General features: G+C 32.7%; 1 protein-coding gene across 2 annotated transcripts; it reads right to left on the bottom strand.

Moving 5' to 3' along the window:
- Positions 1-10,806: 10,806 nt before the first annotated feature.
- On the bottom strand, positions 10,807-35,797 carry LOC127736610 (uncharacterized). 2 transcript variants are annotated; one of them, XR_007999076.1, is made up of 8 exons: positions 35,667-35,797; positions 29,730-30,035; positions 26,163-26,281; positions 22,491-22,668; positions 18,483-18,548; positions 16,513-16,635; positions 14,397-14,462; positions 10,807-11,388 (listed from the first exon to the last, which is right to left on the bottom strand). XR_007999076.1 is itself a non-coding variant. In XM_052247168.1 (7 exons), the coding sequence occupies exons 1-6, from the start codon at positions 35,737-35,739 to the stop codon at positions 14,407-14,409; spliced, it is 855 nt and encodes a 284-aa protein (XP_052103128.1). In that variant the 5' UTR covers positions 35,740-35,797; the 3' UTR covers positions 10,807-11,388; positions 14,397-14,406. The 2 variants fall into 2 exon arrangements, 1 of the variants encoding a protein (XP_052103128.1); XM_052247168.1 differs by lacking the exon at positions 18,483-18,548.
- Between the last annotated feature and the right edge of the window lie 36,292 nt (positions 35,798-72,089).

Below are 72,089 nucleotides of genomic sequence, written 5' to 3' on the forward strand. Positions count from 1 at the left end.
ACGGATCACAAGATGCAACAAAATGGATCTTTATTATTAATTTAATACCAAACAGAAAACAATAAACTTGCGGAAAAGATGGTATACCGCAAACATGAGGTGCAAAAATTTGAACACCATATCCGGATTTCGACAATTAATGTCTCTTCAGTGATGTTAGGAATCGAAACGGTATTTGGAAGGCCATATAATTTACCTCAATTTAGGATAGACTCTTGAATTTTGAAGAGTCGAAATAGGATGAACGGATCATATAAACCCGAAGGTAAATATAATGCAAGCCCAAACGAAAAAATATAAATAAGTCTAAATTGAAAAGACCAAAAAAGTGAAAAAGTATATTTAAACAAAACGCATTTGACTAACAAGTCGAACTACGGATGTTCTTTAACCCTGCTGCCTGCCATTGGCGATTGCTAAATAAACGGATCACAAGATGCAACAAAATGGATCTTTATTATTAATTTAATATCAAACAGAAAACAATAAACTTGCGGAAAAGATGGTATACCGCAAACATGAGGTGCAAAAATTTGAACACCATATCCGGATTTCGACAATTAATGTCTCTTCAGTGATGTTAGGAATCGAAACGGTATTTGGAAGGCCATATAATTTACCTCAATTTAGGATAGACTCTTGAATTTTGAAGAGTCGAAATAGGATGAACGGATCATATAAACCCGAAGGTAAATATAATGCAAGCCCAAACGAAAAAATATAAATATGTCCAAATTGAAAACAACATTCAAACCTATGATTGCGTTGGATAAAAACCGCAATTTTTATACGTGTGCATGCAAAACAAATTGCTTGGTAGAGGGGTCTAAATACAGCACAAACAACATTTTCCAAAAGACCAAAAAAGTGAAAAAGTATATTTAAACAAAACGCATTTGACTAACAAGTCGAACTACGGATGTTCTTTAACCCTGCTGACTGCCATTGGCGATTGCTAAATAAACGGATCACAAGATGCAACAAAATGGATCTTTATTATTAATTTAATACCAAACAGAAAACAATAAACTTGCGGAAAAGATGATATACCGCAAACATGAGGTGCAAAAATTTGAACACTATATCCGGATTTCGACAATTAATGTCTCTTCAGTGATGTTAGGAATCGAAACGGTATTTGGAAGGCCATATAATTTACCTCAATTTAGGATAGACTCTTGAATTTTGAAGAGTCGAAATAGGATGAACGGATCATATAAACCCGAAGGTAAATATAATGCAAGCCCAAGCGAAAAAATATAAATAAGTCTAAATTGAAAACAACATTCAAACCTATGATTGCGTTAGATAAAAACCGCAATTTTTATACGTGTGCATGCAAAACAAATTGCTTGGTAGAGGGGTCTAAATACAGCACAAACAACATTTTCCAAAAGACCAAAAAAGTGAAAAAGTATATTTAAACAAAACGCATTTGACTAACAAGTCGAACTACGGATGTTCTTTAACCCTGCTGACTGCCATTGGCGATTGCTAAATAAACGGATCACAAGATGCAACAAAATGGATCTTTATTATTAATTTAATACCAAACAGAAAACAATAAACTTGCGGAAAAGATGGTATACCGCAAACATGAGGTGCAAAAATTTGAACACCATATCCGGATTTCGACAATTAATGTCTCTTCAGTGATGTTAGGAATCGAAACGGTATTTGGAAGGCCATATAATTTACCTCAATTTAGGATAGACTCTTGAATTTTGAAGAGTCGAAATAGGATGAACGGATCATATAAACCCGAAGGTAAATATAATGCAAGCCCAAACGAAAAAATATAAATAAGTCTAAATTGAAAAGACCAAAAAAGTGAAAAAGTATATTTAAACAAAACGCATTTGACTAACAAGTCGAACTACGGATGTTCTTTAACCCTGCTGCCTGCCATTGGCGATTGCTAAATAAACGGATCACAAGATGCAACAAAATGGATCTTTATTATTAATTTAATACCAAACAGAAAACAATAAACTTGCGGAAAAGATGGTATACCGCAAACATGAGGTGCAAAAATTTGAACACCATATCCGGATTTCGACAATTAATGTCTCTTCAGTGATGTTAGGAATCGAAACGGTATTTGGAAGGCCATATAATTTACCTCAATTTAGGATAGACTCTTGAATTTTGAAGAGTCGAAATAGGATGAACGGATCATATAAACCCGAAGGTAAATATAATGCAAGCCCAAACGAAAAAATATAAATATGTCCAAATTGAAAACAACATTCAAACCTATGATTGCGTTGGATAAAAAAACCGCAATTTTTATACGTGTGCATGCAAAACAAATTGCTTGGTAGAGGGGTCTAAATACAGCACAAACAACATTTTCCAAAAGACCAAAAAAGTGAAAAAGTATATTTAAACAAAACGCATTTGACTAACAAGTCGAACTACGGATGTTCTTTAACCCTGCTGACTGCCATTGGCGATTGCTAAATAAACGGATCACAAGATGCAACAAAATGGATCTTTATTATTAATTTAATACCAAACAGAAAACAATAAACTTGCGGAAAAGATGGTATACCGCAAACATGAGGTGCAAAAATTTGAACACCATATCCGGATTTCGACAATTAATGTCTCTTCAGTGATGTTAGGAATCGAAACGGTATTTGGAAGGCCATATAATTTACCTCAATTTAGGATAGACTCTTGAATTTTGAAGAGTCGAAATAGGATGAACGGATCATATAAACCCGAAGGTAAATATAATGCAAGCCCAAACGAAAAAATATAAATAAGTCTAAATTGAAAACAACATTCAAACCTATGATTGCGTTAGATAAAAACCGCAATTTTTATACGTGTGCATGCAAAACAAATTGCTTGGTAGAGGGGTCTAAATACAGCACAAACAACATTTTCCAAAAGACCAAAAAAGTGAAAAAGTATATTTAAACAAAACGCATTTGACTAACAAGTCGAACTACGGATGTTCTTTAACCCTGCTGCCTGCCATTGGCGATTGCTAAATAAACGGATCACAAGATGCAACAAAATGGATCTTTATTATTAATTTAATACCAAACAGAAAACAATAAACTTGCGGAAAAGATGGTATACCGCAAACATGAGGTGCAAAAATTTGAACACCATATCCGGATTTCGACAATTAATGTCTCTTCAGTGATGTTAGGAATCGAAACGGTATTTGGAAGGCCATATAATTTACCTCAATTTAGGATAGACTCTTGAATTTTGAAGAGTCGAAATAGGATGAACGGATCATATAAACCCGAAGGTAAATATAATGCAAGCCCAAACGAAAAAATATAAATAAGTCTAAATTGAAAACAACATTCAAACCTATGATTGCGTTAGATAAAAACCGCAATTTTTAAACGTGTGCATGCAAAACAAATTTCTTGGTAGAGGGGTCTAAATACAGCACAAACAACATTTTCCAAAAGACCAAACAAGTGAAGAAGTATATTTAAACAAAACGCATTTGACTAACAAGTCGAACTACGGATGTTCTTTAACCCTGCTGACTGCCATTGGCGATTGCTAAATAAACGGATCACAAGATGCAACAAAATGGATCTTTATTATTAATTTAATACCAAACAGAAAACAATAAACTTGCGGAAAAGATGGTATACCGCAAACATGAGGTGCAAAAATTTGAACACCATATCCGGATTTCGACAATTAATGTCTCTTCAGTGATGTTAGGAATCGAAACGGTATTTGGAAGGCCATATAATTTACCTCAATTTAGGATAGACTCTTGAATTTTGAAGAGTCGAAATAGGATGAACGGATCATATAAACCCGAAGGTAAATATAATGCAAGCCCAAACGAAAAAATATAAATAAGTCTAAATTGAAAACAACATTCAAACCTATGATTGCGTTGGATAAAAACCGCAATTTTTATACGTGTGCATGCAAAACAAATTTCTTGGAAGAGGGGTCTAAATACAGCACAAACAACATTTTCCAAAAGACCAAAAAAGTGAAAAAGTATATTTAAACAATATATATATATATATGACTTACCACTTAACATTATTAATTGTTTCAAATTAAAATTAAAATAGGTGTTACAGTTTAGCCAGCGGGATATGGCAAGAGGAAAATGGGACATGTTCCCACATTGTACGCTATCTTATGTTTGGGGTTTTCTCCTTCAATAACAACCAGTTGGTCCCAGTTTGGATCTCAGTGTGTCTTTTTGAATTTTATAATCAATAAGCTGCGAATGGAAACCAAAGAATTCTTTGGGGAATATTTGCCAAATATCGGAACACATTTTCCGTACGATCTCTCTATTTTACATTGAACGTAAATGATTATGGCTTTGCCTACCTGTGAAGCACACTCACTCAGGCTTGCCACAAATAATGATTCGGCGGCTTGTATGTTCATCTTGTCTAATCTTGTTTAAGCAAAATATTCACACTGTGGGCATATCAATTCAAATAATTTTCTTAATATCTTTCACAAACAAAAGAAGCTGAGTTTATATATTTTACAAAGAAATAGGTTGATCGTATATGAAAATATTTATTGAAAGCCGTTTTGTATCTTTGATTAATTCATAGCATAATATTATATTTATGTTCGATTTTTTTTTAACTAACCCAAGACAAAAGCAAATACATCATTGTTGTTGTAACTGGCCATTTATTTTGACAGACTCGCGTTATTGGTGACATCCCCCACAACAATTTCTGGGTCTGCCCCTGAAGATTTTCGCTTCGCTTCGTTTCGTCGTGTTTTGTCTTGTTTCGCTATGTTTTGTTTCTGTTCCGTTTCTCACTTTAAAGGAACGTAAGTCATTCTGTTCTGTAGGTCTGAAAAAAAGGCTTAACGGAAATATTTGTTTTCCTTCAACATTCAACATAGCACAAAAATCAAAGTTTTGGCAAATAGGAAGTCGTTAAAAAGCACACACTTTAGACCTCATCTCTGTGAAGCTGCTGAACAAATATAAACTGAGGCGTTCTGTTAAATAGCTTCTCAGAAAAGTTCGTCCAAAATATTCTTCATTCAACTATTTAAATATTCAGGAATCGGTACACAGAAAGGTGTTAAGCAGTTCCAAAAAGCGATTGCACGTTGAAACTTATCACTGTCAAGCTGGAACGAATGAAATATGAAATTATTCTGTTCATTAGTTCCTAGCGAAAAGTGTGGCGGAATATTTGTTAAACAAACGGACGAACGGATAGACAAAATGATTGCAATTTAGTCCCTATTGTAGGAGTGGAGTAATGTTGAATAATCATAATCACCCCAATATCAGGATAATGTGACGACGTATTTAAAACCAAGTTTCAATAAATATATAACCCTACGATCTCACTCTGGGTCTCACCCTATGTTATATTCAATTCAAATTTATCACACGTTCAAACAAGACAATACTAGTATGTGGTTTGAAGGTAGGGATCTCAACCATTTCAAGATATGTCTTCTCATGTAGAACACATCCCATTATTTATATTCCAAATTTCCATGACCATTTACCCCAGTATGACCAATAAGCCAGTCATACCGTCTTCATTATGACACGGATAACATGTACTGAAGAATCCATGACTCTCTCATTAATGTTCCAAATGGACAACTTATTATAAGGATGATTTTTTTAAGCATGAAAATTAAATGTTCACATATGATTCTATTGTAAACCAATGGCGCCAGTCCGTCCTTTGGTCCCTCGGAGTATCCCTTCATAGACCCCCCCTTTTTTTTCCATTAATGCACAAATGACACACTGATTTAAAATCTAGGTACTTTGTAGACCTGTGATCCCAACATATATAGAGTCTGCAGTGTTTCAGACTGGTGGTTTCTTCCATAGCTGCTGTAAAGAAGATCTTCTGCAGGACGAATAATTACACAACCGCAACATTTCGACACAGGAAAGTAATACAACGTATTGTAATTCAGAACACCATGTCTTTTTTTGTCTTTTTCAGACTATTAGGGATCTTAAAAATATGCGGTATGCGAAACATAGGGATTACAATCCGGCAGCGGCAGAGTTAACTATTTGTATGAAGCTTTATATTTCAGAGGGTATAGAAGACCTGGATGTTTCATACCTAGGATACATATGCCTTATGTTTCGAAGTTTCCGTCTGTTGTCCCTGACCTCATTTTCATGGTTCAGTGACTGCTTGAAAAAAAATTATCACTCATTATAAGTAACAGGATAACTATATTTGGTATATGGGTTCCTTTCAAGTTCTACATGTTCGTCAGACAGAATTCACCTGACCTCGACCTCATTTCATGGATCAGTGATCAAGGTTAAAGTTGCGTGATTAGGTCCGTTTCTCAGATACTGTAAGCAGTAGGTCAACTAAATTTGGTGTATGAAATGATTGTAAGGTGTACATGTCAGTCTGGCAGGTTTCATCTTACCTCGACCTCATTTTCCAGGCCTCTACATTATCATTTTTTCTAACTTGTCCCTTCGGACAAGTTGCAAGAAAATCAACTTGTCCGAACTCTTAACTCACTTGTCCGAATTCATAAATGAAAATCTTACATATTGATGATTTGCAATAATAACACTTGCGCTTTGATTGTACCTAATAAAGGGAGCATTTTGTTCATTTTAGTATTTCAGACTGAAAGATTATTTGCAAGACTGAGTTCTCTGACTCAATGTCACTATCATGTGTCGATCATTAAATCATTATTTCTTCCCAAACCACTAGGTTCTCCTATGGACCTATTCATTCTGTAGTAGTGGTATGGGTTAAACCAAGGATGTAAATACACCTGGCCACCTTGTATATAATTAAACCTTTTTAATTTATTGATGGTGTCAAAACAAGCTTTTACAATTTATTTTGATTTTTATATACATTGATAATGATCATGAAGTACATAAAACATTTCACTAAAAAATCTGCCTTTTTAGATTTTATTTAATTTTTACATCTTAAGCATTATTTTAATATATAGATCTTATCAAATAAAACCTCTTTTAATGTATTGTTATGCATAAAAGCAAAATCAAATGAAACATACTTTAATTTGAAATTTTAAAGTTAAGGTAAAACTCCATATGGAGGTGCTCCTAATTCAAGGAGGCTTATACTAAGAAGAAGCATTAACATTGGTTTCTTTCCCCCTTACTTATATCCCCCTGGTCAATGGCTGCCAGCATGTTCAAATACGTTCAATCAGAGACATATAATACAAGTATTATATGTCTCTGGTTCAATCAATGAGTACTTATTTCATTTTGTATCAACAATAAAACAATCATTCATATTTTTGGGAATGTATAAGTCTTGAATTTGATCTATTTTACATCTGACCTCGATTTTTCACTTGTCCCATCGGACAAGTAGTATGGTGAATCTACTTGCCCGACGCCTATGTCCACTTGTCCCGGACAATCGGACAAACGATAATGTCGAGCCCTGTTTTCACTGTTCATTGATTAATGTTACGTATTTGTGTTTTGGCCTGTTTTTTCTAATACTATAAGCAATAGGTCAACTATATTTGGTGTATGGAATGATGTAAGGTGTACATGTCTGTTTGGCCAGGTTTATCTTATCTTGACCTCATTTTCATTCTTCATTGGTCAATGTAAAGGTTTTAAAGTTTGGTCCGTTTCTTTTATACTACAGGCAAAAGGTCAACTATATTTGGCTTATGGAATGATTTTAAGGTGTCCATGTCTGGCTGGCTTGGTTTATCTGACCAGGAACTCATTTTCACAGATCACTGATAATTTCAAGTTTATGTGATACTTGTAGCAAAACTTTATGTTAAGGACTATCAACATAAAATCAACCATGGTTAGTACAGCTGGCGAGCCATTTCAGCGTGTGCACTCTTAATTTTTCTTGCGGTATTTCCTTGCCATTGATTCAAAAACTATAGGAGCTAGGTTAAAAGTGTAAATGGCAAAATTTATACCAGCATGACAAGGTGAGTCCATCCTGAAAATCAAACTTGTTTTGGAGTTATTGCCCCTGAAATATTGATTTTTCCCAAATTTTGTCTCGCCTGCAACGAAAGTCTCAAAAGTGAGACATAGGTGTTTTTTATTTTCCGGCAGTGGCGACATGACAAATCATCAATTATTGTTCGATCCGAAAAAAAATGGATTTGAATTACGAGATAACACGAATTGGGAATACGAGATAACGGATTATCAATACGATATCACGGATTGGGAAACCGAGATAATGGACTAACATATGGACTTATTTTAGTCAAAATATAACTAGACTTTTTCCTTGAAATTATTACATTAACTGCCTTTATGCTGCTATCCTTCAACAACCGAAACAAACCATCTGATGAGATGTAATATTCAGAATTCAGCGAGATGCTCTTTTTGACATTATAGTGGCAATTTATAAATGAATGGAGAAACAAGAAAGTTAATTGCTAAATTTTTACTTATTCTTAAAAAATAATTTTATACAAAAATGCACAATATATATATATATATATATATATATATATATATATATGTACATGTACAACAAGACAATAATAAAATACATAAAAACGATAATAACATAATACATAATACAATAGCTAGGCCGATTAACATAAGCAAAGGGGTCAACTTAGCCGATATAAAAAAAATAACAGTAGAACATGCGACATTAATTGACAAAAATAGAGATGTTCACAAACCAAAGATGTCTTAATTAACCAAATTAAATCACCCAGTATATAAAATCATATATCTAAATTTGAATTAGAGGGGTTGAAAAGGGGGATGGAGGGAGGGAAAATTTATAAAACTTGTACTAATTCGTAAAAAAAAAATCTCATACCAAAACACACAATACTAGTATATCTACATCTGTACAACAAGATAATAATGAATGTAAATACATAAAAACGAAAATAACATATTACATAATTCGCGAATTGCAATCTCTATGGATATATGTGTTTTTTTCCTGGGATAAAACTTTAAAAAAAAAAACACACAATATATCTACATCTGTACAACAAGATAATAATGAATGAAAATACATAAAAACTATAATAACATATTACACAATTCAATCATAAATGGATATATTTAAAATAACAAGAGAATCGCGAATTGCAATCTTTATGGATATAAGCATTTTTTTTTCCTGGGGTGAAACTTTAAAAAACAAAAAATCCTCCTTAGAAACATTACGGATCTTTAATGCAATGGCATTCGGCTTTGAACAAATAATTTCGGAATCACGAGTTAAGATTATTTAGCCAAAAGCACTTATAAAAGATAGATTACTAGGTTTAGATAATTATGATGAATGCTCAAAAAAGCATGTCCAGAAATAAAACAAATGAGTATTCGTACCTTTTTATTGGGTTACATATAAGACCTGCGGACTTTATAATAAACAGTGATCTTGTCCATTCTAAGACACACTTTAGAGCATGGATTGGGTAAGGTTAAAAATATGGCGTAAAAGTAGTCACGGAGATGTTGTTTTCCGTGCCCGGAAATTTAGAAACGATCCTGGAAAAACTCATCGATCCTTTAAAAAAACTTATGCTAAAAGGTTACAATTCAACACTGTCATTAGATCTTTGAATATTGTTTTTATTGGTATTAATATTGATTTTGTTATCAGTAAGTTGACAGCAAACTAAATATCATTGTTAAATACATATGCACTTTCATGGATCTACAATCTGTCGATTCCCTGTATCTTGGCATTGCACAAGGTAATATTTTTCTCTGATTTTTTTATGACGTCTTTACACTAAATCCATTGGATGTTGGATGTGTACTGATTGATAATTTAGTCTTAGATTCATGATTTTTTCTATTAGTTGTTATTGGCTTTGAACTAGCTGTCTGTAACTGCGAGTACTCTCAGATCTGTACTTGGTATCTTTTTGTTGTTGGGATGTACAAGTACCCGGCTACGTCCACTCTGTGCTTTTGTTATATGTATTTCTATTTGTATCCATCTGATGAGTTAAGCCTTTTTCAACTCATTTTTATAGTTCGTTCTTATGTTGTACTGTTATACCACTGTCCTAGGTTAGGGGGAGGGTTGGGATTCCGCAAATATGTTTAACCCCGCCACATTCTGTATGCATGTGCCTGTCCCAAGTCAGGAGCCTGTATTTCAGAGGTTGTCGTTTGTTGCTGTGTTACATATTTGTTTTTCGTTCATTTTTTTGTACATTAATTAGGCCGTTAGTTTTTCTCGTTTGATTTTTTTTGCATTTGTGATTTCGGGGCCTTTTATAGCGGACTATGCAGTATGAACTTTGCTCATTGTTGAAGGTGACTTATAGTTGTTAATTTCTGTGTCATTTGGTCTCTTGTGGAGAGTTGTCTCATTGGCAATCATACCACATCTTCTTTTTTATATTTACACTTCTGTTATAAACTTGATATTTATCCTAAAAACATAAACTCAAAAATTGCATGTCATATTTCCAAGAAAGTGATAGAAAGGCTTTAACTTTTACATGACCTTCAAAATTTAATAGCTGTGAAAATGATAAAATAATTATTGAGGAGATGTTTTTGTTCTATTTAATGAAACTATGGAAGCATAATTAGAAACAAATGCATTTTTAAAAATGTGTTATACTTTGCAGACTTGTAGCTAAAGAGCATCTTGAGAATGTTATCTGATAGATTTGTGATTTTCTAATGCAATGGGTTACTATATTTGTCTTTGTCATTTATACTCCAAAGCATTAATTTTACTTATTGCTTACAAAATGTGTTCGGCAAAAAACAGAACTAACATAATACAGCAACTGATAACAAAACTTACATAAAATATAAAGAAACAATAGCTACAACTGCTAATTTATTTACTTCAAAATATGGAGAATCTAAGCGACGGTAATGTTTGCCTAGTAGCTAATAGAAAAGTTGTTCAAGATGAATGCTATTAAATTGTTTTTAGTAATTAGATGATTACGTGTAACAAATTGAAAGTTCAATATCCTTACTATGACTCAAAATTTGTATTAATCTTGAACATCTAATCACACATGAAATAAAGATGTCCACATACATATCATATATTCTACAATGTTATAGCATTACATATAGCACTAAATATAATTGAGAAAATATTACAGTAATCTTTTCTCGATGACACTAGGTCGGTTTCGTTGGAGAAGAGTACTTTTTTCAATATATAGGCTACTTTCTTCTAAATATACACGGTAAACCTATATTTGAATTTATCACAGAATATTTTTTATCCATCAGACATCTAGTATAAAGGAATATTGCTCAATACTCGAACACACAGGTACATGTAATACTTTTGGAATCGGAGTGTGACTGTCCTTCTAACATCGTTTGCATTCTATATTTATTCGAAAAAGGGGTTGCTTCCTCTCTAAAGCCATCGTCAATGTCGTCGGCCTTTAAAATATCACCTTAAAACACAACAAAATAAATATATATTAGTTGATCATTCAAAATATGTTTCACTATAATAAAACGATTTTGTTGAGCCGATCTTAAAACGGCAGTAAACTAAATAAATCGATAAAATTCAATATTTCTGTCCATTTTCAGAAAAAATAACTGCCAGAAGATCTCTTAGACGAAAAACTAAAACTTGCATGGAATTTTGCATATGCTGCTCACTTATTGTCTTTCTGACTGTTACTTCTTGTGTTTCTATCATAAAAAAAACACAGAAATACAATCCGATATATCGATTTTCAGGTTTCATCATCTCGATGTAGTAAAATATCGGCTGCTCGACACTATTTGAGGTCTTTTCCTTTAAAAGCTCCTACGTTGCGCTCACTCAACAAAAAAAATGCATATCGTGACTCCCAGATGATTTTTTACAATACCATGATAATCGATATTTATGGATTTGTCTATTCATGTGATATTTGGAGTTGGGCATTGACCAGCCACTATATTCAACAACCAATCACTTTGTTTAGCGTCAACAATAATATCGGGATTTATTATCATATCCTGGTAGATACTAAATTATCGAATATACTGTATATATTCATACATTTCAGATAATTATATCAAAATGACGAAAATATCACACGATGGATATAATTTACTTTAAAAAAAATGTGTTTACTTGTAGCTACAAATTAGTGTAGTCATAACCTATACAGAACCTATTTTGAGAATACGTTGTTAGTGTCCAGCTGTCAAACAAAGTATTTTTGTCGATAGTTACATTTTGTAAATAGTTTTTACTTTGGATTTTTATTGTATGTACTATATTTAAAACAAGAGGCTCATGAGAGCCTTATATCGCTCACCTGCAATCTCAGTTTCAGGCATTTGACTTATTTGTAGATCATACTTTGCTGAACAATTTTGTCATTTACACTTTCTATAATAATATTAAAGATAATACATAACCCAAAACTGTAAAATTTCCTAAAAATTATCTATTTCTGGACAGTAACCTAACAATAAGTTGTCCTATTGGTCTGAAAATTACTTGACAGATTGATCTAAACCTGTTTAACACTTTCACCTATGTCAGTTTTGCTCTTGCTGCTTTAGTTTTTGAGATAAAAAAACAAACATTTCATTTGGCCCCTATGTTCTATTTTTAGAAACTGCCGCCATGTTTTTTGAATGGATCAAATTAATCCCCGAATACAATCTATAAACTGGATACCCTAAGGAACACTCAATTAAAGTTTTTAGGGTGTGGTCAAGTAGTTTTAGAGAAGAAGATTTTTGAAAAGGTAATTAGACTTTCACAAAAAAATGTAAAAAAAAAAATGTTTTAAGGGCAATCACTCCTTAAGGGGTCAATTGACTATTTTGATCATGTTGCCTTATTTATAGATCTTACTGTGCTGAACATTTATTGCCATTTGTGCTTTCTCTCTATCTAATATAATATTAAAGAAAATAACCAAAACAGTAAAGTTTAATAACAATAAACTATTTCCAACAGTAACACAACAATGGGTTGTCGAACGTGTCTTAAAATTTCATAACAGAGAGATCATGACCCCCTTATCACTTTAACTCCCTTTCACTTTTTCTCTGTCTGCTGTAGTTTTTGAGATATAAGCCAAAAACTGCTTTTGTCCCCTATGTTCTATTTTTTAGCCATGGCAGCCATGTTTGTTGATGGATCAAAACTTCGGATACAATTTACAAACAAGATATCCTAAGGAACATTCAGTTAAAGTTTGGAAGTATTTGGCCGAGTAGTTTCAGAGAAGAAGATTTTTGAAAAAGTAATAGACTTGCACGAAAAAATGTAAAAAATAAACGTTTCAAGGGCAATAACTCCTTAATGAGTCAACTGACTATTTTGATCATTTGTTTTATTTGTAGATCCTACTTAGCTGAACATTTTTGCTATTTATACTTTCTCTCTATATATCATAAAATTAAATATAATAACCAAAAACAGTAAAATTTCATAAAAATAAACTATTTAGACAGTAAACCTGCAATGGGTGGTCCAATTGGTCTGAAAACTTCATTGCAGATAGATTTTGACTTATTCATTACTTTAACTCCATGTCACGTTTGCTCTAACTGCTATAGTTTTTGCGATAAAAACAAAAAAAACTGCATTTGACCCCTATGCAATATTTTTAGCCATGGCGACCATGTTTAATAAAGGATCACAACTTCGGATACAATTTATAAACCAGTTACCCTAAGGAACATTCAGTTAAAGTTAAGAAGTATTAGGCCCAGTAGTTTCAGAGGAGAAGATTTTTAAATGTTAGCAAACATAATGAACAAATTGTGTAAAAGGATCTTTAAAGGGCAATAACTCCTTAAGGGTTCAATTGACAATTCTAGTCATTTAACTTTTTTGTAGAACTTACTTTGCTGTTTACAGTTCATCTTTATCTTCAAAATATTCAAGATAATAACCAAAAACTGCAAAATTTCCTTAAAATTGTCTATCTAATGGCAGCAACCCAACAATGGATTGTTCGGTTCGTCTAAAAATTTCAGGGCTAATAGATTTTGACCTATTGAACATTTTAACCATCTGTCAGATTTGCTCTAAATGCTTTAGTTTTTGAGATATAAACCAAAAACTGCATTTGACCCCTATGTTCTATTTTTAGCCATGGCGGCCATTTTTGTTGATGGATCAAAACTTTGGATACAGTTTATAAACTAAATACCCTAAGGAACATTCAGTTAAAGTTTGAAGGTATTTGGCCTAGAAGTTTCAGAGGAGAAGATTCTTGAAATAGTTTACGACGACGGCGACGACGGACGACGACGACGACGACGACGACAGACGATGGACGCCAAGTAATGGCATTAGCTCACATGGGCCCGTCGGGCCCTGGTGAGCTAAAAAGTAAACAATTAATTGCATACGAGTTCCTCTAAACAAATTTTTATTATTATTATGAAAGCTTAAAACAATATTTTGGAATTTAATATAAAGTTTGCCAAAATATACCTTTCTAAACTCAAATCATGGTTTTTCTCTCCTCAGAAGTAATGTTGCTTTTATATTCACTTTCATCTGTAAACATAAAAATATTGTAATGTTGATATGATATCTACTAAATTTGTCATTGTTATTTTGTATGTGCAGTTAAAAACGATTAAACTCGATTCTTTTATACAGATCAAGTTAGAGTAAATACTTAATTAAGTTTTACAATATGATAAAAGCAATACATTTAACGTTAATTCATTACTTTCTGAAATTGTACTAAGCGGGCTAATACGAAAAAAATATCAACTGGTTGCAACTATTATGGCATGTCTGTTCGTAATGTTATCACTCGACATGTTCCGGAAAGTACACCTCAACTTTACAATTTCCATGAAAAAGGTTGAAATGAGAAAGGCACAGAAACAGGAAAATATATAAAAATTCGTAAGGGTTCCGCGGAACCCAGTGTCTCGCTTACTTTTGCTGTTAGTCGCAGGCTCAACAAAAATGGTGAAAAATTATTTAAAATTATTCTCTAGATACTATCTTTTGATTGTAGGAAGTTCTGTTCAAGTTTGGTAAAAATCCACGAAGGTTTATGAATCTAATAAATGTTTTAAAAACTTTAACTGCAGACTGTACGTAATGTTAACTGAAATAAAACTAAGTCCATTTATAAGTAATAAACGGAAAAACAGGAAATAAATTTTTACCAAATTTCCCTCTAGATACTAGCTTTTGATCATAAACAAGCTTCTGTCCAAGTTTGGTACAAATCCAGGATAGTTTAAGAAAGTTATTAAAATTTTGAAAGCTTTAACCACAGAGTGAATGTAATGTTAACTGGCAGAAAAACTAAGTCCATTTATAAGTAAAATACGGATAAACAGGATTTTTTTTTAACAAAATTTACTTTTGAATACTATCTTATGATCACAAACAAGCTTCTGTCCAAGTGTGGTACAAATCCAGGATAGTTAAGAAAGTTATTAAAATTTGAAAAACTTTAACCACAGAGTGAATGTTATGTTAACTGGCAGAAAAACTAAGTCCATATATGAGTAAAAAATGGATAAACAGGATTTTTTTTTTAGAAAATTTACTTCTGGATACTATCTTATGATCATAAACAAGCTTCTGTCCAAGTTTGGTTGAAATGCAGGATAGTTTAAGACAGTTATTAAAATTTGAAAAACTTTAACCACAGAGTGAATATTTGTGGCCGCCGCCGCCGCCGCCGACGACGCCGACGGAATGTAGGATCGCTATGTCTCGCTTTTGCGACAAAAGTCGCAGGCTCGACAAAAATGCAAAACAAATAAAAGAAATAGATGGATTTTTTCGGATTTTTTAAACTTTTGAATGTTATATGAAAGTGCCACCCAGTTCAAACTCTTACATCATTTGCAGTGAATTGCGGTTTGTCTAAATTGTTCAAGTAGATATTTGTAGTACGAAATATCAGTGTAACATTCTTAAACAATTTAATGACTTTTGAGTTTTCTATGGTTAAACATATATTTAATTCATGTAATCTCATATATATTCAACTGCCTATGGAGTTGACTTGCAGTATAAACTTTCTTGTTCCGATAGCCTTTTTTTTTAATTAAATCAATTGTTGCAATTTTTTTTTATAAGTTGAAGAACATGTATAATTATGATAAAGAGATCTCGCGTTAATATCATAATGGCATACTGCTGATGGTACAACTGATATCAAAGCTGACATGTATATACTATATAGATATAAGAAGATGTGGTATGAGTGCCAATCTGATATTACCAACCGACAACAAAACTGCTATATGTAGATGTATATGCTAGTTACTCTTGGCTGGGAAAAAAGACTATTACACACTGTTCTGTAACATCGCAGAACTAGCATTATGATTCAACAATCATACTTATTGACGCAAATTAGTCATAGTTACTATTTGGCGTCAGTCCAAAACATCAAAGAAACGATTACATCGTCCTGAATATGCATGAAATATTTGCCACTGGACGTTAAGCAACCAACAATCAATCAATCAAAGAACGATTACATCTATCTTCGTATTTTACATTCTGAATGTAGTGGTACAGTTATTACAAGCAAAATAAAAAAAAAAAAGACCTTTAAAAAACTTACATTTTTCTTTCCTTTTCTTTCGTTTTGAATACATGTATATCAAAACTGATACAACTGCTGTAACAGTTATAATGGTTACAATATATGCTGCAAGTACCGCACTATTTCTTGATCTTCTGTTTTCTGTAAAAGGCTAATATATTTACTAAAATTACAATGTAACAAACGAAACATTAACATCTGATTTCTAGAAGCAATAAATGTCAGTGTAATTTAATTTAAAAGTTGATTCAACGTAGTAACACGAAATTAATTTCGATTGTTGTAAACATGTATCCATATACATTCAGCAGCAGGTCAGTCAATCATCCCTATCTAATAAAAAATGTATTAATTTTCTGTACAATAAAAACTTAGCATTATTGTTTATATATCTCGCAGTTACAAATTCTATTTATGAACCATAAACCCGTAGAAATAATTCAAAAGTAGGTATAGTCTCGTATGTGGTTGATCTATGCTAAAACTTTGCTCCTCGTGATTTTTGCCATGCGGTATCTGCTCATAAAACAAAAACATGTTATAGTATCTTCTCATAAAACACATACATGTTATCATTACTCTATTAATTTTAATTGTTAAAGGGGCACTTAAATGATAATTCGCTTTTAGCAGCCAGTATGGTTCAATTTTGTCAAAATAAGCTAAGAAACATCAATGATGAAATATCACATGCAAGTGAATAATCCGACCTCATTGAATCCGTATTCATGTGACCTTCAATTTAATCCCTTAGCTAGAGATGGATTACGCATGCGTTATGTGTGTTCAGTTATTAAAAGGAAAAGAATGTCAACATTGAAATTGAAACAAAGGTAAATCATTTGATTGACTGATTCGATCAACAAAAACCCATTTTTTTACAGGAAAAAACGATAACATGAAATCAAACAGACATTGAAAAATCCAATTGCACGAGGTCGCTATCTTTTTATATTTTCGTTTATGTTTATATCGTGTTATGTGACCGTCGTCAGTTTTCGGAGGTCATCTCTATAGTTAATTAGATGGCGTTTAGATTAAAATACACACAAAATTCTGATATATGTTAGCTACATGTAGTACATGTATATGCATTGTAAACTGTTCATATCCAGAAATCAACGCCACTTTGCTTATTTGAATATTATACTAAAGAAATCGGATACGGGTCACGGAAATTATATTGAAATGATAGGGAATTTTAAAAAATATGTCTGTTTTAACTTTAATTTAAGTGATAGACAGGTTGCGGGGACAGAAAATAAATATACACAACAATATACACCATTTAAACGAAACATAATGACTGTCGTTGCAAAAATCAAGGTTCCTGAGCTATTTTAAAAATCGAAGCGAGAGGCTTTTAACATTGCAGTATAAAATACAGGCAAAAATGGCTGAAACGTCAAATTTGCAAACTTCGTGTTGAAAATATTGGCTAACAAGGTCATTACAAAAACAGGTTGCGGGGATGAAACTTGAAACTTGAATGTCCAAAGAATAAGCAAGTCCAAACCTTGTATGTGTAGTCGTTGAAGTCTAGGTTCCCACGTTAAGTTAAAATGCCCCTATTTCAAGAAGAATAAACTCACGAAAAAAACGAACAATTCACTAAATATTCGCGTTCATTGTTTTGATTTTGACCGCCTGACAACTTTACGGAAATATCAGAGTGATTATAAACAAGGACTATGTGACGGGAAACTTATAATATCCGTGTTTTAAAGATTTTTATGATATCAAGCCAGTCCAGTTCAAACTATTATCACGTGGTACAATTCTCATTTACATATTATGAATATTAATTTGCAAAAGTACTACTAGTTTCTGGCTATGTTATTTCAGACTTTTTATAATTTGGATATGTGTTTTAGTATGTTATAAATCAAATATGAGAATTTGAGTCAAATCGGTGAACCTGATTGTGACAGCTAGTGCCCCTTTAACAAAACACGCATTATTCTAATTAAACGGATAAATTGACTAACCGTTTATTATGAGTAAACATCTGTCGATTGGCTTCATGACAGATATAGTAATCTGTTACACAGGAACTGTGAAAGAGAATCGTATAGTGAGAACACAAACTTTTAACATTTACCATTCTCATTTGAAACATTCATGGTTAAGTACTTGCATACTTGTAATGTCCAGAGGTGGATTCAAAGGGGGCTTACGGAGGTACATAGGTTTACTTATAAAGTAAATGCATAGACTTTTCACATGCCCATCTCCATACGTTGCCTAGTTTCGGGGCCACGGACCCCCTTTACAAAATTATAGATCCACATGTGATGTCAGTACTATGAACTAATGAAACGTCCTCAATGACTTGTATATACATTTTAAAAATACGCAAAGTTGAAATTGAAAAGTTTCGAATGTTCGATTTATCCGGATTCTTGCTAATATTTTAATTTGGTTTTGTTTGCTGTTTTATTTGTTGATTCCAGAATTGAGTATTACATATAGACACGAAAATACGGAAATGGGGGTTAGGGGTTTGAATGGGGCTTAATTTAAGTGAAATATCATCCCAACAAACAAACACATTAATTGAAATATCATCCCAACAAAAAAACAAACAACAAACTTTTGTTTTTCATAACTGTATCAATAAAAATATAGAGAACAACATGTACAAAATGTTCTAAAATATTTTTCAAATACGAAATATTTTTTTGTTTGAACTACATGCTGATCCAATTTAGGTTCAATAGTTTCTGTACATACATGTATGTATGTTACATACATGTAGATGGTATCTTAACATATGCAATATTGTTAGGACATAGCTTTATTAGATTATGTTATTGTTTAGCTGGACATAAATTGACTGTGAAGATTTTTAACTATAAGCTCAATTCTGAATGATATTTCCTATGGATAAAAACGATAAGACATTACACTAATATATTCTAGATTATACTTAACAGAAAACAAGAGGTTGAGTAACATTACTCAAATAAAACACCAATGATGACAAACATTTCGTACTTCAGCAGATAAAATATTTCTATCTTAAGATTGTTCGCTCCTAAGTTTCAAAATAACAAGTTATTTAAACAATATTATAAATTGATAGTGTATTACTAACGGAACTTAAGCAGAATATCAATTGATTATTTCGCGGGAAATGATTTTCTTTAGGTTTTTCATACATTTAACATTGGCACCTCTTTCTAATGAAAAGCTTTGAAAAAATAAGAAGGATTTTCTAAAATTTCAAAAATGGCTTTAAAACTATATGTTACAAAATTATTAAAAGAAAAGTAGGGGTTAGCGGACAAAAATTCAATTAGCACTACATTGATAAAACTAGAGGATTCCGAAAATCTGACAAAACGTCAAAAGCAAGAGTATATAGCAAAACATCCTTAAATAATCGCATGGTATTTCATTTCCGAGTTAAATAGAATGGAATTGTAGTAAGCGGGAAGAGGTCAAATATGTGACCAACTATCATAATGACATATATATAATTATATATATATATATATCTATATATATATAGATATATATATATAAACAAGTCTAAATTGAAAACAACGTTCAAACCTATGATTGCGTTGGATAAAAACCGCAATTTTTATACGTGTGCATGCAAAACAAATTTCTTGTTAGAGGGGTCTAAATACAGCACAAACAACATTTTTCAAAAGACCAAAAAAGTGAAAAGGTATATTTTAACAAAACGCATTTGACTAACAGGTCGAACAACAGATGTTCTTAAACCCTGCTGACTGCCATTGGTGATTACCAAATGAACGGATCCCCAATGTAATAAATGGATTTTAATTATAAAATTATTATTAATACTAAACAGAAACTAGTAAACTTGCGGAAAAGATGATATACCGCAAACAAAAGGTGCAAAGGTTTTTGTACACCATATCCGGATTTCGACAATTAATGTCTCTTCAGTGATGTTAGGAATCGAAACGGTATTTGGAAAGCCATACAATTTACCTCAATTTAGGATATATATATAAATTATATATATATTTTCAATTTAGACTTGTTTTTATATATATATATATTCAAACACTGTAGACCAAATATTAATATAGGCGTTCATACAGTTTACAAGACAAGAGTGCACACGCTGAAATGTCTCGCCTTCTTTACTAATCATTGATATTATGTTGATAATCCTAAATATAAAGCTTTATTACAACTGTCACATAAACTTAACATTAACCAAGTAAACTAAACATTGACCAATGAACCATTAAATGAGGTCAAGGTCAGATGAACCATGCTAGGCAGGCATGTACAGCTAAAAATTCTTCCATACAACAAATATAGTAGACCTATTGCATACAGTATAAGAAAAACAGACCAAAACACAAAAACTTAACTATAACCACTGAACCATGAAAATGAGGTCAAGGTCAGATGACACCTGCCAGTTGGACATGTACACCTTACAGTCCTTCCATACACCGAATATACTAGACCTATTGCTTATAGTATCTGAGATATGGACTTGACCACCAAAACTTAACCTTGTTCACTGATCCATGAAATGAGGTCGAGGTCAAGTGAAAACTGTCTGACGGGCATGAGGACCTTGCAAGGTACGCACATACCAAATATAATTATCCTATTACTTATAATAAGAGAGAATTTAACATTACAAAAAATCTTAACTTTTTTTCAAGTAGTCACTGAACCATTAAAATGAGGTCAAGGACATTGGACATGTGACTGACGGAAACTTCGTAACATGAGGCATCCATCAACAAAGTATGAAGCATCTAGATCTTCCACCTTCTAAAATATAAAGCTTTTAAGAAGTTAGCTTACGACGCCGACGCCGTAGCCTCCGCCGCCGTAGCTGCCGCCGCCGGATCACTATCCCTATGTCGAGTTTTCTGCGACAAAAGTCGCAGGCTCGACAAAAACCAATTCAATTTTCATTGAAACAGCAACCCTATACATGCTATAGGTTGCATTTCTGTAAATATAGACAATGCAATTTCCCACAGGAACTCCTTTTACGGCTAAAACTGTACCACTTTTACTATGAAGTTTCGAAAAAAAATATATCCTAGAATGGAAAGCTCATATGTACTACTATTTTTTTCAAAGTTCAAAATATAGTGCTTTGCGGCGTATTTTCAACATTTATATGCCACGAACTTCTAAAGGCTTAAACTTGTACTTAAGTTCTGTACTACCCCTGCCTTCACTGTTGGTCTCCCTCAGAATTCAAGGCTGTCGCTATATTTTTTTATTTATACTGGTAACATTCCCAAGTTATGTCTCTATGAGATGAAAAATAGAGATAATATCTGGGAACCAGTACGTAAACAAAACAATTTATCTATGAATATTATATATCTCCCCAAAAGAGGCGTGGTTTGTGAAACAGCTGTATTTACAAAGTGCAACCTCTAGTATGATTTTAACGTTAGAAAACGTCAGTCATTATACATCGTATGAACTAAAATATCTATAGTTGTTATCCAGGGGCTATTGCATCTTGTAAAAGGTTCCTACATAAGTGAAAGAAAAAAATAAAGCATTGCCAATGTCTCATGGTTTGTCAAAAATATAGTATGCATGACTGTGTATGTATTAGTCACTGCTTAGTATTTTGAAGTCTTATCAACACTTGTGATCAAGATCGACAGTAACAGCACGTTAAATTTTTCGGTAAATAAACTTCATTTAGTATATTGCAAAAGGTGTCGTTGAATTAAAAAAAAACTCATCATTGATAACAGGATTGAAATTTTGTACGCAATGTGGCGTTAAATGTCAGCTCCTTCTCAACAAATATTACAAACAAGAGTATGTACGCAACAACCGGTCTTTAAGAATCATCAAAATTTATACAGACAGTATACTTTTGTTTCAAGCAAACTGTTGAACTATTAGAAAAATAAAATGAACGATCTGGTTAAAGAAAACAGAGAAATAAAAACAAGCTTATAACCATCTACAACCACAAGACTGAAGGCTCTTTGTCTGGGTTAAATTAAATATACCTTCCAGTTTGCAAATTTCAACCTTTTCTGTAGGTATGATATACTCTTTAATACACTGACATACTACTATTACTTGTTGACTGCATATTAGATCGTATGATGATTGGTGGCGCAAACTAACAGCATAGTAGTTGCCATTTCTGGTAGTTGCTACTGCATCAAATCGAAAACTAGAATCCTTTAACAAAATAATGTAATTTAAAAACTTAAATATTATTAAAAGCGATATATACATGTAGCAGCAACCTATATATTATAAAAGCATTGAGCAGTATGATGCACTTGGATGAAATATATCAACTGGACTATCAAAACCCATTAATCGACAAAACAATTGTTAAAACAAATAAATCATAAATAACCAAAACTATAAAGCAAATTTTTATATTGACGCCACCTCATATCATGTTATGGTCTCATCTATGTCATTATGTATTGACTACCACACTATACAAAAACGTCACATTTTGCTTCATCTTGGCTTCTGGTAAATTATATGTAAGTGATCTACAACTAGTCTAGATATAAGAAGATGTGGTATGAGTGCCAATTTCTCGTCCTGAATATGCTACAATAATTTCCATTGGACGTAAAGGAAGCAACAATCAATAAATCAAGTTGATATCCAAAAACCATTAGTTGCAGACACATTGACGACGGTTGAAAAGACCTACGGATAAACCGACGACTTTATGCATCCTTAAATTTTTTTTAGAACGCACAAAATAATCTACTTGTTTTCTGGCAGTTAAATATACCTGTGAACAACCGAACGATTAATAAAACAGATGGATACAGAAGTTTCGAAATCAATGTTACTCTAAATTATGATTTGAAGCAGTTTAAATTTCCAGTGTTTGGCAGTAGAACTTATTTGATACAATGTAGATCAATGGATGGTAACTGTTAAACGGTTTTTCGGTCCTTATATTAGTGAGGATTGGCGCCTTCAAACGAGTTTAACCCCGCCACATTCTGTATGTGCCTGTCCCAAGCCAGGAGCCTGTAATTCAGTGGTTGTCGGTTGTTGTTGTGTAACATACTTGTTCTTCGTTCATTATTTTGTACATAAATTAGGCCGTTAGTTTTCTCGTTTGAATTGTTTTACATTTGTCATTTGGGGCCTTTTATAGCTGACTATGCGGTATGGGCTTTGCTCATTGTTAAAGACCGTACGGTGACCTATAGTTGTTAATTTCTGTGTCATTTGGTCTCTTGTGGAGAGTTGTCGTATTGGCAATCAAACTTCATCTTCTAATTTTTATACTTAATGATCTAATCAAGGTCTTTCCACTCCGTTAGGAAAGACCTTATTGTTTTTCAAATGTTATTTTTTCTTCCAGCATTGTTTTAACATGCCCTCCCCTCGTTTCTATTGGAGTTATCAAGACCAAATATGGCCCATCGATGGTACTCATCATGAAATATTACCAGATCACCCTGTTAAGGATTTCATCATCACCTTTAGAAGTTATCTCCCTTTTATTGTTTTTTTTTCAACATGGTCCCCCTCGTTGTTTTGAATGATATCATGACCTTATTTGTACAATAGGTAGATCTAATCATGATGTTTTACCATATGAGGCTGCGTAGGATTTCATCATCCCCTTTGAGAGTTATATTCCCTTGAAGCAATTTCTTTAATTTGCATTTTTCTTAAAAAGTATTAGAGATAGAATCGAATTGAAAATTGGAAATGGCAGCATGTACAAGAACAGATGGCAATGTAACTAAACATAAACAATTAGTTTGTTATCAACCCTTATAAGGAGTTATTTCCCTTTAAAAATTATACACAATTTTTGAAAAATTCTATTTTGAGAACCGGAAGTCGTAGAGACTTTGGACCTGCATCAATAATCTTTAATTCATGTGACCTTTAATTTGCACCCAAGGTCAAAGGTCACCGAGTGCAAAAAATAATAATGCTGCAATTTCAAGCTTACATATTAGGAAAACGATAAGAGTTTGCTGCATACATACTGTGTATAAAATGTTCCTCTCGACGAGCTCTACATTTTACACATTAAGCTCAAAACTGTCCGACCGTCTGTTCAAAAGTTACAACGAAATAATTCTTAAACGTATAGTAGTGTGTGTATATATTTTTAAAGGTAACAACCTACTATAAATTGCAAAAATGATCAGTATTTAAAGACCTTCAATTTGAGGTCAATGTCAGGTCATGATGAAATTCTACCTTGACCTTCAAAGTGTACCATGACCTTGACCTTGTGACATTTGAAAGGTCAAGTGGTCCTGAGTTGAATGGTGGTAGTCCCATGTCTCTGCGACTTCCGGTTCTTAAGTTTGGTATTGCATCATATATTTGATTATTCATTGTGACCTTGATGAACCTCGGAATTGTCCAATTCTAAAATGTTGTACTTCAACTGCAAATCATTTATCACTTACATGTAGCAGATTTGAGATATTTGTTGTGGTTTTAGAGATAATGCAGTTTGAAATTATGCGCGCGGAGGCATGTATTTCTGAATCAACAACAGCTTACCATCTAAAATTTTGAGAAATTGAAGAGTCTTACATGGTTTCATGTTTGACTAATTACCAAAAACATTCAATGAAAAACCCCCCAAAAAAATCAATTTGAAATTTTCATTTTTTGCATTGTTTTTGTAAGTTTCATAAGTTCTATTTATATAATTGATATTGCATCATATTTGGCACTTTACCATATGCGGTCATTTGGTATATCAAATTGAAGGTCTAAATGAGCTCTACTCAAAAATGAAAATTTTAAAACCCCTTTTTCATCACAGTGGGAAGGGTTGGGTCATTTAGTACAAAAATTTCAAACTTCTCAGATGGTTAGGTTGTCGCATATCGAATGAAAGTCCATAAAGCGTACATTTCAAATATCAAATTGACGTCCCCTAAAACGGGTTGGGTGGGGTCATTGAGTGCAAAAAAAAGTCTCATAAGGTAAGGTTGTTGTATATCAAATGAAAGGTCATAATGTGTACATTTCAAATACAAAATTCCTCTCCTCCAAAAATGAGTTAGATGGGGTTATTAAGTACAAAAATCAAACTTTCTAGAAGATGGTGTTGTCGCATAGCAAATGAAAGGTCATCAAGTCTACATTACAAATATCGTACTTACCATCTAGAAAATTAAGGTGGATATGGTCATTAAGTGCAAAAAGTGAAAAGTTTCAGAAGCTATGCTTGTCGCATTTCAAATGAAAGGTCGTAAAGAGTGCATTACAAATATCAGACTTTAAATGGAAAGACCTTTCAATTGTTTTACAAACAATTGAGATACTAGTTTGATAATAATACTTGGTTTATATAAATACAGAAACTGTTAATGGGCTATTGTCTTCCAATATACGTGTAATCAAACTCAATATAACGTTGGAAATGCTTGTGAATTAAAGTAAAACATATTTTTCTCCCCATTGACACTGGTTCAAATAAGTTTTTATGCCATTGTACTTCCCAACAAGGGGAAATAATTCGTATTCAATTAAAAAATTTCGAAATCAGATTCTGCATTTCGGAAGTGAGTTTCAAGAAAGTCTAAAAAAATAAATAAGCGACTGGTTGACATCATGTATTACCCGAGTTTAATCAAATCTATTTTCTAAATAAGTCTTTGCACACAGTTGAACATTCGTTTAAATATTGCATAACTAATATTATAACTTACCTCAATGAAAGCAGTACAATTTGGCAAAGGAAATATTTTATCAAATGTAAGATCGATTGTCAGATTTCCTTCAGATTTGTTTGTGTAAACCATTGCCTTTGTGTCCGTCTCTGGGGGATCTTGAAGTATATTTTATTTAATAAAGATTTGTAAATAAAGAGTAAAATCATTGTCCGAAACGGTTGTGATAAAATATTTAGGATATGATATCAATATAATCTTGTAAAATTATTTGTTTGCAGCTTCTAAACATAACAATCGAATCATGGAACGGATCAAGATGTGTAGTTGTGATTGAATGGTATGTCCTTCGGAAAACAATCGTATGCTAACATGTGTGTGCTACAGAACAATCTACAATTGTCATCAAATATGGGAAAATGCCATTATATTGTACTATGTAAAAGCATTCATATCGATTTGAAACTCGTATTTCACGATAGGTATAGTGTCCGGCTGGGACCATGGTTTTTCGAGTGATTTAATCGGGTTTTTTCGAGTGTGGCCACTTTTTTCGAGTGCATATGATCAAAAATGTAAACAAACAGACTTCCTTTCTGCGTGGTAAAACGTGAAAACCGATGCTCGAACCTTATGTACAAAATCATAAAGGGTAAATTAGTATTTTTGATAAAAAGATATTATCAACCCTTAACCATTTTGTTCTGAAAACGTCAAATATATCCTTACAATGCTTTATTCCAAAATATATATTAAAGCATTTTTTATACACATACCAATGTAAATATCAACAGAAATGTGCACATTGAATCTATGTATACTTAGATATACAGGCATTTTACAAAAATTCTTGTTTTTGCAATAAAAGGACATTTTGGAGAGTAAACTCATTTTATATATCCGTGTTTTTTCGAGAGCAGTCCGTGTTTTTTCGAGTGTGTCCTTATTTTATCAAGTGAAATAAAACAAAATTCCTATGGCTAAAAATGTAATATGTCAGTGCATTTACGTTTAAAAAACAACAAAAAGGTTCAAATACAGTACTTTTCAAAGCACGAAACAAAACATTAAACCAGTTTAATAATGCTGTATTAACACGTACATGACACAAAAAGTCATCCTTCATTTGCATTCAGCAATCTTCATGTTTGTGTACCGATATGGATTTCATACAGTAAATATTTGGTGATGTAAACATTCTTTATGCGAGCCCAGACATGTTGGACTGAGACGTACGTACACATAGTGTGTAAAGCTGGTAAATGTGTTTTTTTACATAAAATATATCCTTAATGTTTCATTTACTATTTGTCTTGATGGAAATATTAGCTATCTTGCTGTAATCAGGGGTGTACAGAATTTAAAAAATGTTGAAAATATATACACTCTGAGGCGCAGCCGAAGGTCGTATGCATTTTAAACATCAATGTAAAATTCAGTACACCCCTGACTTCACCGAGATATATAACGAATTTATTTCCTATTAAGCGTTCGTTTACATTTTTTATTCCCGGGAATAAATAGAAAAAAAAATCTTATGATGACCAACTTCAAATATACATTTTTCAACACCGACGTTGTTGTGCATTTTTATAATATTGTCTATTTAATTTCTTTTTCTTTTTCGGAAAATTTGGAAATTTTATTATTTTGGAAATATTCGAGAATATTTTCTTCTTCCTTTGTTTTTTTGTTTTTTTTTTTTTTTTGTGGGAAAAAATTCAAAATTTTATTTCTTTTTAAATAAATCTAAAATCATTTTTTTTTTTTTTTTCCAAAATTTTAATTTTCATAATTTTGGCAAATATTTAATTTTATGGAAATTTTGGCAAATTTATTTTTTATCGACCGTTCCTTGCCAAAGGGGAACGTCCGTTTGGATGTGTGTGATGTTCAAGTACGCAGCCACGTCCGGTCAGAATGGAGCGTGTAGAGAGAGTGCTACGCTCATTGCACTTTGAGAACGTACCCTTGCAACAGCTCTTTGAAGGATCCGTAGGTGGCCTGTTGCAAGGCAACATTTATGTCCATATCCAATATACTCTGATTTTCAGTGGCAGTATAAATTTCTCGGCCTTTATCCCGAACGTCCTCTGTTACAGTAACTACTTTTTGGATTTATTGTTAAATTGTTCTCGTCCTGAACATGCATGACACATTTGCCACAATGAATCATTTAGAATTGTCTGTTAATAAATTAAAAATTATAAAGAGGCTAAGGTTTCAACTCCATCAGTTTTTATGTCCTTTTGGTCATATAGCATAAAATCATAAAGTGTTGTTTTCATTTTAAACCAGATATTCCATTCAATACAAATGTTAAAATAATTTTAATTTATCAATTCTTAAGGGGGTCCTCTTTTAGTAGAATATTTGGATGTATATTGCATTTTTCTGATTGTTTACACTTTTTCCTTAGTTTTCTTGCTCCTATGTTTTTCGTCACTGCTATATATATCAATCATTAAATATTATTGACTAAAAACAAAGGTAGCATGCAATGAAATTAAAAAAAATTGAGTCCCTGTACTCGATTCTTAAGACCGTTTCAAACGGACCCATTAATTTCTTATATATCGTAATACTGCTAGGTTACGGTAAAATGTTTTCAGAACAGAAAGTTGTCGTTAAATTGAAAAGGGTTTAATTTTATCAACATTGTAAGATGTTTTTTCGTGAATTATTGGTAATATATAATATTGTCCTTCACTTTATTACAGTTATAGACTAAAATGACTTATTTCTTATTCACATTTTCTTCAAAAAAACCCGGACTAATAATTTGTTTAAAAACGCGGAAGTTTGAACTGTTGCTCTCGAAAAAACACGGACAATGCAAAACACTGAATTTTAGGCTAAATACAACGAAATTGTGCGTCTTTTGCGCTTAAAACTTATATAGTATTTAAAATAAGATGAACAGTCATGAATAAAACTATTATAATTGCGAAATAGCAGGTAATTGACCTGATCGAAAAAACCCGATCTACACTCGAAAAAAAGTGGACCGATTCAGTCGAACAAAAATACGATCTCTGCCGGACACTATACCTACCGTGTATTTATCAAAATTAACATCTGGTTAAAAAAGTGTAAAGGATTAAAACCATGTTCATTGAGAAGAAAGGGACTTCTGTTTCCTAATATTTATTTCAGTATTTTTGATATTATTTCAATTTCAGGCAGACGTAATTGTAAGGTTCAGTCAAAATAGGTTTTGTTTCTCAAATAATTGTTGACAAAAACAATTATTGTGTCTTTGTCTATTTTCTAAATATAAAACCATTTTTTTCAATCTAAACGTACAAAAAAGTCTTTTATCTGATCTTTTCAACATAACTTTTTTTGTGTTCAGAAATTATTTTGATGCTAAGTATTGACGTTAGGCAAACACAAATATTTCAATGAAAAATTAGTTATAGGTTCAGAAGGGGTTACAGTGGAATGCTAGTACTGTTCGGTACATTCAAGGCAAATCAATTACATTTTCGAACTTCACAAAGAGACAAAAAAGATGTACAAGTATTGCAAACTTAACAATTCTTTCTTTATTTCAATTCAAATTTAACCATCCTAATATTCATAATCATGTAAGTTCTTACTTACATTCAAAATTATCTGAAGTGATTCCTAATTTCTTTGTTTCCGTTTTGAAACTGTATCGACATTGGTATTTGCAATTTAAATCTGAATCTGTCACGTTGTTTATCTGCAGCTTAAACTGATTTCCATTTAATAGTATTTCTGCATATTTCAAAGGATCTCTAGGATGACCATTATAGCAAATAAGTTCGTGTCCTTTAGACCACTGTCTTGTCAAGCTTCTGTTGAGGTTTTCTACACCATAGACGGTGCAAACAAGGCTCATGTTTTTACCAATATGTATTATGTTTGGCTCAACATTCCATGTGACTACAAATATAAGTGAATTATAATTTCAGTAATACATGAAATATCATTTTTGCGTCACCATTTCGCAGCTTATTTTGTTGAAAAATCGCAAAAAAAGCAGGGAGGAACAAAGAATTTCAATTCATACATTAATACAGTATGTTTTTGTTTTTTATTTGTAAGTTCGTTTTTGCTACTATCACAAGTTCACGGTCCTTTTTTACATTCTTTGTTAGAGAGTGTATAAGTAGGTGTGCAAATTTTCGGACGAACCAGAAATTAAAAAAAATAGCTTGCATTTTTGTTTTGTGCACGAGACATCGAATAATTAGCTACGAGCACATGTGAAATAAAAATGCAGACACATAATGACAATGAACCACATTCTACATGAAGGCAACATTCATAAAAAAGGAGCAGGCACACGGGGAACAATTAAACACAATAGATCACAAAGGCAAATTACTCATGCTGATCATTAAAAGTCATTGCAACTTACAAAAAATTATTTATGTAACACGAGTCCTGTGAGCTTAAATTGGTAAACTTTTCATCCATTTTTTCATTTTGACATAGAACTTTAATCAACGTGCAGACATCTTATACGTTCAGGTATTTCACATCCAATCTTTTATGGTAATATTCTATACAAAGCGCAAAAATGTCGTCATTCACTTCAAAATCTAACCATTGAAACCTTTAAATAAACTTGATCAGAAGAGACAAAGTTACGATACTGTTGTTTATTTTACATTGGCTAGAGGTATAGGGGGAGGGTTGAAATCTCACAAAATATGTTTGACATCGCCGCATGTATGCGCCTGTCCCAAATCAGGAGCCCTTGGCATTTGTAAGTCTTGTATATAGTTTTTCAATTTTGGTTCATTTATATGTTCCGGAGTTTATTGTGACATTCATTTTCGCTTAACAAGTACACATTTTTGTTTAGGGGCAAGCTGAAGCCCGCCTCGGGTGCGGGATTTTCTAGCTGTCTTGAAGACCCATTGGTGGCCTTGGGCAGTTTTTTTTATGCTTTTTGGTCGGGTTGTTGTCTCTTTGACACATTCCCCGTTTCCAATCTCAGTTTTAACTTTAATTGCTATTAACAAATTAAACGACATACGAATAGATATCTAGTACACCTTATCAAGTCATGAACCATGTAATTGATTGTCAATGACAAATTTTAATTTGCCATGCCTGAATGTGCTTTAGTCGTTTGAGGGGATTGTTGTTGATGGCAGGACTTTTATAGTCTCCTGAAACACATTCTACACTTTTAGACTCAGGAGGATTTAAATTGTACAGCTTATCGTGATGTATAGACACATGTGCAATGTTAAAAACAGTAGTTTATTTCTATATATATCTTTATTTTTTTTATTTTATGTAGTATATGAATGCAGAATCAGTAAAATTTACTACACATTTTTTATTCGTGATATTATTCATAACAAATACAAAAATGTTAAGTATAAGATGAATATCGATATCACCCAATTTAACTATTGGGATTTGTTCTTTGGTGAACGTTTTGACGGCTATTGGTACTTTACGGAACGGAACGGAACGGAATTTCATTTAAGGTATCCATAGGGGGTGTGTATAAAAATTTCGAAAAATCTTTGAAACAATACAAACTTTAAATTTCTCTGTTTACGGTTTTTAATATACAGATAACACAATGTAAAATGTGTTATAATGTATAACATCGGGAAATATCCTGTAGATGTACATTCATGTCCTGATAAATATTCATGAATTTGACGCATTGGCAGGTTAGAGAAAAAAGTCTTCCACCTTGCATTCATTATGATATCTAAGAAGACAAGATCTCCCGTCGTCCTTTCCGACGATGATTAGAAACATTGATTCTGAATTTAACTTTTTAAATTTGTTATTCCGTTCCGTTCCGTTCCGCAAAGTACTAATTGCTCTGAAGAATTGGTATTTAACGGAATGGAACGGAAACAGATTTCTATAATATAATATAGCAGTATGATAAAAAAAATATTGTCCTACACCTCTTTTTTTAAATAAGTGGTAAGTGTTTTAGATATGCATTCAATAACCGAATCAATAATTTATATGAAATAGGCAAGTCAGACAAAAAGTATTACTCATTCGTAATTATATCTAAGAAGACAAGCTAGACCTCCTGTCGTCCTCTCCGACAATGGTAAGAAACACTGATTTGGATTTAAAAAAAAATAATTTGTCATTCCGTTCCGTTCCGCAAAGTACCAATTGCTCTGAGGAATTGGTATTTAACGGAAGAAAACAGACATTCATAATATAATTATAGCAGTATGATAAAACAAAAATTATCTTAGAACTATTTTTTTTTAAATGAGTGGTAAGTGTTCTAGAAATGCATTCAATAACCAAAAATCAGAATCAATTTCTAATCATCTTCGGAAAGGACGACTGGAGGTCTCGTCTTCTTAGATATAGCTACGCTTGAAAGGAGTAATATTTTTTAATTACTCATTCGTAATTATATCTAAGAAGACAAGATCTCCCGTCGTCTTTTCCGACGATGATTAGAAACATTGATTCTGAATTTAACTTTTTAATTTTGTCATTCCGTTTCGTTCCGTTCCGCAAAGTACCAATTGATCTGAGGGATTGGTGTTTAACGGAATCGAACGGAAACCGATTTCTATAATATGATAAAAGCAGTTTGATAAACAAATATTGTCTGACACATCTTTTATGGCATGAGTGGTAAGTGTTTTGGTGTTTATTCTATAATATTTGTTATATCAAATTTGGAATGATTTGCTAGAAAATTCTATTAGTTTCTGCATGTTATGTATAATCTGTTGGTACTGAATATATGAAAAGTACGGTATAGACTTGCAAATCCCATTCGAGATATACAAGTCAAAGCGTCGTAATTTACATGCATGATACATGAATAATACATTGTATTGTAGCAAAGATTGCATAGAAATAGACAACACTAAGCAATGTATTGTTGATCAAGTTGAATCTGATTTACAACTTTTTAATTTATTATTCTGTTTCGTTCCGTTCCGTTCCGCAAAGTACCAATTGCTATGAGGAATTGGTATTTAACGGAATCAAACGGAAACGAACATCTATAATATAATACTAAGTAATAGCAGTATGATGAAAAAAATTGTCGGACATCTCTTTTTTGGCATGAGTGGTAAGGGTTTTGGTATTTATTCTACAATTTTTGATGTATCAAAGTTGGAATGATTTGCTCGAAAATTCTTTTATTACTTTTTCCATGTTGTAGCAAAAATTGCATAGAAATAGACAACATTAAGCTATGTTTTGTTGATCAAGTTGAATCTAATTTAAACTTTTTAATTTTTTAATCCGTTCCGTTCCGTAAAGTACCAATTCCTATGAGGAATTGGTATTTAACGGATTCGAACGGAAACGAACATCTAATATAATTAGAGCAACTTATGATAAAAACAAATTATCTGATACATCTTTTTTGGCATGAGTGGTAAGTGTTTATAAGATAGCATTCTCGACGTGATCAATAATTATGAATTTAACACAAATGAAGGTTAGATAAAAATTCTTTCTCCTTCCATTAGTAATTATATTTTAAAAGAGGGCCTTCCATCGCCCGTTCTAACGATGATTAGAAACACTGATGAAGTTGAATCTGATTTAAACTTTTTAATTTATTATCCCGTTCCGTTCCGTTCCGCAAAGTACCAATTGCTATGAGGAATTGGTATTTAACGGAATCCAACGGAATAATAAATTAAAAAGTTTAAATCAGATTCAACTTCATCAAAAATACATTGCTTAATGTTGTCTATGTGTATGTAATCTTTGCGACAATACAATGCATTATTCTTGTATCACGCATATGAGTTAAGACGATTTGATTTGTATGTCTCGAAAGGAATTTGCAATTCTATACCGTATTTTTCACATATTCAGTACCAACAGATTATACACAACATGCACAAGATAATAGAAGAATTTTCGTGCAAAACATTCCAAATTTAATTTAACAAATATAATAGAATAAACACTAAAACACTTACCACTTATGCCAAAAAAAGATGTGACAGACAATTTTTTTATCATACTGCTATTATTATATTATAGATGTTTGTTTCCGTTCGATTCCGTTAAATACCAATTCCTCATAGCAATTGGTAATTTACGGAACGGAACGGAACGGAATAATAAATCAAAAAGTTTAATTCATATTCACCTTGATCAACAATACATCGCCTAGTGTTGTCTCTTTGCTTCAATACAATACCAATACAATGTTATATTCATATATCACGCATATGAATTAAGACGCTTTGATTTGTATGTCTCGAAAGGGATTTGCAAGTCTATATCGTATTTTTCATATATTCAGGTAGGGGCCTCGGTAGCCAAGTGGTCTAAGTAGCATCAAGAGAAAAAGGTAGTTCTACTACTGTTATCACTAGCCAGTCAACACTGAGGTTGTGAGTTTGAACCTCGCTCGTGCGGGGGCACTCGACTCCAATCTTAATAACAGACTTGCCGGTGTCCTAGCACTCCCTTTTAGTGTTGGGGTGGGGATTGTCCTTGTAATTATTGTTGTAAATACGTTAGCGACACATCTCTATTAATCCCGAAAGGGAGTGTACATGCATGGATTCCACTGTACCCTCGCAGCTCTCGAGGGGTGCTCCGAATAAGGAGGAATCTACCAGTACACACATACAAGCTAGGACTATCAGTTTTCCTATCGAAGGTCGGTGGTTTTCTCCGGGTACTCCCGCTTCCGCCAACCATACAAATTGACCGCCACGAAATAGCCCAGAAGTGGCGCTTAAAAATGGCATTTAAACACCAACAATCAACCAATCATGTATTCAGTACCAACAGATTATAATACACAACATGTACAAACTAAATGAAGAATTTTCGAGCAAATCATTCCAAATTTGATATAACATACTGCTTTTATTATACTAATATAGATGTTCCGTTCGATTCCGTTAAATATCAATTCCTCTTAGCAATTGGTACTTTGTGGAACGGAACGGAACGGAATAATAAATTTTAGATGTTTATATCAGAATCAATGTTTCTAATCATCGTCGGAAAAGACGACCTGAGGTCTGTCTTCTAAGATATCATAATCGGAATGAAAGGAGTAAGACTTTTTCTCTGACCTGCCAATGCGTCAAATTCATGATAATTTACAGGACATGAATGTACATCTACAGGATATTTCCTGATGTTAATACATAATTACACATTTTACATGTGAAGATGAGATTTAGTATTCAATTGTGTTATCTGTATATTGAAAACCGTAAAGTTAATTTTGTTTTAAAGATTTTTCTAAATTTTGATAGATGCCCCTATGGATACCTTAAAAGAAATTCCGTTCCGTTCCGTTCCGTTCCGTAAAGTACCAATAGCCCGTTTTGACTTGGTTATAATAAAAGTAATTGTTTGTCTTTATTTAATAGATTTGATTTCAGAACATTTAATTTCAAACGTAATAACAATATTAATACAACTAATAAAAGTGCAACAATGAAAATTATTTTTTTACTTTGTATTTCTTTGGAAAAAAAACCCCAGAAAATCCTAGTGCAAAACATAACATTTTGAAGTATTATCAGTATATTAAATAACTTGTTACTAAGATAAACATACCAATTGTCTTCGTGTTGACTGATTTGACTATTGACAGCATCAACCAAATTATGCAACGTTCTGTTAATCCCATGTTTTACACTTCTTTAAAGAACTTTTGAATATTAAAATATGCAAGCTTTGTTACAAAATGTACTATCATAACATCTCATTTTTCAGATACATCTATACAAATTGCGTTACACATTAATGTTAGAATAAACTTTAAAGAAAATTTAATTTAAATTCTCTCACATGTACGCCCTCGAATAAGAAAACATATAATTAAAAGAAATGAACAATTTGCCAGATATCTATCACTAACATGTCAAAATAACATGTTTTGTTGTTAAGACCCTTATTGTATTAATGCTCTAAAATATTTTTCGTATTTGTCTACCCAAAACGGATTAACTATATCATGAAAATCTAAACATTTTCATATCCATGTACGATTAATACTAACATGGATGTGCATTTTTTTTAATAGAAGTTGCAAGAAAATCAATAGATGTATGTTACCAAATTCATGTGGTAGCGTGATGGTCTTTAGAATTTTAGAATAGGGATGATGGGATTGATACACTTCGGATCAAACCAAAGATTTGAAAATCCACGTTTGCTGCATTTCCGGTAATCATCTGCAATTTAGGAATAAATGCAAAAGACTAATCGGCTCGGAATCTGAAAAATGTGTCCGTGTATAGTTGCATATCTCCCTGCAATCTGTTAAATTTACCTTTGGAACTAGCACGATTGGAAATCCGGCACAAGGTGTCGGTGAAGTACAAAAAGGGGTTTTAGATTCATATAACACATGTAATGTTCTAGTCCTGATTTGAATATATGATACTTGCCACTGGACGGTTAAACACCTATCCATTCATCTAGTCATTCATATTACCTTGACAATTTAAAAATAAGTCAGCAAATGAACTGCTTATTCGTGTTGAAGGTTTGCTGTATCATCACTTAAATTTTCTTTAATAGTGTGAATTTTGTGGATCTATGATTACGATTGATGGTTGCTTGCTAAATATCAAATAGAAAATTGTGTTTGCATGCTTTTGTCGAGAATACATGGCCATCTCAAGCTGATTTGGTAATTTTAATTGCTGTTACACCACTGTCTCAATGTAGGGGAGGGTTAAGTGCTTGTTCCTAAGCCCCCCCCCCCCCCACCCCCCCCCCCCCCCCACTTCCGACATCATGTATGTGCCTGATTTAAGTCATTAACCTGTTATCCAGTGGTTGTCGTTGGTTGCAGTCTGTTAGGTTTGTTTTTCGTTAATTGTTTTAGCATAAATCATACTGTTGTTTGTTATTTTCCTCGATTTAATTGTTTCACATTTTGCCATTCCTGCTCCATTTAGACCTTACTATATTGTATGGCCTATGGATTTTGTTCATTACTGAATGCCGTGCAGTGACCTATAGATGATTTAATACATCCATATCATTTGGACTCTGGTGGATAGTTGTCTCTTCGGCAATCATACCATATCTCAGTAATTTTATCGATGTTCAGACAGCAAAATCATGATAGAAATGATTGTCTGCAAGAGAACATATATTCTGCATGCAAAAGTCATGCTTTGCTTTAGTTACAACATAGGTTTACAACAAACTACCGAATTTCTATTTTACATAAAATCTTCAATATCTTACCATAATAATAGCGTTCAAGGAAAATATTCTTCATTTGAATTTTTATAAACATGATTTTCATTGGTGGTTATTTTTATTTACCAATAAATAAATATAAATGACCTCCTGAACGATCTGAATATTCATAGATTTATGGCTACAAATAGACATAGATATATGTCAGTAATTTGTATTTAAGTCTCAATTAAGAGTAATTTTATTATAAACTCAAACGTAATTGTTCTCTTTTCGAATATGTGTATTTGAGTGAATATAATTATTATTTTAAGATTTATTTTGATAACGATATATCTATAACTAGATTATTCCGGTTAACCCCTGTTTATATATATATAAACATGCACGATATACATATAAAGATTGTATTTCGAGAATCTATTTCAAGTTGAATTAAATCAAAAGAAAAAAGAATCAGAAAGTAAAAAGTACTGAAATGAACGTGCGAAAGATCTTACCGTATTTTCTAATTTCTTTTGATATCAAGAGTAGGCTTAATTGAGATTCAGGTCGTCCGTTTATAGCTCCACTATAACTTTCCTTTTTTCGGGCCTTTTTTTGTTTTTGTTTAATCCGAGTCATATTTATTTTTGTATTGTTCAAGTACATCACGTTTATTTTAATATTCCTTAATATAATGTATACGTTTTCAAATAGTTTTAACACAGCTATCATACTTTTTATCAATCATAAATTTAACATTTAGTCATCCTCTTTAGTCAAGCAAGCACCAGCCAATCAATCGTTTACAGAACAGAAATTTGATAGAAATCATACTAATTTGTTTATCATGTTTACTGAGGCTGATTTAACACAAATTGTGCTTGTATACTATGCATTTCGTTATCACAAATTACTTAAAACCTTTACTGAATGCTTCCATAGATACACAGATTTGGTTTGCAAGTTTGGCTGTACCTGTAGAAAACTTTATTTCAAACGGAATAGCACATCCTAAATAATTTTACGGTGATGTAGTTAACCATAGATGTATAAACCCATATATGTATATGGGTTTATACATCTATGAGTTAACCGAGCCCGGAAATTTATATACGACCTGGGTAAACTTATCAATCCTTTAAATAAACTTTATTCTAAAAGGTTACCTATTCAACACTGTAATAAAATTTTTGAATATTGTTTTTATTGGTATAAATATTGATGTTCTTATCAGTAAATTAAAGCCATACTAAATATTACACATATGTACCTTCACGGTACAACAATCTGTCGATACCTATATTTTGGCATTGCACAAAGTCATGTTTTTCTCTGACTTTTAATGCCGCCTTTACACTAAATCCATTGGATGTTGGATGCGTACTGATTGATATTTTAGTCTTAGATACATGATTTTTTTATTAGTTGTTATTGGTTTTGAACTATAGCTGTCAGTAACTGCGAGTACTCTCAGATCTGTAATTAGTGTCTTTTTGTTGTTAAAGATAAGGGTTGGATATATCGAAGAAGGCATGATTGCTTTCTCGTCTGGTAAAACAGTCTGCTCACTCTGAAATGATTCTTTAAATTGAGGTGGATTGGCTTCTTTTCTGCTAATATACTCTTCAGTCACACCTCCACCAATCATGTTCTTGTTTTCAAATATATTAAGTTTTAGTCTGTCGTCTTCCGGTGTATTCTGTTTCAGATCAATGAATAGACTCCCATATGGTCGCTGTGTCCCCTCTTTGTACTTATTCATGAATTTCTTTGGATTATTAGGATACATCTGTCTAGCAAATATGGCTGGCCTAACTTGATCACGTGGGTTTTTTAATAGGAGTACATATTGGCTATTGATGCTCATGGTTCGACTTTCCTTTCCCTTCGAGAACGCATTCTGCATTATACAAGCTACACTTAGGTTTCGGTGATGACTTCCCTCGACAAATAATTCGCACACATCCTTACTATTAGTGGCGTCTCTCATTAAATCGTCTAGAATGATTAAACTTGGATATCTTGAGTCTATGAATGAATCATCATTCAAATTTTCAGGTAAACCTTGAACAAACAAAATGTTTTTAATGGTCTGTTGCATTTCACTAAATAATGGCTGCCATCGTTTATAACACCATATTATCCTCTCTGGTGATGGTGTTATCATAGTCCGTGCTCTCTCCAATAATGTTTTCATCCAAAACGTCTTACCTGAACCAGTAGGTCCAGCCAACATCAGAGTGAAGGGATGATGTAGTATGACATTATGTGGCGGCTGTGGGCTATTCCCTTTCTGCGGAGGTGGAGGTGGAGGCGGTGGAGGCGGCGGCGGCATGCTATCTTCCTTTTGCGGAGGAGGCGGAGGCGACGGAATCGACTGTGGATATACACCATTACTCTGTAGATATGATTGACTAATTCCATGTTTATTTCTATGATGTTGCAACATATTATCTTTTCTTGAAAATCCTATCTTACACACGGGACAAGTAGTAGACATCTTATAGAGCTCTCTAAACACGTCCACTTCCTTCCAATGACAGACGTAGAGTGATTAAAATATTGATTTGCATCCTTATTATATTCTCCAATGTCCATAGGCCAACTTTGTATCCCATCATTTAGTAAGTATCTTTTATCATCATAAGGGGATAAGCCCAGTTTGTTGATAAATATATTATATAACGTGTGGTCATATGAACGGATCTGTGTCATAGTAGACATGTGGATTTCTTTATTGAAAAAATATTGTTTATAATGTTCGTGTCTTGTGTCATGTTTGATCACACTCTTCTTTATACCCTTCGCCGTCGTCTTCTCGCATAGGTTTTTATTCTCTTCATATATCAATGAGTACATCTTTGACTTGAGACCAACAGATTCCTGTATGGGAATACCATGTGTTTCGTCTTTCATCTTCCCTAACACCTTTTCATTTAATGTGCTGTGACGCCGATGTTCAGGGTTATATTCTGACGTATCAAACAAGTGTTTGTCCTCCATCATATCTTGATATATATCATCAGTGTTGATGTTGTAGCATAGCGAGTCGGTATCCATAAACAAGAGTGTTGCTCTAGACCCATATTTATCCTTCATATAATTATAATGAAAATCGTACATAAGTGTCTTTGACAAATCGAGTATAGTGAATCCCACGTAGATGGGTCTGTTTAAGTATAATCGTTGCTTCAACATGTGAACAGCCATCAAGTCATCGTTGAATATTTTGAAGGCATGAAATGTTGGTTTGCTGATTAATTTTTTGGCTTTTTATTGGTCATTTAAAAGCTTTATATCTGTTCTCTTTCTTAAATTTTCCATTGTATTTCCAAAGACTGCATTATTCATGAGTTTAAAAAAATCCTTTTCGAACTCGTTTATTGCAAGCTTTCTCTTCTCTGTGTTGAAATCAATATAGGTCTTTAACCAGGGTCGTTGTTCAAATGCCATGACCTTATGATTCTTTGTTAGTGTCATTCCAAGTGATAAATAGAGTTTTAAATTTCTGTAATGTACCACGTAGTTTTCCTTTGGATATAAATTTGGTATCAGTTTTTCTGTCGATGTACCTTTTAAGCTTAAATGGTCCAATAGCGTTTTCGCATAGGGTGATAACATATCATCTGTAACATGTAATTTTTCGGGTGCGAGTGGATATTCGTTGTGGTGGTCGTGTAGCTCCCTTGGATATTCTAAGTCAACTTCTAATATATAACCATTGTTACTGTCATCTGCAATGTCACTTATGTTTAGGTTCTCAATTTCACAATCGTTAAGCCATCTGAAACCTTCAACTGGAAGTGCTTGCGACATAGCCCATCCGTATAAGTTGTTGGCATCTAGGTACATCACGTGATTATTGGGTTGTTTTGGATCGTATTCTGGTACATGTTTATTGTTAGCTTTGGCATGGCGATGGGATATCATTGACATTCCCCCTCTTAAACCTTTTTCTATAAACAAATGCATGTCTACGTCTGTGAGTAGTTCCAATTTGACACTTGTCATTTTCAATGCAGCCTTCCAGGCTAAACCGGGTGACGTATAAAAATGTGCAGCATCCAGTCCATAGTAGTTGAGGCAAATCTCTCTGAAATTTTCAAAGACGTCAGCTAATGCAAGGACATCTGATAGTACGTATAAGTCATGGTACTGTCCTAGATTCTGTATGTTAAACAATTGCCATACTTGTTGTGTATGGGCATAATCCTGTGTGGTTATACCTTCTCCCGATAATGTACTGTAAAAAGCTTCAATCGGAGGCAGTTGACATTCTAAAAACTTTGCCTCAGAATCAAAATACTCGTATGGGTATACTTGTTTTCGTAGAAGTAGGCGTATCTGTTCTTCTCAAAAGTGGCTTGTCATGTGTCTTAATTTATTAGCACCTTCTTTTACAAGGTTCTCCACGAGTTTTTGTAATGACGAAGACATGAACTGGAGCGAGTCTATAAAATCCATCCATCCCAATGAAAAAGAAATATACTTTCCCATATCATTAGCGATACAATTCAGCTGCTTCCCTTCTACTTTGCCAATAGCTTGCATGCTTAAATGACTATCATATCCTCTAAGGTTATGACAGACAACTGGTATTCGACCTGTAAACTTGTAGTTGATATTACAGTCGTTGTGAGCCGCCCCTCTAAATTTTCCGGTCACGTGACAATGATCTCGTACTCTGTTTTCGGCTATTTTTTTTTACATATGTGACAAAGGGTTGCCTTTATAAAGGATTGCCAATTATTCCCGGTCATGATCATAGGTTCGCAATGCTTAAATTTCTGTTCGATATATTCCTGTTCCTTCACCATACACTCTACAAATTTACTAGCAGCATCACCTCCTCGATAAACCACTGGGGCATTTGACGTTTCAGGTGTCAGACCAACCACTTTATACGCAAAACCACATGGTACATGGTTTGTCGTCTTTTTCGTCTTTTGATCATCCTCGTTTTTATCTAAGATCGGCTCTTAAAGACTTGAAGATTTCACCTTTAGAATGTCTTCGATAAGATTGTCGAGCCCCGCAATTCTCATCGTTTATATAGCATAATTTTCATGAATTGTGGAAATTCCGTAATTTACGTAATCTGATTGGTTAATTTCGAATCCGGCAAATTTTTTCGATCGATAATCAGTTCAGTCTACTTTACCTGTTGTAGCAATTAGACGTTAATTTCTTTGCGAGCAAGGCTAATTTATTTTTGCAGTCTGCTCCTGATGTAATGCAAAATAACTTGAAATAGAGATGCATTTGGATACATATACGTATCGAAGTATTCATATACGTGCGATACAGATAAAATGAGTTTTTTATCTGATCCGATGACTCAATTAATATATTGATTAAATGACAAAGTGGTATATTGTCATGTGTACTAGGTTTCTATTGTATGCTTTATTTATAAACAAAACATTAATATACTGAAAAAGGATATTTAAAGATCAGATCAAAATGTAACTTCGAGATTCGAGTGCACCTTACGTCTTTCGAGTACTCTCTAACTACTAAAGAATGACTCAAAACTTGTGTAAATACATATCTTCCGTTTTACTTATGTATTAATACATTAAGCAGAATTTGGAGAACTATGTCATTTAAGGAGCAACGAATTAACTTAAAAATGGGGGTATGGTTTTTTGTCTGAGTTACAAACTTTTTCGCGATCAATTTTATTCAGTTTTTCAACGCTAGTAACCAAATGATTTTTTCAATATTTAACATCTTGATTCAACAAATTGGGGATCAGAATATCTTTTTTATAAAACAAAAACATAACCCCCCCTCCCCCTTGAAGTTAAATGGTCGTTCCCTTATGTATTTTTACCAACAAAAAAAAACACCTGTCGAAGTGAATTAAATTATTATACTAGTAGTTGGCTATTTATAATTCAGGCAGGCATGCAAGTTTGAGCATTTTATATTTTGCAGTGCTCTGCGATTCTACGATACATCTTTATGTTCGTTAAACAATGTGTGTCACTGAGTATGTTTATTTGCTAAGTACTTATCCCTAAATGGTAACTTGACTTCAATGGATTTAATAAAAAAAAATTAAAATAGCTTTAACTAAATACAAATTTCACAAAACTATTTTGGTAGGTTATATCGTTTTTGAATCATGCAGATTCATGCATAAATTTACACGAGTTTCCACATAAACGTAAGAGATTGCTATGTAAAAGCATTGACCGGTAACAGTATTTTGAAAAAAAAATCAATAAAATTGCTAACAATCTTATCATGTTAAGAAAGTCAGGTACACCTTTTCTATTCAAGCTTGTTTGGGTCGCCTGTTTTGTCCATTAAACGTTTAATACAGTAACAAAGAGTATATCATCTCGCTTCAGATTTCATTATTTATATATTTTAAAGCTATAGGTATATATATACATTTAAATTACATATTACTAGAAAACAAAATATATGGGTCAACTATCTTTGTAATGCGTCATCATAATAGGGCAGGCGTGTTTGAATATAAAAAAAACCATAGTGCTTGCATTTAATTTAATATGACCAATTATTAGAATAAGATTATTGCATACTTATTATCTTATTCATGAATATGATCTTTAAAATAGAAGTCGGATCCCCTTTTTATGCCAAGAAACTTGGCGAGCTTTTACTTTTGGATTTTTAAATAGCATAGGTAAAAAAAAAATCCCTTTTTTATAGATATTTTCAGTAACTTCTAGCCTTCAACTTCTGAAATTTTCTTGTTTACCCTTGCACGAAATATTTTCATACAATTTTTGAGCCGAATAATAGTGTTTTATTGAACTTTGAAAAATTCGTCGTGACAAGAAATAATACAATCATATTAAATTTTATAAAGACACACACATATGTTATATGAAGAAACCTTTATCTTTCCGAATATAACTTTCACTAACATACGTAATGAAGCAATGTGAATAGAAATTGACGAAAACGCGTCATCTCTACACGGTCTACCGTTTTCTTGATGGAGAAAACTTAAGACAAATACAACTTCATATACTGTGATTTATTAAACTTTTTTTAAATTTTTTTATTTACCGAAGAATTTTGTTCAAGTTTATAGCACATAGATATAGGAAGATGTGGTATGAGTGCCAATGAGACAACTCTCCATCCAAGTTACAATTTATAAAAGTAAACCATTATAGGTCAAGGTACGGCCTTCAACACCGAACAGCAAGCTATAAAGGGCCCCAAAAAATTACTAGTGTAAAACCATTCAAACGGAAAAACCAACGGTCTAATCTATATAAAAACGAGAAACACGTATGAACTACATAAACAGACGACAACTACTGTAATCAGATTCACATATTATATTCTTTACATACAGGAATATAAAAGTACAAATATGGCGGACTCTACAATTTAAATAAAAGAATTGAAGGGGGGATAGTTTATGTTTTATATTTCTAGAACAATGATGAAATACTTGAGCAAATATTTTAATGTAACAACCTTTCAGATGACAGTTTTTGTGAATATATTTCAAAACAAAACTGATTTACGTCAATTTCATCTCCTCGTCGTAAATGTTTTTTTTTCTCTCTACAATTCACAAGTGCAACAATGTCTTTATCTCAGTTTACCCATACCTTTAAAATACATATCTATTGTATTTATTGATAATTTTTGTTCGACCTGAACATGAAATATTTGGCACGACATTAAACAAATAGTTATCAATCATGCACACAGTAGGATTTACTGAATTTTAAAGGTTCGTTAATAAATGTACATATATACTTGCTGCTTACTTCACTGCTTTTTTTTTTAAAGATGTGCTGAAAATGAGCAACTATTTTTTGCTCTTCTTATCATTGAGAGTGTTGAATGTAACATACCTGAAACACCACCCCTATGTTCTCTGGTCTGTGTTCTTATTAAAATATAACCCTCCCTTTAAAACGGTTTATGTTGATTTTAACAGCCCCCTAGTTACACTCACTTCAGAGATTGGTTTATACGTCAAATACGTCTTGGGAATATTCCATTTTACTCATCGTTCGATGTACAACATTTGATTGGTTGAGTTAAACAGCAAAACTTTCGTAGATACATCGGATACGTTGGAGGAACATTCCATTTTACTTTATTTGCGATGTACAACATATGATTGGTTGGGTTAGACATCAAACTTTGTAGATACATCGGATACGTTGGAGGAACATTCCATTTGTGATGCTGTTATTTCATTGGCTGTTCGATACGACAGAAGCTTCACAGGAAGGTTCAATTTACTTGTCGTGCTAATCAAGCGGACCTTGCTAAAACTTCAGTGTACTCGTCATCTGATTGGTTCAGCTATACGTATATTGGTACAGAGAAACTTTTCTGGAATACTCTGTTTTAAGTTTCTATGGAGTGTCTTGGTTTATGTTTCACTTGATATTTTTTTATGTAATAAAATCGAAATTAAACGTCACATAAATTGAGAGAAAAACAAGTATCTTCACGTTGGATTCTATAAGACAACATTGAACTCAAACACGCCTTAATCTTCCAAGTTCAGAAAGTTGAACACACCTTTTATAATACACGAGGCGTGTTTGAACTAACCTTATGGATACGTCGGAGGAACATTCCATTTTTGATGCTGTTATTTCATTGGCTGTTAGATACGTATAGAAGCTTCTTAGGAAAGTCCATTGTATTTGACGTGCTCATCAAGTGGACCTAGATCGACGTTAACTACTTGTACTCATATTTTTGATTAATCTATTATACATATAGTGGCTTTCAGAAACTTTTTCATTTTTTTATTTCAAGTATCTAGGAAGTGATATATACTCTTTTTTGCCCAGGATTTCACATGATAAATATGTTATTTTTTTTATGGACATTAATTATGGACTTAAAATCTCAATTCACGAACTGTCGATTTCAGTAGTTCAAATTTATCCTATTAGGTTGACTCTCACATACACGATATCTATGTAAAAATATGAAATACCATCAGTGAACATAACAACCTGTGTGTATTTAACATAAAAATTCGCCCACCCCTATAAATGTAAGGGAGCTACTATTTGATTTTTATAGGGGCTAGGATGGAAAACTTTGTCCTGTTTTTTTTTTTTTTAGTTGTAATATCTGTTCTGCTTTTTTATTTTTCATTCTATTAGGTCCTGCCTTTTTTATTAATAGTTTATCCTGACTTTTTTTACATAAATTGTCATCGTGCCTTTTCTTTTTGCTAAGTTGCTCATCCTGCATTTTTTACTCAATACTACTGTCCTGTCCTTTTTTTCAAATTGCATCCTAGCCCCGCCCCCTCCCCCATAAAATTCAAATGGAAGCTCCGTAACCCAAAAAACATATTCTTTTAAATTACAAAATCTTACATTGTCACATTGTTTAAATTCTTTGACGCTAAACCATTGGATACTTGTACGAAATTCTTTAATCCCTTAATATATATGAGTTCTTTAATATCTAAATATATAAGCTGTGATGATACAATGTAGTATATTTATTTCATAAATAAGTATCACACAAAACTGGAGCTATACTAGACAAGGAGCCATGATTCCGTTTAACTTCGACTTATCAATGTCCCTTTGGTTTCTTCCGCCTCTTGTATAAAGGGATTGTTGTGTTCTCATTTCATAATTATTTATTTTTATAGTCCACTTGAGTTCTATCAATCTTCAAAATAAGCAATAAAAAATCCCGATTTTCATATATGGTACATGTAGCTGAATTTTATATTCCATTTTTTTCTAATTGTCATACGAACTGTGATTTTTTTTTTCAGAAGATTGTGTCTATATATTTTATTTAGGTTTCTATCGTGAATTCATATTTAACAGTCTTACCACAACAGCCATTCGTTTATTCTTAGCTATACCATTCGATAAAATACAAATGGAATACCCTTGACCAAGATAATCTCCTGGTCCATTCATAATTAAATTATGCTGTTTAGAATTAAGAATAGAACATCGGACCAGTTTCCGGTCATCTCGTTTTCTCATTTACTGTTTATTTACCTTGTCATACACAAGACCTAATCTGGACGACTAAAACACCAAAGCAAACATTCTGAGTTTAATTGTTACACAACATAGATATGTATATATATATATATATATATATATATATATATAAACTGCAAAAATTAAATAAGCTATGTAGTTTAAAAATCTGACTTATGATAATTCATTATAGAAGATAAAGAATTCAAACGGCCTATTCAGGAAATTTTCAATGATCGCTTTAATCGTGAAAAAGGTCGACGATATACTTTAAAACAGTTACTACACTTATCGAGTGGCACGTCTTATTTTTATATAACTTCAATCCTTCATGTAAGGACAATGGAATGAAAAATCGTGTATATTACGAATACATGTAATACCCATTTTATCATATTCACAAATACTTCATATACGTTCCGTCATATACGGATACGTCCCCGATACGTGAGTTCTGCAACAGCTCTATTTCAAAGTAATTGAACATTGGAAGAGAAAGTATGTATTGGAATTTATTTTAATGTAATTGAACATTGGAAGAGAAATTATGTATTAGAATGAACTTTAGACAAAGAAGAGATAGCAAGGGCTAAGCCTATGCTCGATATTTCTGTTTAAATTTTCGGATAATGTTGAAACACGCCATTTTTTCTCGTGCAGATTGTTGGTATGTGGTAAGGAGTTGTTGATTCGATTGTAACGTTAAATTGTAAGTATATTGTTATGTTATGGTATTAGGTTATTATAACATAGGGAAAAAAACGTAACTTTATTTTAATATCGTTGTTCTTTACTTATTTTATTGTCGTTTCGTATTTGTCAGAAAGCTGAATGCATTTTATGTTGTCCATTTTGAATGCGTGACGGACATTAAATTGTTTTCTAGATTCGCATCACCATGTCAGGATATTGTTATATTTTACTGTGGTGGAAAAGTGTTTTTACGGCCGATTATGTATCATTTTGTTGTTCCCATTATATAGAAAATCCACAGCCTTTTTTCTTCACTTTTATATTTACATTATGCATAATAATAAATAATTTTTAAAAGTAGCATTTATTTCCCTAGTTTACTTTCTTTAAGTGAAATTTGGACATTTTCAAGTACAACTTCTAAGGTGCGTTCAACTTTAGGGACAACGTTCAAGGTTGTATAATATTGGTTGTGAAGTTTGTTTAATATTTATTGCAATTATTTAACACTAGGGTATCATAGACATAGAAGGGAGTAATATATGTTTACAATGTTTTTATGAAAATAACAAAAGGTTGGATTTCTGGTTCAAAAGAAAATATATTTTTGTTTGACAACGTTTTTCCCCTTTGTTATATGTGTGGAATCTCACTTTTATGTAGTATAAGTATATTTTTCTGATTGTATTACTTACTTTAGAAGGGGACATACACCTTGTATACTTAGAACTAGAATTTTCTTTTGATGTGTGTATATTCGAGTAGACCTTTTTTTATTGTTGTTTACTTGATATGTGTCATAATTTATTATGCATTATGTCTTAACGAATACAGACTTTGAATAATTGTCAACTTTGTAGGATGGCTTTGTGACATTTAGCTTTTTGTTTCTTTTAGTTGATTATGGCTGGTGTGTTGAAACTTAGACATTCGCTGATAGGGAAGCTGTTAATCCCGGTTATCCTGTAGTGAGGTCTCAAGTGGAGCCGATATCAGATTCAGGTTTAGCAAAGCTGAAAAGGGACCATATTTTAATAGTTTACTCTGTAGAGAAACGTGTTCAGGAGTTTGAGGGTTTAACAGGAAACGGTGAATAGTGTGATGGTGCTGACAGGGAAAGATATACATTTGGAAAACGTCTGAATGCTATTGCATTTTGCAATTTTGCATTCCAATCTATAGTTGATGCCCCAAAAGGGAAGTCTTTAAGAGAAGCATCTAAAGTACAACCGTGATCACCTAGCACGGCTGCTTAAATTGGTGGTGGGACTGAGGCAGTTTCATGGTTAGCGACAACTTTCATGTCATGTTTACCTACATATACTAGAGAAGGAGGTGCATCGCTAGCTAGCACTGGGTTGGCTAGCATTGGTGTTTCGTTGATGACAAATGCAGGAAGTTCATTGTCATTCAGTTAAACATTAACAGATACGAGTAATGTTGCTGGTACATGTACATGTATGTTTGTTATAAGGGGCTTGGTCAGTATCTTTTAGATGGCTTGAGGGTTCATTTAAATATTTTAAGTATCTTGAATTTGAGGACGGGGAATTAAACATTAAGCAAACTTGGCAGTTGGACAAGTACAATGGATTTTATTTATGTTAAAATAAAATATTTAATTGGAAAACGATGCATGGCATAGCCTGGTGGAATGTATAATGGTTTGTTTGTCGGCACTTATTCGTTGTTCTAAAATTCAAAGTAAAAAATTACAAATATTTCTAACCTAGTTATGCAAGAAAAGGAAGGTGTCACTATTGTAAGGGAGAGGGCCATTATATAGCAGATTGATCAAAGATGAAGAAGGAATGATGTAAAGCATGTTTTGTAATTTTTGCGTAACTTTTTCAGGGTAATAATACTAAAAGATTAATAATGATATTTAATTTTTTGGATATGCAACCTTTGACTCAAGGGACACTGAAGCCCTAGTGATTTTATTTTCACGCGGGTCGAGGGTTGAGTATCCACCTTTGTAATTTTCCTGTTGGGTAGAAATACAAAACAAAGAAATATAAAAGAAAAAGAAAAGAAAAGAAAAACTATTTGTCTCTTAGGTTTAATTTTTATCCCAAGAAATTGGTTTAGAAGATAGAAGGCGAAAGCTATCTACATTAGTTCAGAATGGGAATTTTCTTCCGGTTTTTATCAAAAAAGCGAACACAAGTGAGCTGGGATAATCACAGAGGTGAAAAGGCTCAACCCTTGCCCCACATTTTGGCTGAATCGGTGGGTCATACAGAGGCTAGTGTCAATCTGGGTGACTTTAAAGACCCTAATAATTTCATAGCTGGGAATATCAATTTAAATTTAAATGAATGGGAAAATATAGGCGCACCGTAAAATGTTTAACTGGATTAAAAATGGTGTTGATATTGAAGTTTTGCCAAACACTTTGATGAAATTTTAGAGGGGAGTTGTACAATTCAAACACTCTTCCAAAAAGACAATATCCTAATGCTAAGATATGCTACGAGTATAAGGAATTCATTGTGAAAACTCTTTCAAAAAGGATATGTAATGGGTCTTTCACATTACTTGAAAGGTTGGTGAGTGTGAACTTCTGCATATAGTTTTAACAAGAACAGCTGAACTAATAAAACACAGACTTAGCCACGATAAAAGATTCCCCATTAACATTGATACGCTTAGGGAAGTACCCCGGTTGTTGGCAAGGGATGACTTGATGACGTCAGTCGATGATAAATCTTGGTACGACCATATTTTCTATGTGAAAAATCTTGAAAATATTTTGGGATGCAGTTTGATGGATATTTCATGATATTCAAGACAATTATTTCCGAATTCAAGACAAAAGTTCATGGGGGATGCGCCATAACTGTGCTGTCAACAGGGGCGACTTCTTGTCAATGCAATATATAATAAATCATGTGGGGTGGTTTCAAATAGATTTTTGTCTCGCTTGACGGAGTCAAAAAGTGCGACATAGGTATGCTTTTTCCGGCGAAGGCGGCGGCGGCGTCAACAATGTTTTAGTTTGTGATTAGGTCTAGTTTATGGTGAACCACTAGTGGTAAGTCAAAGATATTTGGTATGCAGTTATATTAGTATTGGCACATCTCATTACCATGGAGATTATTTTAGTTATTCTCTATTGACATTGAAACTTTTGCTTAGTTATCATGTCATAGTTTGTGATTAGGTCAGTTTATGGGGAACCACTAGTGGTAAGTTATTGATAATTGATATGCAGTTGTATAAGCATTGATATATCTCATTTCCATGGAGATTATTTTGCATCGCCCCCTCAGTCATGGTCTATTGACTTTGAAACTTTTGCTAAGTTTTCTTGTATTAGTTTGTGATTAGGTAGGTTTATGGCATGGGGAACCACTAGTGGTAGGTCAATGATATTTGGTATGCAGTTATATTAGCATTGGCACATCTCATTACCATGGAGATTATGTGACCCTACCCGCTCAGTTATGGTTTATTGACTTTTAAATTTTGCTTAGTTTATTAGTTAAGTTTGTGTTTAGGTTTGTTTAAAGGGAACTACTTATGATAAATCAATGGTAATTAGTATGCAGTTGTATTAGCATTGGCACATCTCATTTTAGCATTGGCACATCTCATTTCCATGGAGATTTTTTAGCCATGTACTTTCAGTCATGGTTCATTGACCTTGAATATTTGCAAAACTTACATGTTAAAGTGTTGCTATTTTTTTTTCAACATTTGTATTATCGAAATTACTAAAAAGCGAGACATATCTCTGTGATAACAGTTTATTGTAATAGATATTCAAGAGTTACTCAGTTGGTTGATTCTACATCTGTAAGCTTTCTTTGTGCCGAGGTGGCCGATGCAGATTTCGAAAATTCTAATGAAAGTTTTGATAAATTTGGTATTAAACAAGGGTTGATAAAAAACTGACCAATGCTAGTTATTATTAGTGAAATTACATATATTTCCATATTTCCATTGTTTTCACTTGGCATATTATTTCTGTATTTATTGTAGACTTGCTTAAAAATATATTGGTAAATATTTGTTGTTAAATAATATTTATTTCATTTGGTTTCATTTGGCATATTATGTCGGTATAGCAAATTTATCATTCAATTTTATTTTATTTTTTTTTTTTCAGAGATAAATGTCTTTTATTCATTTGTAAAATGGCGATAATGTATATTAGGTATTGTATTAAGAGGCATTGACTTTTGTTGTTTTTAAGATATTTTTTAGAAGAGAAAAAAATATATATATACATAATAAAATGTTGAAAAATAAGTTTCTTTTCAATGACTGAAATCTTGATAATATTCTATATATGATATGGTAGTAACCAGTAGCATGTTATTAAAATGTGAGACATTAGTATTGCTTCATGTCACGGTGCTCATTGTTCAGAAGACGGACACCGTTACTTTTATTCTTCTGCAAGTAGTTAAGTGATTCAGAATTTAAATTATTAGGTTATACCCCTGTCATATTATTGTAATGAGAATGGCTAATGCATTTGGAAATAGAGGTTTACTTAGAATAGATGGTCATACAGAATTAACTAGTCTCATCATACACATATTTAATTAATTGATGGCTACTGAAGTTTTAGCAGAATGGCAGTGTTTTATACTCAGATTATGAGCAGTAGTAAATGAACAAACGCAGACGAAACCATTTTTGAAATAGATAATATAAGTTGTAAACCGTTTTCAGTTACAAGGTGCTCATCTCTTATTCTAATGTTTGTACAAGGCCCGAACAAGATAACCTTTTAAAGTGTACCTTGGCTTAGTTTGTGACATTGAATATTTGCTGTCCTTCAACATATGGTTCTTTTTGTGGTGAGATTACTGATAGCGTTTTGCATAAAGGGCACTAGTAGCAGTTTCATTCACACCCCATTTGTCTTCGTCTATCATCTTTCGATTGTATTGTTAGAAGTTTTAACAGTTATCTTAATTCGTGTCACTAATGTGTAAATAAAGGAGTTTATGGATATATGGTTGAAAATGTTCGATACGAAAGTCATTTCAAATAAAAGATTTAAACAAGATTAACATGCAATGGCACTTTGATTGTCATTCTTCATCTCAAAGTCACAGTGAGATTTTACGACGTGTAAATTGAATACTTTCACCTTGTTGTAAGTTGGAATCAGTATATGTATGGCTTTTCTTTCTGTTTTTGCTGACAGCATATGGATTAATTTTAAGGTTTGAGTTTTGGGATGAGTTTTGGGAAGTCTTAAGGTTTGTTTTGTTTCTGTATGGTAACTTCCATTGTTCAGGTGAAGTATGACTTTGTTTTATATCTACTTCACCACAATACTTAACCGAACCCTAGTCTATTTGAGCACATCTTAATTATGATAGTATCATATCTTAAATGAGATCTCGCGAGAATAGACAAGGTGAGTTATCCTGTCATTCTTTGCTGAACTGTAGTACTGTTAGTAGGATATTGTCCTATTTTATCGAATTGGACGAAATATTTACTTGATATGGGGAAAAGAGAACGCTTTCTTATAAAAGAAAAAGAAAAGACAAAAACATTGATAGAGAATCAATTTTATCAGGTTACATTTGCTTAAATGACTTCGTGTTTTATATCTACTTCACCCCAATACTTAACCGAACCGAACCCTAGTCTATTTGAGCACATCTTAATTATGATAGTATCAAATTTAATGCAAAAATCAGGTACTCGTAATCAAAACTATACTGAGCATTTCTTAGACATTTAATTCAAACCATATATTGAGTACTTCTCAAAGTGTAAATTGTTGAAACTACTAAATAAAAAAAAATAGTCTAAAGATACAAATGTAATGAAACTTTAAGCGAGGTAATATTATCATATTTTGTTTAATAGTAATGTGAATAAATAAGGTAAAGCACGTAGATTTAAATGCGCCAAAATAGGATTAGAGTATTTAGATTTGATCAGGTGCGCACGAGTGACTGAAGAGTAAATAATGTAAAGACGTGAAACTGAATAGAAGCGAAGATTTGAAAGATTTTACTGTTTATCCTGATTTACATTGTGTTTGATTTGTATATACTAAATCGTTATATCCTTGCAATAACATTTATTATCAAAATAGGAATAGGGTATTATCAGTAAAGCTCACTGACCATGCTGACTACCTGTCAGAAAAAGTGACGCCATTTCACGAAGGCACGAAATACAATCATATTTTTTTCATTATAAGAAATTTTTCATCAATATAAATATTAATATACGTATTTAGACACTTATTTACTGTAATCTACCGAGTGATTCTATACTTACAATTATTTCTTACAAATTATATTAAGGCTGACCCCTTATCACAGAGATTGCCCTAAAATCACAATAATCCTGCTTGTACATTGTATGTAGTCTGCTTCTAGTGCTTATATTATCAATATTAAGCTTGTATAGAGTATTATAGTGCCATCAAATAAAACAATTAAGTGTATGACATATATATTACTAGCAAAGGCATAAATCATTGGGACCATTGTTTCTCAACATATCCAATGGTGGTGTGAAAGTGGTGAAACTATCCAAAATCAATACTACTGGTTGGAAGCACACCTAAACAGCAAACTAATACAAGCAGGCAATATCTGGTTATATGTTTGGCTTGGTCCTTGTAACCTAACACAAAAAGAAGGTCGTTATATATCTGAAAACACTCACTGCTGTAGACAAGTGTGTAGAATATACATAGAAAATAATTTACCTGATAAAAGAACACCCAGGCTGCAGAATTACAGTCCTTGAAATTCCCACAAACTAATACTCTATTTCAAAGTACAACAAGACATTACGACACTCATCCCCGGATCAATTTGAAAGTCAAGACAAGCAACTAGACGAACATGTCCACACTCTCAATAACTATATAAGATATTTCAACAGAATATTATAGTGTTATTAACTGGCTGTTTCGGTATTGTCCCTGTTATAGATTCGAGGTTAGCTTATTGGACCCGAGACTCGAAGAGTCGAGGGCCAATACAGCTGATCGAGAATTTATAATGGGGCTAATATAACCTCAAAATCTATCTTATATAACCTCAAAACCATACAAGATCAAAGTTGACAAAGCACTTGAAAAGAAACGCACAAATTGCAATACAGACCATCTACAAACTGTAATGAAACAAAATAATGATTTCCAGGTACATGAGCACAGTAGCATATGAATTAACAAAACCAAAACTACCTTTTCAATACTAAAGAACTATACGGATAATGAATGTCTTGCTATTTCAACACACAGAGGACTCGACCTGAATATTGAAGTAGACACTAGATTGCATGTTCTCAACAAACTCAATACTGGGAAGACAGGAAATTAATTAAATTCACAATTAAAAGCTACTACACAAGCACTTCACTACTTGTAAATGGTTCAAAACTGATTTTTTTTCATTGAAAACATTTCGCCTAAAATTAAAAAAAAAAGCAATAGATGCTTATTGTAACACCAACTGAAGAATTGAAAATTCAATTGATCAAAGCATAAAACAGGGTCAGGCCAAGCACCAACAACTGCTAAAAGCCGAAAAACCAACCTCTGAAAGCGAAGAATCTATACGAATCAACCACATAGGAGCTATTACATATAAGGGCATGCCGGCAGAAACAGAAAGTGTAGATATCTGTCCAGTATGTCAAAAACCGGCTGAAGGTTTCACCATTGAAACGAAGAATGTGATGATTGGCTACTTTTTGAATGTGTTGGACTTACAAAAACACAAGTGCACAAACAAGATAGTGACAAACCATACATATGCAAACAATGCATAGAGGCCCAACTGTATCAACTTTCAAAAGACATCGATGAATCTATGGTCTTGGTGACGAAAAAACAGAACAACGAACAAGAGCCAAATCAAACTTCCACACCCCAGTCAGCACGGTTTGTTTCCGAGCTACACTGGTACTACTAATGACATTGCAAACCATACTACTGACATTCATACAATAGTTAAAACGGTATCTGATACTACACCTCAAAGAAAACAAGTATGTAGCAAGAAGGTCTATGTCATTCCACGCCTTATATATGGTCTAAAAACCTTAAATCTTCAAAACAAAGACTCAATAGCACTGTGTAGTTTTGATCTTAGCACTTAGAAGCATATCCAATCACTTCCAAATACAACAGCAATATCAGCAGTCCACTTACTTCTAGCTTAATGCTAGAGACAAACATTTTTAAACTTAGAACAGTTACAAAATAACTGCGACAATGAAATTTAACAACCGTTACAACTTTGACAAATATTATCAGTCGTAGAATGAGTGTTACTGGTATGGACAGTTGTTTTTTCGTCCAGAAGTGTAGGAGCACTGCCAATAACTGCCAAGCCCCACAAAAGACAGTTGAGTCTTTTACACTTAATAGCAATGAGTCAAAATATCTCAATACGAGAGATCGCAAGGAGGCAACATACAGCAGGTGACCAACTAGCTTCTTCAAAAGAATAAATGACATACTGGAATACTAAATCCCTGGGATGTATTTTAGTTGATTTTAGTCTCTGATGCATGATTTTTTATTATTATTTGTTTTGGCTTTTAACTAGCTGTCAGTAACTGCGAGTACTCTCAAATCATACTTTCTTTTTAATTTGACCTGTTTATACTATTTGTAATGCTTTTTTGTTATTTAATGTTAACATGGATCTTGTCTATATACCAGCTTTGATTATTTGGTATTTAATTTACTACAAATTTTCACTTCTTCGTACTATGAACATCAAAATTATTTCATTTTTCCTTAGATGCTGTTCTTGGACCTGTACAGGAAGTTTTATCTAGCACTAATTGTATATTTTTATTGTTGATATTCACCCCATATGTACCAAGTGTTAGATTAGTTTTATTGATATTTCTTGGTATTCCTAAACGGAAGATTTTATACACACAGAAGAAGAAGTATACTTAACAACAAAATTATTTTCATTTACCTGTGTATAATATGACGCAGGTTTCTTCAAAAGTGATGATTTTCTAAAAATTGTTTGAAATTTCACAGTGATATCATACTTTAACTTTGTTTAAACCTGTTTATACACTTTCTACTTTGGTTGTTTATCCCTTGTGGTTTTTTATTGACTGTGTGTTTGCGTTCGGGTGTCGCAGGTCAGGTTTATTCGTTCATTGTGTGTTGATTTACGTTGTTTGATTGAGTTGGGCCTTCCAGTTGATATTTTGTGGTGTGTTTTTCTGTGTTGTGTGTTGTACTGTTGTTTCGGAGGGGGGAGAAGGTTTGGTGCCATTGGGGCGTTTAGTCCCGCTGCGGGTGTTTGCGCCTGTCCTGGGTCGGGGGTCTGGTTGCAGTGGTTGTCGTCTGTTTGTGTGGTTCATGCGTGTTTCTCGTTTCTCGTTTTTATATAGATTAGACCGTTGGTTTTTCCGTTTGAATGGTTTTACACTAGTAATTTTTTGGAGCCCTTTATAGCTTGCTGTTCGGTGTTAGCCAATGCTCCGTGTTGAAGGCCGTACCTTGACCTATAATGGTTTACTTTTATAAATTGTAACTTGGATGGAAAGTTGTCTCATTGGCACTCATACCACATCTTCCTATATCTATGTATCGAATCTCTTCATTCAACTAAATAATGAATCATCATAACAACAAAATAGATTGGAAACACATCGTGCAAACAGCTACTTCATCTCACTGGACAAATAAAATAAGATCAGATTGTGAAGAAAAATCAACATTCAAATTACTATTAAAAGGAAACCTAAATATTGGACAAACTAACAACGTCTGGGATACAATATCAAACTCCGTAAAGGATGTCAGAAAAGCTATAACCAAAGTACGCATGCTAATTGGAACTTATATGCTTCAAACTTTAAAAGTCAAATTAACCAAGTAGAGGTAGAACCTACATGCCATATATGCAAACTTGAAGCTGAAGACCTTCAACCTTCTAATAAGCTGTCCAGCATATAGAAACATTCGGAAATCTCATTTTTTTTAAATCAGAGAATATGTGGTTAATAAAATTGGAAGTAGAATGTTGACTAACTGTTTCAGTAACAAAGTGGTTATCATAGAATATTGATAGAATGTCAATGTTTTGTTTAAATTCTCATATATGACAAAGAAGTTCTCAGAACAATTTAAATTAAATAAAAGGACTATTGCCACCAAATCAACATGAAAAGGATGAACATTACTAATGTGAAGCTAGTGTGTGGTATGAGGGGGTAAGTTTCTGTGTATGGTCAGTCAGCCGTATATCTTAGATCTTAATAATAGTATTCTATATGAACATTATTCAATCATTTAAAACAGTACTACTCTAACAAATCATATTCATACTTTTAGATTTAAAAAATAGCATTCTTAAGGAACACTTATTATTAAATTGATAGAACTCATGCCGACCTAATATATACTTATTTATATTTCTTAGTATTTTAAACGAACGCTTAGCTAGTTTAGAATAATGCTACTCAAGCCAATCATATACAGTACATATTGTTAGATTTTTAAAAAGTTACATTGTGAATTATAAGACATAACTTTTAAAGTTTTAATATCGCTGATGAAATATTTAAATTCATGACTTGTTGTATATACACTGGATATTATGGATGAGGATAATGTTCATTCATATTTTACAAAGGATTAAATGTATTTTAAAGTGTACATATACTTTTAATATAATGCATAGGTCTCACCCGAGTTCTCCTAGACAGGATGGAACTACGAAGGAAGAGGAGAAGAAGAGGCGAACACGACTTGCTTCTTTGGCATATATAAATATAGGCGAATCGTCGTCTGTCATACAACATCTTAGGCCTGGCATATATGATGAGTTTATTTATATAACTTATTACATGCTTCTTTTGTCTAGCGAAGACATTCAGATCATTTATGGCTTTTTTCATTTTTCCATAGATTTTATAAAATGGAATTTATTATGATGAATTTTCGAGGTAAAAAACAACGTACATTACAAGTTGTTGCTTTTATGATTATTAGCTGTAATCAATTTCTTTTTTTTTAATTACAATACTGCATTGTTCAAGGAAGAGTACACATTTGTACCGTCATGTCATTACTCACAAAAAGTTTCGATTACTTTTTTTTATGTTTGACTTTAACAAATAGTCCGAAAAATAGACATGTATGAAATATGGTATTTAGTTTTGTAGGATCTCATTAGTTTAGTTTTATACCCGAATATGATAGAAGGGGATGTTTGTTCAATTGTTTGTGCGTCCATCCGTTCGTCTGCTCATCCGGTCGTACGTCCGTCTCGTATCAGATTTAAAACAAACATTCATGAATGGTTACTAAGGAACACCCTTAGCCCGATTATTTAACCTACCCACTGGATCACTGAAGCATATAAAAGAGGTCAATGTCATTTAACAATAACGGACTGACTAAAATGAACAAACCCGATATAAATTCTAGTTATGAAAGCTGAGAGTTGGGAGGGGATATTTATTTATGCAACTTGTCATGCCGGCCGTCGCGGTTCCCCCTTTCCCAAACTAAATGTTTTCATTTAAGTTGAGTCTACACTTATTTAAGATTTTTTCGTGTTAAATCACATGAAAACATTTAATGTTTTTCATGATACAAGAGCTTCGCTGACAAAATTATTTGATTTAAGCAGGGTTCTAATTACATGAATTAGGAATCTTTATCGCATCTTCTAGTACTTTTGAATTATATAAGGATTCTGTATTCGTGAAGTTCAAACAGTAATCAATATTTGTAACAACTTGACGGTGCAAATTTTAAACTAACGAGTCCATTTTCGAACTAATGTGCCCATTTATTGACTAACATGTCCGAGGATTATAACATTTCGAAAACATTTACCATACATTTTAAAATTGAGAATGGAAATGGGGAATGTGTCAAAGAGACAACAACCCGACCAAAGTGCAGAAAACAGCCGAAGGCCACCAATTGGTCTTCGACACAGAAAGAAAATCCCACACCCGGAAGCATGCTTCACCTGGCCCCTAAACAAAATGTGTACAAGTTCAGTGAAAATGGACGTCACACGTCCAAAACATATAAATGAACTAAAATTTAAAAAAAACCATACAAGACTAACAAAGGCCAGAGGCTCCTTACTTGGGACAGGCGCAAAAATGCGGCGGGGTTAAACATGTTTTGTGAGATCGATCTCAACCCTTCCCCTATACATCTAGCCAATATAGAATAAACAAACACACAACAATACGCACAGTAAAACTCAGTTCAAAAGAAGTCCGAGTCCTATGTTAGAAGAGGTAACAATAGAAAGTAAGCAAAATGACAATGATATATAAATTAACAAAGGACTACTAGCAGTTACTGACATGCCAGCTCCAGACCTCAATTAAACTGATTGAAGATTATGCCTTCATCAAATGAAAATCAAGCACAATCCCTCCCGTTAGGGGTTTAGTATCATACCGTCATTAACTATATGAGAATAACGTTACCCGTATTATGCCAACAACTAGTTTAAGAATACATGTGTTTATTTCCGATGCAAAGACCCTATGAGTGAATCAATATTAATACCAAAACATGGCATTTTTAATGATCTGACAACAGTATCGGAACTATATCCTTTTTGAATAAGTCTGTTTAAAGGTTTGGTTAGCTTTTGAGGTGAATGCCGACATTTTTGGTGTTTATATAGAATATTACCATAAAAGATTAGATTTGAAATACCTGAACGTATAAGATGTCTGCATGTTGAATTAACATGGAAAAAAGAACTCATTGAAAAAACAATGTTATAGTAGTGTATACTATAACATCTGTCTATCTATTCAACAGTATAACGATATTTTCTACAAGTTGTTTATGAACTCAAAAGTCGTATTCTTTATTCAGATTGTCACTGAAGCATAGGACTACAAAAGAGTGACGCTATCCATCTGAATTAACGTTGTTTTGCGTTATTGCTTTATTATTCTACATATTCCCACGAAGGCCCTTGTTGCTGCTCTAAAACATGCTGCACTTGAAAAAGATTCATTTAAGGGCTAATTGCTGTTCCAAATTCAATCAGACACGTTAAATAACACAAAATGCTCAACTTTTTATTCACGCCAGGTAAACTGTTACCTTTCAAATGATATATAAAGCACTTTATTAAAATGTATAAGCACTTAAAAATATACACAAATCTTCGATACGAATGTGCAATGCTAACATAAATATAAAAAAGTTAGTACAAAATTTAATGTTAATATCGTGGTTAATTATTTTCCATAAAGACAGTTAGGGTTCTGTTTCATGTTTATAAAGCGTAAAAGGGTTTTTGTTTTTGTTATTGTAGTTAAATGTTTAATCAATCTATAGATAATCTCGATGAACTTCTACAGAATCATGTAAAACGTATTAATTGAAAAACATTACTTACGAATCTTGAGGAAATTCGCATGAGCAATATAGCCTAGAAGGAATAAAATTTAAAGTGAGTTAAAGTTCCTTTTTTGTCTATCATAAAGAAGACACCAATTATGTGTTTAGAGGATATTATTATCAATGTCAATGCCATAACATATTTATTTCAATTTAAAGTCTGTCTTTTAAAGAATACAATTTTAACTATTACGTCTTGAAATCGTGGTAAGGTGGTTTGACCTGAATATTAAAATTCAGAACAGATGTTCTCATCAATTGAAATTTTGTTTCCCTTTAAATTCGTGTGGGGTGAAATTGTGGGATTGTGTTCTTTCATTCTGTTTTGATCTATATGGGGGATGGTGAGTTTGACATTTACATTTTTGGTTAAAAAAAAGGAAATGTTGTGTGGTTACCAATGCGACAACTATTCATCAGACTTTAATTGACGTGGATATAAGCAATCATAGGTCACCGTACAGCCTTCAACAATGTGAAAAATCCATACTGTATAGTCAGCTATAAAAGGCCCCGACCTGAAAAATGTGTTACAATTCAAACGGCACAACTAACGACATAATGTATAACAATACAATTGACAATGATTAATGAAACACATATAAGACAGACACGAACAAACACCAACCACTGAATAACAGGCTCCTGACTCTTCCTAACCTTGGACAGTCGGGTAATAACAGAACATACGATCAAAATGTACAATTCAGGTCGTTTGTTGATGTGGTTCATAAGTGTTTCACGTTTCTCGTTTTTTTTATATAGCTTAGACCGTTGGTTTTCCTGTTTGAATGGTTTTACACTAGTCAATTTTGGGGCACTTTATAGATTGCTGTTCGGTGTGAGCCAAGGCTTCTTGTTGAAGGCCGTACTTTGACCTATAATGATTTACTTTTACAAATTGTGACTTGGATGGAGAGTTGTCTCATTGGCACTCATACAACATCTTCTTATATTCAGTTGTAAATAGCATAACTCAATACTTCGGTACGAAGCACATTAACACAATAGCTAACATTAAAACAATAATCACAAAGCACTGATATAAGAGTTCTCGCTGTTACTGAAAGCTAATTCAAAGTCAATTACCACTAATAAATAGATCTTGTTCTCCTAGACTATGTATAAATCAGTACACATCCAACGAAAAAAAAACAACGAAAAAAAGAACTTCCTGATTTATGACTAAACAATAAACGAAACACACTTTTAACAGACAGCGACCAACGGCAACGACAAAATTGCAGGCTCTTGATTTGGGTACAACTGTTTTCTGTGGAAAATCCATATGATACTTTTTGATTTAAGAGTTAATCATTTACTGAAGAAAAAAATTTCAGCAACTTTGTTTGAGTTAATGATTAGTTTATGAAACTTTTATATGATTAATAGAAAAAAAAAATCTGCAATTATCATCAGATTCTGATATAAAATGTTGACAATTATTTACAAAAGGAAACATTGTTCTCTAAAATAGTTTGTTAAGGGTTTATAAGAATCATATTGAAAATAATTAAACATAAAATCAGAAGACAAACTGAGACGAATAATTTCGATAAAATCAATTACAGAGATCTGCAAACTCTAACTATCAACAAATACTTGTACTGTATGTAATAAAGGATGTCACTGAACAAAAAAGGTTAAAAACACCGCATGCGTCCAAATTAAAGTCGACATTTCTACATATTAAAAAAATAATTTGATGTACATATATTTGTAAATAATGAAACAACTACTGAAAGACAATTGAACACTTTTTTTTCTATAATTATAAGTAGATTTATACGTTCCCCACCGTTGATTACCTTTTATAATAGTAGTAAGTTAAATTTCAGTTGTTCATTAGTTCAAATTAAATGATGACGTTATTTTTCTTGATTGATTGGAAATCAACATTTTTGACGTCTAAATTAAAGCGACCTTGTATGATGAAGTCACAGAAGATAACTTTTGTGTTCATATCTTTTGAAAAGAGAAGTTTTGTCAATACATATATGTTTCAAAATCATTAGATTCTAAAAATATCTTATGTCTCCACTCTTGACAGACAAATTTTAAAAATAAAATAAAAAAGCCTCGAACTTCAATTCCAAAAGTTAAATTTTCCAGAGAAATAAAATATCGTACCACCCGTGGTGCAGTTGTGAAATACGCATTTCTCTAATTTATTCGCCGATTTATCCTTTTCCTGACCTGTTGATTATATTTATTTAATCATCAACGCGTGATTCGTGAGTTCTCACTTGCTCATTAGTCAAAACTCAATTATGATATCAAATGTTCCTTCTTCTAAATTTACATTGCAAAATAACGGGACAAAAAGCGACACTACCTGATGACGTCACATTTAAAGAACACATCTTTATACCGACCAATTAAAAAGTGACAGAGAAGGATTAAGTTTGTCTGCATTTTGTCTAAAAGTCAGTAGAGAAACATATTATTCGACCAAAAAACTTCCAATATTGTATTTCCACTCTTTGCAGTTAAATTTTGAATATTCAAAAAGCTCGCGTTTTAAATGGGACAATTGAACTATCTTGAGCGGAAACATATGGTATCACACTTGTACAAGTTTTAGAATTAACATACGTAAGATAAAATCAACGATCTGCATATAAACACACTATTGCTATTTTTTATTCATTTCTAATGATATACAAATGAAAAGTAATGAAAGTGACCAAACTGTAGTCATACTAGGTCTTTATCTTATATAATATAAAGGTATTGAAAGAATGTCGGTCAAGATACATAAAGGTTTCATATGATTTCAGTATGCAAATATTACACATAATAAATTACGTTCTTCCTTATCGATTTAGATAATATTATTTTTTTATTAACATTTGTAACATCAGCAGGAACGTGCAAGCTTTATATAAAAAAAAATGAGACCGACAATATATAGCCAATTAAACATTTTAGGAAGTTAAGATACATGTTCCCTGTCTATGTTCAAAATTAAAAAAACACCAGAGTCACACATATATACTTGAATCGATTCAAGACAAGGCGCATCAACAGGGTAGCATTCATTCTATCGATTACACATGACTATTCTGTGCTACATCTTCTTGTAGAATGATAATTCTTTCAATTTCTCACTTTAACAACTAAAGGTATGCAATTGTTTGTACTTAGAGCGCTTCAGCGTCAAGGTGGCCCTCTGCATTTTGTTTTCTCTTCTCTAAATAATTTTCAAGACCGTCTATATAGATAAAATCGGCATCACTTTCATCACTGGAAACAGAAGCCATTGCAGTTTTTGCAGAAAACCTTATTTCTGAATAGTTTGTTTTGTCCTGTAAACCATGAATGATTACTTCTCGTGTAGGAGGTGCAGGTTCAAATACGACATCAGCGTAGTTAAGACTACTTTCTGTTATCTGAAAGAGGGACGAAAGATACCAGAGGGACAGTCAAACTCATAGATCGAAAACAAACTGACAAGGTAGATCATAGGTATATATTTCCTCAGATAGAATTTTTTTTATACTTTGCCAAAATAAAAATTTTTCTATGCTTTTTCCAAAAATATAATGAAAAGTATGGGTCATCGTGCTTTTTTTCAAGCAACGGTGTGCAAAATTGCCCAAATTTGCTTAGATTGTTCATGAAAAAACACATTTTTGTGCATAAAAAGAAATCTATGAGATAGAATTTTGCAATAAAATATGAGAAGATAGGTTTTATAATATGCTTTAGGAAAATAAAAAGACAATATGGTGTCACCGAAGTTGTTTTCTTGCTACTAGTAAAAAATTTAAATTTCCCTATCAGTTCAGCATAATTATTTTACTAAACGAGTTATCTCCCCTTAAATGGCCAAGTTGAAAAAATGATTCTTAAAACACAATTATTTGGTATTCATTTAAACATTTTGAATAATGCAATAAATCACCAAGTTTTCTTTCATCAAACAAACAGTCTAACCTATAAATTTTCTATTTGTCTCCAAATTTGCAGATTTGGGCAAAGATCTAGACCGATTGTGTACTGCGATTGTACAATCCAAGATGGCGGTATACCATGAATCTACCTTAAGCCATCAAAGATAAAAGATGAATCCAAAAAGGGACAAGGAATGAGTGATGCATCATAAATGCTAATGTAAAATTTCAATTGATATTCGAAATACCTTGAATTCATCTGCTACCTTCAAAGTCAGGTGCTGAAAAGGGGATAAGCAGTTCCTTTTCTATTAGTGCAAAGCGTTGTGTTACTGGCACATGAGTTCATAATTGAAAAAGCCTCAACCCAGAAAAACATGATTAATCCATTGTTTACTGAACGTCCAGTGGCAAATATTTCATGCATGTTCAGGGGAGTTTTGCAATGCCACTGGAAAATGACGGTTTATTGGATGAGGACAGAATTTCAGCCTTGCAACATGCTACCTAATGACCCCTCGTTTGTTGTAAGGCAGAAAACATGTAACTCTCTAGAAGGAAGTACACCACTAATTCATGGCCCAATTGCTTTCTTTGTCAATTTCATCAATTTCAAGCAGGCACAGCTCTTTTGTTTTAAGTTCAAATAAAGTGGCAATCATTGCATGTCAAAGCAACTCTTTATGGTGTCTTGTACTGGAAAATAATCAACATATCTTTAATGGCATATTAGAAAGAACTGGTTCCCAGTACTTCGCGTGTACCAAACCAGGTACTTCAGATCTGACAAACAGGCAAAATGTATCCTCTTTTTTTAATTTTATGCAATTTTTTTATTATTCACAATGATCACCAGTGATTCAGCTTGCATTTGATACCAACATTACCTAAATTTTCTACACATTTTGAAAGTTACACCCATGCGTAGGAACTATTTTTGTTAAATATGTACTATTTTCTGGTATGTGCTTTCTGACCGGTCCCAAGTTAGTAGTGTTACATCAGAAGCGGCATCGGATTAAAGTTCACTATTCCGACCCGTTGTTGCTGCGAATTTATACATTGCGCACAGCCAGTCAGACACAATACTTTGGTAAAGGTTTTAGTCGGAATAACGCTAATCGATGACCTTATATCTATACCCCAGTCAAACCTTGTGGTTTTGGGGGAAATAGAACTGCATTGTGGATACTTCAATCTCAAATATATATCTATAGTTTTCTATGGCACATAAAATCCATTATCGTCAAGCTGATCATGATTTTACATTCAGCATTCTCGATATTTACAAAATCACCAAAAACCTTATTTTCTTATGCAGAATTGAAAAAAAAAATGATTATTAGATTATTCTTGTTTACTTTTTTTAACGGTTAATATATCACTAAATCCTAAATTCAGTAATCTGCAAGAAATTCTGTACTTCAACAATGTTTTATACTGAGGAAAATTTAGGGCTAAAATCTATCCTTGTCATGAGATTAGTTTCAGTCACAACTTTAAAAAGAATCAAAACGAAACATATAGCAATCTTTATGTACTATACAAACCTGTCGTTGACTTTCTAATAATCCAATTTCACTGTTCTCTTGAGATCTTTGTTTGCAAAAACTGTTTGCTACAAAATTAAACAAACAAACATCCATTTCTGACATCTTAGTATAGCATCAATTCTTCAAGATTTGTTCTATACAATTTTGTAATTAAGTCTACCTTACATATACAAAAACTTAAGGAGAATTCTATTATTTTTATATATTTTGATAACACTTCAATTACTACAGAAGATACAAATGAAATCAACGTCCTTTCTTTTGACACTGTGGTACGGATTTGTTTTCGCTTAATCGATTCATCATGATTATTGAACAGCGGTATACTATTGTTGTCTTTATCTATTTTGTTACACAATACAATTTAGCCATAAAGCAAGTGGCCAGGAATATTTGTAAAACGGGATAATTTGTCTAGCTGGAAAAAAAAACTAAAGTAGCGTCTTTCGCGAGGCCAACACTGCATACTGCATATGTTCCTGGTTTTGGTTTAACACACACAGCATTTAAAACAATCTGTACTTTGCTGTTTGATGTTTATATTTTTTGGAAAGCCACTTCACACAAACATGACAAAGTAAATAAATAAACATAGTATGATATCTTATTTTATCATTACCTATCAATAGATATACGCTATTGCCCTAATTATCTATATGTTAGTATTTTAATTATAACAACTATTAACAGTAAGATTTTGCAATTGGTTGTTCTTTTAGAATTAATGTAGCACATAAAAAATAGAAATCATGACCGCATTTAACACGTTTAACGCAATAGATAGAAATTTAATATAGACACGTGGATACCATTTGTGCAATATTGTGTGTGGTTATGATCATAAATAATTTGTTTTCGATCTACACTGTTAGTCCTATGTAGACGAAACACGGGACTGGTGTACTTAATCATTAGCGTGGTGTCTTTGGGAAGGTTTTTTTTTTTGGTTTTAAGTAAAGAGACGCCACTTATAGAAAGGGATGCCATACAATTTATAGGAATATTCAAAATTAAAGCAATAATATACAAAACATTAACAAAACATTAATTATAAAGTTATTTTGCAACAATGTGTTAGTTTTGTCGATGAACTGATAGAACAAGATTTATGTTTTTTTATGACTGCATGGATTTTGTACGTATAAATGACTATATTCAATGAATTGTTTTATTGCTTTTTCTCAGAGAATAACACATACTTATATATTAACATAAACGATACAAACGAGGGACGAAAGATACCAGAGGGACAGTCAAACTCATAGAACGAAAACAAACTGACAACGCCATGGCCAAAAATAAAAAGACAAACAGACAAATAATAGTACAGATGACACAACATAGAAAACTAAAGACTAAGCAACACGAACCCCACCAAAAACTGGGGGTGATCTCAGGTGCTCCGGAAGGGTATGCAGATCCTGCTCCACATGTGGCACCCGTCGTGTTGCTTATGTTATTACAAATCCGGTAAATAGTCTAATTCAGTAAGTCACATTCGTGAAAAGGGAAGGGTATTCTAGTTACGACATAAGGAACATATCCGATATCATCTGTGAAACGGTTATTCCATAACGGTCAACCAACTCCTGATGGCGTCCGTAAAATTTACGAAGGGATGATTTCAACTTCACCATTTGGAACTCTTGGTTTAATAGCTTCCTTGTGAGCAGCAATCCTCTATCAAGGAAATCATGATAGGATACACAAGCCCGGGAATATCGTATCAATTGGGAGATATATACTCCGTATGCAGGCGCTGCTGGAATGTTGCTACATATAAATGGAAAGTTCACAATTGGGAAGCTGAAATCATCTCTATTGTCGTAAAGTTTTGTTTTCAACCGACCCTCATTGTCAATTTCTAGATGTAAGTCAAGATATGAGGCAGACTTAACTGTATCTGTAGTATCCTTTATCTCTAGTTCGATGGGATAGATTCGTTCAACATAGTCACCAAATTTTGTATTATTTAGTGAGAGAACATCATCTATATAGCGGAACGTAGAGTTAAAGGATATTGCTAACTTCTTATCTTTCTTCCTAAGAAGTTGCTGTATGAAGTCAGCCTCATAATAATAAAGTAACAAGTCGGCAAGAAGAGGGGCACAATTAGTTCCCATTGGAATTCCGACAGTCTGTTGAAAAACACGTCCTCCAAAAATAACAAATATGTTGTCAATCAAGAAATCAAGCATCTTGATAATGTACAAATGTTCCTGCACCAGAAGTACATTTGGACATTTAACGTCTGTTTGGTGTTACTTGGGACAACAAGAAAAAACGGATACAAACGATGCAGACCTGATAGAACAAAATAAAAAACCCTGCAAAACTCAGACAAATAATCAGAGCCATACATCAAGTCCAATGTGTTTAAGTCTATTCCAACCATGATGTAGAGATAGTCTCTTTATTTAGAATTTAAGTACTTAACAAACCATTAGAAAGCATTTTTCTAAATAGAAAACAAATATATGTATATAGGCAAAGTTCGTATTAAATGTCTTTACTTTATACTTTGATGTGTCATGATATATATAAATATATGAACTGTTTTACAAAACGCATTGACTTGTATTCATATCAAATATCGACCTTGATCTTGATAGTTTATCTTCCTTTTCGTTTACGTGTCATGGTCAAATCTTTTTGATATGATCACGTTGCACAATGATACGTCTACTCATAATTTTATCAGACACACGAATTTCTTTAAAAATTTATTTACGCACAGTGTGTCTTTAATTTTTGTTTAATTCTTTTTAATGTTCACTCTAGCAAAAACAAAATGTACCTCTGACGTTTGTATTTAGCTGCATCTGATAGATTTGGTTTTCCTGTGCTAATGTTGAAATAAAATGACGTGTCATGCCAGGATTGTCCACTTCAGGTTGCCTTGCACTGTTTAAATTGAATTGTTCAGCAGAATCGTAAAGTCTATTTTCAACTGAATCCCCTAAAATTGATATAGTTTGTATTACTGAAACGAAATTCCCATATCTCCTGCTTTCGCTTTTGTCATAATTACCTCTAAGCCCTTACTGTAACCCCGGAAACCAAAATCTGTGGCTTGTTTAAATCTGCTTACATGTATACATGTAACTTTTGGTAGATTAACTATAACTAAAAATCGAAAAAAAATAATGCATTGATCTCTTTTTTTTTTTGTGAAATATTACTGATTCTTTAAAAATGGTGAAAATTTGTATAGAAAATAAAAAGCACTTAAAATTTGCAAAAAAACGTTCCTAAATTTGTCTTAAAATTATCAAATCTCCATTTTCTGCGACAAAGAACATTTACTTACTGTCCCTTGACCTGAAATGCCTACATGAGGCGTAAACTTTATAATAATATTTAGGCTTTTGAACTTTCAGACTTTTGTCACCATAATGAAACGATATTGAAGTCTCATATTAAAGAAAACATGCGAGCGACTAGAATAATAAAGTTATCTTTTTTACTACGCATTTAGAGATCACTTATTCTGCTTTGAATTAATTTTTTAATATGTTGTGAAACTTAGTACTATATCAAGAATCGAGAGATATAAGGCATAAGCTATTTAGAGACGGAGTAAGTTTAGTAGTATACAAAGTAATTGAAAAGTCTAAACTTTATAGAAATATATACCTTGGTTGTCTATTCCGGAGTTTTCATCAGAACTGCAAACACATATTGTGGTAAAATAACTATTATACAGCAGGAACTTGTGATAGCTTTTTGTCGTTTTTTATTGTCATTTTGGGTTACAAGTTACATGTAGCAGAATATCCGAATGAAAGACCTCATATAGTGTTGTACTGATGATAAAATTGTCAACATGTTTATTTGAAACTATAGGATCAGTTAACTTAAAAACCTGTCCTAAGGTGTCCATACCACATACAAAATAGAATCATACATACATTATACTTTAAATGTTTGATGTTACAGAGATTTGACACGCACGATGTATGTATGGACTCTTATTAACTGCCTTCCAATAACATTATAGGTGTTTGTCAGGGGAATCATTAACTCAGTTCGCTACAAAATGTTTTTGATATATAAGTCGTCTTTATTTCTGCCTTTACAATATTGTTATTAAGAATAGAACTTATTCCAAGCAATCATTTTTAGGTGTCTAAATCAAATAATATTTTTGATTCCCTAAAACATGACTGTTGTTCTTATAGTACATGGTGAAAATGACGATGACGACGAGGATGATGATGATGATGATGATGATGATGATGATGATGATGATGATGATGATGATGATGATGATGATGATGATGATGATGATGATGATGATGATGATGATGATGATGATGATGATGATGATTATGACGACGACGACGACGACGATGACGATAATAATAATATTAATGATAAATTCTTTATTTAAAGAGGGTAACTCAATTAGAACTAGTCTAATTTTCATTGAGGCCCTCAAAACAAAATACATGTATACAGTTAACATTCATACATTAAAATACAATATACAATTATAGCCCGCTGAGGAGGTGAATATCCCAAATTGTCAACCCGAGAAAGGGTTATTCCACGAAGGCTTTAGCCCGAGGGCAATAACCCTTACTCGGGTTGACAATTTTGGATATTCAACGGCTTAATGGGCCATTACTGTTTTACTATACCGAACAAACAGTTAAGTGTAAAATATGGTTAATCTAAAAAAAAAAATAACCAGCTCTTATTTTTTGGTTTTGGCTAAAGGTTTTTAAACATTTTGTCTCGAGCATAACCGATGAATCGTGTTCCTATGAACTTTGCATATATTGTGCAGAACAATTAGTTTCTGATACGTTTCATGTTGTAAAAAATAGACAAAATGGGAAATAAAAGACTTTGTAGTTTATATGTCAAAATAAAATGTAGTCAATAATAACAATAACAACTTCAAACAGAGGACAGAAAATTTAGAGTTCCAATTTTGTTTTTACTGTAACTAATTATTAAACAGAATGTATGTTAACATTGAATGTGACAACACAATTTGATATCATTGGCGTGAATGGCATGTTTTCTATTGGTTTTAACACTATGACAATAACATTTGGGGCACTGGTAGCTGGAATTGGAGAAATAACTATAGGTTCATCTGCTGGAACTGCTTGCATAAACGGTACATCAACGGCGTTTTAATTAAGGTTGGACAATATTATTCTCCATAGGTTGAATCAGCTCCTCAAATTGTTCTTGCGATATTTGTAGTTCCCCATGTATTATCTGTCATTACTGAAGCAGATAGAGCACTGCTCATTTCAAATCTCCTAGTGGTTGACACTTTTGCAGTGTATTTTTTTATTGAACTCTCAGATTTA

Source organism: Mytilus californianus, unplaced genomic scaffold, assembly GCF_021869535.1.
Source record: "Mytilus californianus isolate M0D057914Y unplaced genomic scaffold, xbMytCali1.0.p SCAF_34, whole genome shotgun sequence".
Taxonomy (NCBI): Eukaryota; Metazoa; Mollusca; class Bivalvia; order Mytilida; family Mytilidae; genus Mytilus; species Mytilus californianus.

Coding starts and splice junctions, on each gene's coding strand:
- LOC127736610 (XM_052247168.1), bottom strand. CDS start 35,739: ATGGGATTAACAGAACGTTGCATAATTTGGTTGATGCTGTCAATAGTC. Junction 16,636..22,490: donor TGAAATTTGCAAACTGGAAG/GTATATTTAATT, acceptor AGCCTTTTACAG/AAAACAGAAGATCAAGAAAT. Junction 14,463..16,512: donor AAAGAAAAGGAAAGAAAAAT/GTAAGTTTTTTA, acceptor TTATGTTTACAG/ATGAAAGTGAATATAAAAGC.